At 40.9% G+C, this 72,089-nt stretch overlaps 3 protein-coding genes and 1 pseudogene across 3 annotated transcripts; all 4 read left to right on the plus strand.

The window, feature by feature from the left end:
• Window positions 1-9,442: 9,442 nt before the first annotated feature.
• LOC119054167 (olfactory receptor-like protein OLF3) lies at window positions 9,443-10,378 on the plus strand. The gene has a single exon (XM_037152020.2). It carries the CDS (start codon window positions 9,443-9,445, stop codon window positions 10,376-10,378), a length of 936 nt encoding a protein of 311 aa, XP_037007915.2.
• Window positions 10,379-20,779: 10,401 nt separating this feature from the next.
• Window positions 20,780-21,733, plus strand: LOC119054168 (olfactory receptor 6B1). Its single transcript, XM_037152021.2, has one exon. The coding sequence runs from the start codon at window positions 20,780-20,782 to the stop codon at window positions 21,731-21,733; it is 954 nt and encodes a 317-aa protein (XP_037007916.1).
• A 9,113-nt stretch (window positions 21,734-30,846) lies between these two features.
• On the plus strand, window positions 30,847-31,839 carry LOC119054164 (olfactory receptor 2A25-like). The gene has a single exon (XM_037152017.2). The coding sequence runs from the start codon at window positions 30,853-30,855 to the stop codon at window positions 31,783-31,785; it is 933 nt and encodes a 310-aa protein (XP_037007912.2). The 5' UTR covers window positions 30,847-30,852; the 3' UTR covers window positions 31,786-31,839.
• Window positions 31,840-44,875: 13,036 nt separating this feature from the next.
• LOC119054169 (olfactory receptor 2A25-like) lies at window positions 44,876-45,912 on the plus strand (annotated as a pseudogene).
• Window positions 45,913-72,089: the final 26,177 nt, after the last annotated feature.

Raw genomic sequence — 72,089 nt, forward strand, 5'->3', positions numbered from 1 at the left:
TGATTAGGCCATCGACCACTCTTTCTGTTACAAATGGTACAAATCTGGAAGAACATCTTATCATCTCTACTTTCAAAATATGCACAGATCACACTTCTCATCATCTCCACTCCTCCACCCTGGTGTGTTCCTGCAAAGGCCTATAGCTATTCTCTGCTTCTATTCTTGTATCTCAACACACAGCGATTCCTGTGAAACATAACTCAGATCCTGCCATTCCTCTTGTGAGTTTTAATATTTTCTCCACAGGTGTCAGACAAAGCTTTGTGAAGTACATATTGTGTGCTAGACACTCTTCTAGGTGTTACAAATACAACAATAAAAAGCAAACAAAACTGTGGCAGGGTAGCTCAGTTGGTTAGAGTGTTGTCCTTATATGCCAAGGTTGTGGGTTTGATCCTTGGTCAGCCCATGAGTGCATAAGTGGGACAACAAAAATTGACCTTTCTCTTTTCCTCTCTCTTTCTCCCTCTCTCCTTTCCTTTCTACTTCTCTAAAATCAGTCAATAAAAACATTTTTTCAAGCAAACAAAAATTTCTACTTTCATGGCGATTACATTCTAGTTAAAGGAGACAGACAGTACATGTAATAAATAAGTAGCCTGTGTGTGGTGTTCATTGATATAGAGAAAAGCAAAACAGGAAGGTAGCTAGAGAAGACAGGGACGATTGTAGGCTTTGGCAGAGCCCTGTGTAGAGCACATGCACACTCTCCACTAAGGAATTCCGAATATTCCAGAGTTTGTGTTGCTGTTATAACTGGCATTCTATTTTATTTTATAGTTGGTTATTGCTGATGTGCAGAAATGCTCCAGATTTCTGGAAGGTGGTCTTGCATCTGGTTCTCTCTCATTAAGTCTAATAGACTGTTGACATTTTTCCCTAGCTATATAAGCATATCACCTGTAAGTGGTGATAGTTTTCCCTATATCTTGGTACATCTTCATCTGTTCTCTTATTCACAGGCCAGGACCTCTAATGTCAGACAGTGGCTGTGATAGCAGGTGTCCTTTCTTGAGCCCGGTCCAAAGCAAGTCTATAGGTTCTCCATTACATGTACTGTTTGCTGTGGGTTGAGGGCATTTAACCTTTACTAAGTTAAGTTTCTGAGACCAAAATGTGATAAAGTGAGGGAGTGCCTGCCCTTGTATATAATAAAACATATTATGGAGTAAGTACAATTAGAACTGTGGTATTGGTGTAGAAAAAGACATGCATCAATGAATCAAAATATAACCCCTCAAAGAAACTTTTATAGGTGGGAATTTAGTTTATCAGAACAGCATAGTTACTAATCAATTTAGGAAAATATTTCTTCTAAATAAGTGATTTGGGGACAAATGCTATAGTATCAGGAAAAAGAAATGTCATCTATCCTATTGTACGGCATTAATTTATAATATATCTAAAGTTAGGAAATACATTTGACAAATGAGTTTCAGTCTGTTCCTTTCCCTTCTAAAACACTAAATAACTGTAAAGAGATTTTTAAAAAATGAGATAGTAAGTCAACAAAGTAAAGAGGACAATAAGTAAGAAAGGGCTTAAGAAGTACAAACAGGTAGTTGGAGAACAGTCATGGATGTAAAGCACAGCGCAGAGAACATAGTCAACAACATTGCGATAACTATGGATGGGGCCAGGTTAGTACTGGATTTATGAAGGGGATGATTTTGTAAATTATATAAATATCTAACCACTGTGATACACACCAGAAATTAATATAAAATAATATTGAAAGTCAAGTGTAATTGATTTTAAAAAACCCATTATTATATGTGGAATTAGAGGCTAGAAAGCAACTTTTCAGATCTCTTTCGCTTCTGAAGGTCCAAAGCTAATGTAGCCCCTGTTACACTTCCCCTTCCCACTGCAGTGCTCACACAGGGAGCCCTCTGTCTCCTTTGCTCAGAAAGTTGGCTGGGAGAAGATGCTGTGGCTGCCAGCTCCCAGAAAAAGCCAGGGAGAGGATATCACAAGTCCTTTCCTGGGACAACGCCAGGTGGACAGGGCCCATGAGGGGAAATCGTCACTCTCCCTTGTGGGGAAAGAAGGGAGGCAAACCCTGGGCCTCCCCACACTTCACTGCATAGTGTTTAACACGCTCAGTGTGCTCTTTCACACAGGATGGTTGGAGTGCATTGACAGTTCTGAACACTGAAAATCCCTCAGTACACACCAGGGTATGTAAGGTTGTCTTCCTTAAAGTGAAAGGAAAGGCGAAGTTCCAAAAGGTTACAGGATGTGGTGGTGGGATTGCCGAGATGGGGAGCAGCATCTGTCTAGGGACCAGCATGTAAAGGTCTCCCTGCCCAGGCTCAAGTAAGACAGTGTCCCCCAGGGTGTCCCAGGGATGGCCTGGCCCCTCAAGCTATTATTGCTCAAAGGAATGTGGAGACGGGCAAGTTGGAATGAAGGTGTCAAAATGGAATCACGGCTTCATGCTTGTAAAGTGGGATAAAGTCCCCACCATTTTCACGTTGAAGACTCAAACATGCCCTCCTGAGAAATTAAAGTTTGGTGAGCTCCTTCCCACACTCTAGGGACCAGGCAACAAAACTTTCCCTGGCAAAGCTGAAATCTAGGTTAGGGTATTAGGTGCAGAAGTGACCAGATGGGGGAGGGAAAATAAAAAAATTTAATAAACGAAATATAATTGGCCCCTCGAGACGTCATCACTAAAGTTAAAGAAAGTTACCTTATTCGACTGCACTTTCTTCAAATGACACAGGTGTCCCCACCTTGCACAGGGCTGCCATCTCCTCTCTCCACAGGTGGGTCTGGCATTTTTCAGTCTTTCTGCAGCACCTATTTAGGACCATGAATTACAAAACCGTGTCCTGTAATCCATGCCACCTTCAAGACGAGCCGTGTGGTGGTTCGATATAATCGTCCTCCATTAACAATGTGCCCTCAGAAAGATGTTCCGACTCCCAAAGTTAGGAAGCCAGGTCTGTTCAAGTGCTTTACGTTTAAGGGCTCCCCACTTGTGGTCAGTCTGAGAACGCACATGACTTAGGGACAGATTCAGTCTTTATTTTATTGTCGACACTATTACAGGTGTTACAGGTGTCCCCCACTTGCCCTCGCTGTGTCCCCCTCTGCCCAGCCTCCCCTGCCTTCACCACATGGTTGTTTGTGTCAGGGGCTATGCATACGTGCGTGTATGTTCTTTGGCTAATCTCTTCTAGTTCCCCTCTCTCCTCTCCCCTCTGACAAGCAGACAGTCTGTCCCATGTCTCCACCCCTCTGTTTCCATTTTGTTTGTCAGTTATTTTGTTCAGTAGATTCCACACATAAGTGAGATCATACGGTATTTGTTTTTCTCTGACCGGTGGCTTATTTCGCTTCACAGCATAATCGTCATCTCCTGGAAACAGTGGTCCAGCGCCAGGTCTGCGCGGATGGGCCTTTGCTCTTCTGATGCCAGTAGAAAGGTGACCCTCAGAGACTAGCTCTTTTCCCTCCATACAGAAGTCCGGTTTGGGGGACACATTTTTAAAGTAACATCTCCATCTGACTGCCCATCTGGGGATGGGCAGAAACATAATGTGGCTTCTCTAGGGTCCAGTGTCCACACTCGTATGCTAAATAGGACACTTCGCTGGTGCATGTTTTTGAAACAGTCTTATAGTTTCAAGTTTCATTCTCTTGTACATCAACAAATAATTTTTGTTTTTTAAATTTTATTTTTTATGTAATTTTTGTTAGTTTTATTACTGCTAGGTAACAATACATATTTTCCTCTGGGAGAGGGATTATTTATGGTGTGGTATTCATTTTACGGATGTGAAAACTGATGTGGTAGGATTTTAGGAGAATGTGTGCCTTTTTTGTAAAGCATCAGTCCAATGGAAAGAAAGGGTCTTTAAAAATGAAAATAAAATGTTTGAGTTGCATAAAAAAATCCAAAGACACCAGTCTGTTGTTGGTGATGATAAATGCAGGTACTCTACTTGAAATAAAAATCGGCATGGGCTACTCACTGGGACTGGCTCTAGCTTGATGCTCACTCACCAAGTACTTTGGGGCAAAGACTAGAAAGCAGCCCAATAATGGCAAAGGGCTGAAAAAGGGCTGAGCAGCAGGGAGGGGAGACTGTGCCCAGGGGAAGCAGGCTGGCCCAGATGCCCTTGTTTCTTCTCCACCCCAAGTCTGTGCCATCTGCCCCTCTTCCATGCTTCTCTCCTCGAATTTTACTTGGTCTCATCATCTTCATCCTGTATCAGTCTTCTCTCAAAACTATTCTAGAAGCTTTGGGTAAAGAGAGATGGGTCTGAGATGGCCCCACTGTGCTTTGACAACATAAGGATGATTCTGGTGGAGTACTTGCTCCTACTTTACAAAGCGGATTATCATAATGGGCCTGAAGGACAGAAATGAAGTTTGTGTGGAAGTAAGTCAGTAATGCCAAGCATGTACCTTAGTTAAGTGTTTTTCAGTCTTCTATCTTTTGGTGGGAATTTTTTAAAATGTAACAGAAAAAAATTGTCCTGAAGATTTGTATGTGTGTGTGGAGAAATTGTCTTGAAAATTCTCGCTTTTCAAAATTTCTAGGGACTCATTCATTTCCTCAGTAAATATATTTTGATCAAGATTTCTACCATGATAGAACCAAATTCTAGAAAAATCCCACTGCAAGGAAGGACTAAACACCACACTCCAGGACTGAATACAAGGACAAATCAAATGTTGGAATCCCTAATGTATAAAATATTAGATTACCAGCAATGTACAAATTGACTGAATGTCAAGAAAATGGTATTTATAAATGTTAGTTTTAATTTTATTTTCTTTCATTTTCATGATTTCCACTTCTTCCTCACTTGGTTTTATTTTTATTGCCTTGGTTTCTTCATTGTACTCTTTTTTTCTTTGTCTTCCTCTCTGGTTTTCTTTCTTCCTTTCTTACTACTCATTCCATCTCTAAGTTTTTACTTTGTTCCCTAATTAGATTTTCAATAACTTCTCTCCTTTGTTTATTCTTTTTTATATCTCAACATCCTCATATTTTCTTTCTGTTACCCATTTTACACAGCTTTCCCTTTCAGATATTTATTTATCTACTATTTATTCAGTTAAGTTTGGGCTAGTTTTCATTGTTTGAGGGTGATGTGTAGAAAGTATATAGCACCACTCTGTGAAGATATTTTTAAACACTGAGGTGAAATTCACATAACAAAAAACTGACCATTTTACAGTGCACAATTCAGTGACATATAGTGTGCTCACAATACTGTTCTGGTTTTATATTTGTGAGTGTACAGCTAAGTCGGTATGAAAGGATTCATGGCACAGCTTGGGCACGTGTGAGTGTGCTTGTGTGTGGGACCCAAAGGGGACACCAGAAAGAAGACATTCCTTTGAGCATGGAAAGAACCCCTGGCTCTCTGCTCCACCTTCGTGGTGATTTTGGCTTCACTACAAGGTCGCTCAACATTTTCCCTCTGCCTTTGATGTGGTTGCCAAATGACCCAGAAACATAATCTCTTTTTAATGTTAAGGTGACAGTAACTATTTACACAGCAGTGGGGGGGGGCATCGAAGCACTATTTATAAGCATACACCTCTACAGAGGATAGTTTCCAAGTTCCTCTGGTTGGGGGGACAGCTTGGAAGGGACAAATCTTCTCAACTAGGTAGGACTGGTCCCCACAGTCCAAGGTCCTTTGTCATGCCTCACCTTCTACCTGTCAGGGATATTCTTTGAGCGAGACAAAAATATCCTTAGGTTCAAATCATGCTTGCAAGCTGATATTTAGAAATAAGCACTCAATTTATCTGTTTCTGATATTGTGCATAATCAGAGCCCCCCTTTTTTCTTAGAGGAAGAAAAGATCTACTCTAAGCTGCTGTATCCAACACAAAGTAGAAGCATGATCACGTTTTCAAGTTCATAAGGAGGCCAGTTAATCAAATACTGCAAAGAGAGAATCCCTAATGGGGGCTGTGTTCCTCTCCCTTCTGGTCATGTTGGTGATGTGTCTGAAAAGCCAGACTTCAAGTTCACTGGTGAGTGGGAGGGGCCTACTCTGGCCCACCATGGCTCTGAAGTGAAAGGAATCAAAAGTAGGAACTCAGTCTTCTTGATGTGTCTCCTAATCTTTGTGTTTGGTGAACCCACAGCCTTTAAACGACAGCCAGCTCTGTGCTGTACACACACAGGGCCATGTAATGCATAGGAGCAGCATAGTGACGGCCCTGGGTTATCAGACAGTGGGTGTACCAGCTGCCTCCTCCACTGTCCGCTCGCTCCACCTCTTTCCTCCATTGGCAAAATAGAGATACTAAGCAAAAGTTCAGTGTTGGGAAAGCTGTTATACTACATTACCTTATGTCATATTATTTAAATAGATATTTATACATGAAGTACTTAACAGTATGCCTGATACAGAATAGGTGTGCAGCAAATAAAGTGTTTATATTGACTTGATATAGAAAAAGTACAGTTATGGTATTAAGTTTTAACATTCTTCCCACCCCAACAAACTTTTGTACTTTGGCTTAGGGACAGTACTTCAGCAGCTGGTGTTTTCTTCCCACTGTCTGCCACCAAAATAATAGACAATACCAAGAAGATTTTCTGAAATTGAACCTAACCTTTCAATAATTCACAGTGCAATCAAGTTGGGTAAGTTATTTTAAACAATTTTACAAAGAGCCATATTTTACTTTGACTTTAACAGATCACTTTTTAAAAACATTGTAAACATTTTATTTTAAAAATTGCTTTCACAAGTAATGTGTCACTTGGAAGTACACCTGTGTGTACAGTATAACTGAGCAAAGACAATTTGGCTTTAAGCACAAATAGTCTCCTTTGGATATGTTTTTAGAAATAGGTAGGAAACACCAGTTGGTGTGTGATGGATTTTTAAAAACTGACCTTTCTTTAAGTCCTGGTTATAGAACTGGTATAAACATTGTCAACACATCCACCAATCACCAACCCCTTCACAACCGCAGCACCTGTGTACACATACGTGCCTGCTGATATGCCTGGAGGAGTTGCAGCATCACGGCTCCATCTGAGCCCCAGGCAGGCAGGACTGAAGAAAGGTTACTTGGAATAAGTCTCACATACAATGCTGGACAAATCACTGATGCACCTTAAGGAACAGGTCACAGTAGAAATACTTCTTCAAAACAATTTACCCCACTTTGGTATATTTTAGGCTTCATGATTTGCATAGTCCTTTAATTTATTTCAAGAAATTGTAACACAAAGTAGGAAGCACAACATAACTATTGATTTCTTCAACACCTATGTGGTCAGCAAGTTTTGAAATACATGTGTATACATGTTTCTGTGCCATCTGTAGCCACCAGGTTATTAAGTTGGAAAAAGAAAATAAAGGGAAAGGTAAACACATGTGGAGGAAATGCAGTTCACATATTTAGATTTAAAATGATATCCCTAAGGAAAATAGTTGTAACGAATTTTCCAGAAAGCTCCATTGCCTACCAACAAGGACCTCATGACCCTGCAATCCAAATACTCTGAAAACCATTAAGTGTAGGGAGCCATACCTTGGGAACAATGCAGTTGGATGGAGAAGAATGGATGAGTTTTGCTTTTAGCTGTATTTTGTAGTGTGTTCCCTTTAGCTGTTGGTGGATCTCTAAAAAGCATTAGGGTGTCTGAAGTCCATTTACATAAGGCTAAGAAAGCACTGTAAACATTACTTGTCCATATTTTTATCAGGCTCTCACGATAAGGAAGTGTTCCATGCAGTACAATGACAATATTTCCTATTCCAATGCACAAAGTAGAATAACAAAAAAAAAACTTGATATGCAACTAGGTGTGATGCAAAATAAAATTACAAGGGAGGGACAATAAAAAATTAAGACCACACCATTGATTTTTAGCCATGAGACCAAACAACCTGTTAATATGCAACCTTCTAGAAAAATATCATTCTTGATTATAAACTATCTATTTTTCATGAAGATTTTGAATTCTTTATTTTATTTTTCCCCTCAGTAAAGAATCTCGCTTACATGTGTAAGCATGTTGCATGTCTTTGCCAGTCTCGTAGCTCAGTATCATATTCCAGCTCATTTCGGTGTGAGTGACAGGGGCTGCCAGGGCAGGGCCTTCAATGTGGTGTCTGACATTGTTTGATCACTTGTACTGTGTGACACTCACCTTCTGAAAGCTCTGTGTTTAATAAATTCCTTGAAATTTTGGACCTTATTCAACACAATACTAAATTCTTAACATTTTATGACTAACCATCCAAATATTGCTATCTTTACAAGAATGAACTATAATCTTAAGTCCCCCAAACCACCTGTGTCATTAGTGACTTGATATCTAACAATCACTCCAAAGATGGAAGCTGGAAGCTTTCAGTCTGGGGTCTATTTCTAATCATAGCATGAATAGTCTAGAAGCCATTTGAATAATGATCTTGCAAGTATTGTCACAGAATCATCTCCCCGACCTCAGACTCCCACCTGTGTCTTTTAGTTGTGGATCACTCATTTCCTTCTGTGGGTGAGCAAACATAAAGAAATTCTATTTGGGAATCAAAGAACTACTACAGTCTATGACCTTGGGTTCTATAATTGTGTCCTGACCTTCTTTCCTTCTGTCTTCCCTGGTGAGGACATATCAATGTTACACTGTGAGGGAATGAGCTCTCCTTTCCTTAAGAGAACACAGTTATTAAGTAATTACCAGACACCAATAAACATAACATTAAATTCCTTTTGGGGGCATAAGAGATGAATTTTAGAAGCTATGTATACACCTTCTCTATGCAACACCTGATTCTTGACTTAGATAGACCCTCCTGGTTTGGTCTTACCTGACTGGGCCACTTGTGTGACGTAGGTGGAGAAGGGCTCTCCCATTTGACACTGTGAAAGTAAAAAGGCAAGTTATAGATGATAAATTCAAAAACCAGTTCATGAAAAAAATGCCCTGTAAAATATTTTTATTTAAAACACTTAGGATTTCATAGAAACATTCCACTAAGGATAGGTAAGTAGGGTTGTGTCAGAGATGTTTAGAGAGGAAACCAGGAAACAAAAAGTGGTGAAATGGTACTACTGAACCCTTTTTAGAATTCCGTCTTTCATGTGGACAAATGCTTCCTCACTAGAAGGACAGGGATTTCCCCTGCCATAACTACTAAATGGAGTAGAGTTGTAAGTCTGAATACTTCATGTCCTCCTCCCATTTAAGCACAAGTGTTTGGGGGAAATTATGTCCCAATAAACTGAATTCCAAGAATGTAACCTCTTCTCCTTGCTCCCCAGCTACACAGCTGACCCTGTTGTGTTTTTCATCCATGGACATGTTCAGGCACAGTTTGGCTGAGATGTTGTAGGGAAATGTGAACTTCAGATGGGTTCCAAAAAATTTTGTAAGCCAATCCTGAGTTTTCCTGACTTGCTACATTAGCATCTTTAGTTTGGTCCTCAGAAGCTCATGAACCAGGAAAATAAAACCCAGATGTGGGTGAGAGAGTTCATTCTGCTGGGGCTGGCCAGTGACCCAGGAGCTCAGGTCTTGCTCTTTGTCTTGTTCCTGACCATGTACTTGGTGACCGTTGTGGGAAATGTCCTCATTCTTCTTCTGATCAGACTGGACAGCAGGCTTCACACCCCCATGTACTTCTTCCTCACCGTTTTATCCTTTGTGGACCTTTGTTATGCAAACAGTATCATCCCACAGATGCTCGCCCACTTCTTCTCAGCCCAGAAGTCCATCCCATTCCACAGCTGTGTGCTCCAGCTCTGCGTGTCCCTGGCGATGGGCAGCTCTGAGTTCTTCCTGCTGGGAGCCATGGCCTATGACCGCTATGTGGCTGTGTGCCACCCGCTGCACTACACCGTCATCATGCATGAGGGGCTGTGCCAGGGGCTGGCTGCTGGCAGCTTGGTGGCTGGTTTCATGAATTCCCTGATGGAAACGATCATCACCTTTCGGCTTCCTCTGTGTCACAATATCATTAATCATTTTGCCTGTGAGACCCTGGCCATGCTGAGGCTGGCCTGTGTGGACATCTCATTCAACATGGTCATGGTGGCCATCTCAGGGTTTCTGGTGATCATGCTTCCCTGTTCCCTGGTCCTATTCTCCTATGGCCATATAGTCTCTGCCATTCTGCATATTCGCTCTGCTCAGGGACGTAGCAAAGCCTTTGGAACCTGTGCCTCCCACCTCACTGTGGTCTTCATGTGCTTTGGGGCTACCATCTTCACCTACTTGGGGCCACGCTCGGCCTCCTCAGTGGAAGAGGAGAAGACGGTCGCTCTGTTCTATGCTGTGGTGGCACCTATGCTCAACCCCTTGATCTACAGCTTGAGAAATAAGGATGTTATGGCTGCACTCCAAAAACTCTTAAGAGAAATTCAGAGATAATAGGTAAAGGTTGTATGACCTCAATATCTATCATCAAAACAAGGTGGAGATCACATTAGTGTGAATGGGACTCCCATGTTTACACTGAAGAAGACTGTTATGGTCAAATCCTTGCATTCAGATGAAGTGTTCCTCCATCTCATTAATGAATTGTCTTCCACAGGCTGACAGGAGGTGGTTTATGTCAGTGAGCCACGAGAGAGCCTTGTCGTAGATCCTCTTGTCTCGGGTATCCAGTGGTATTTAGACTTCATATGAACCTTTTGGTTTTACTGGTGTAGCCACATCAGAAGGAATGATCTGTGGCTCCATCAGGCAGGCCTGGTATTTGGCATCAATAGATAAATGACTTCCACAGACTAGGGCTTCTTCTACCTGGTGGAACAGAGTGGAGGATGTCTGTCCCTCTTCCACTGGACAATACTCCAGTTAACTGTAGAACAACCTTATTTCCTCCATGATAATCAGAAATAGTTTCTCCAATTCTTTCTTAAATGACAGCAATTTTTTAACTTTAATCACCATTTGTGTCTTCATCTAGAATGTGATGTCATATCCTGTAATAAATAATACATGAACACAATACTTGTTTAGACCAGCATATTGGATCTCATTTGCTTTTCGAGAAGCAGCTTTGCTTTTAATATGCAAAATACCTGTGGCTTTACTATGATCTTTTTTGTTGTGGTAAAATATATAAAACATAAAAGTTGCCACATTAGCCATCTTTTAAGAGTACAATTCAGTAGCATTAATTGCATTCAAAATAGATTTGGTGTAAACATCACCAAATCTATTTTCAAAATTATTCATAATGATAGCCTTTTATTTAACTCATTTTCTAAGATCTATTTCCTATAAACTGGCTACAAAGTCTCCACACCTATTGCAGTTTTTTAAAATATAAATGTAGGTGTGTATATTTTTAGCTCTGCTAATTGTTGTTACTGATTTTCATATAGCAAACCAACCTGCCAAGATTATTTTGAAGTTTGATCCTCTAGTTTATTCAATTTAATTTACTTTCTCTTTGTTCCATAAGTGTAATAAGCAGAAAAAGAAATACCCAATAGTACATGTTAATTGTATCTCATTGCAAATCTACCTTTAGGTGGCAAAAAGGTAGGTGACCCTACCTTTAGGGTCCAGATATTATATAATTGAAATCGTAGTCTTTTCAGATTGGCTTCTTTGCCTTAGTATTATACATTTAAGTTTCCTACATGTCTTTTCGTGGCTTAATAGTTCATTTCTTTTTGGAACTGCATAATATTCCATGACCTGTATGTTCCCCAGTTTATCCATCTACCTCCTGAAGGACACCCTTTTTGTTTTAAGTTTTGGTAATTATGAATAAAGCTGCTAGGCTTTGTGTAAACATACTTTTGACTTCTTTGGGTAAATACCAAAATACATAATGGTTGGATCATATGAAAAATACATGTTCAGTTTTGTAAAAACCACCAACTAGCTTTCAAAGTGGCTGTACCATTTTGCATTCCCACCCACAATGAGCAAAAGTTTCTATTGCTCCATCTTCCACCAGCAGTTGGCGGTGTTTGTCAGTGTTCTCGATTTTGGCCATTCTAACAGATGTGCAATAGCATTAAATTATTGTTTTAATTTGCATTTTCCTGATGATATATGATGTGGAACATATTTTCATATATTTATTTCCATCTGTGTATCTTTGATGAGGTGTCTGTTCAGGCATAGGGCCATTTATAAATCAGGTTCTTTTCTTATTGTGAAATTTTAAGAGTTCTTTGTATATTTTGGGTAACAGTTATTTATCAGATGGGTATTTTACAAAAACTTTCTTCCGGTGTGTAGCGTGTTTTTTCATTCTCTTGACATCTTTAGCTTTTGAATAATGACATAAATGCATAGGCAAGAATTCAATAAAATTATTACCCATTTATCCTTTAAAAGATTATTATAACAAAAAATATGAGAAGAACTATAGGCACAAAAAATGACTTAAAGTAAAAGACTGGGGGTATGAAAACTAAGTTGTGACAGGACAGGCAACAAGCCAAACCCTTCTAAACTTAAGCTTTAAAAGCTATACATTGTCCTGTGTTGAAAGTGAAGAAATCAAAGCCAGAGTGATAAGTACAAAATAAAGCTGCCCCTCCTACGGGATATGAGGACTTGGACAGAGCCCAGTTGAGAAAGTGGGTTTAATTAGATCTGGGTAATCACCTTCTCTTAAGAGACTGTCCAGGGCAATTTTGTCATGCCTCACAGCCAGGTTTCCATGGGGTCTGGCACGAAGTCCACACTTCACAGGTTGTCCTTCCCCACCTGGACTTTTATCTCAATTTGGCACAAGGCTAACTCCCTGTGATACCACAATCACTCTTAATTGTTACCTGAAACTTGCTCTCTGTTTTCAGCAAACAGCTCTCTCTTCTGTCTTCCTTGAACACAGTCTTCTCTTTCATGTTCTATTTGAACCTGACTCTTCACTGAGAACACTGAATCCCGTCCGCCCTCTCAAACACAGACACTGTGCCTCCCATATTTCCTCCTCTGACAGTGGGTGGAGTGGGGAAGAGCATGCCTCTCCTGCTCCTCTGCTCCTTCTAGACCTTTCTACCTTTCCCTGAATAACCCCAGGTCCTTTGACACATATGCCATCAAACTACAGCACCATCTCACCCTCTTTCTCTCATCTCTTACTGTTTGTCCTTTTCATTTGACTGGGTTGGCCAAAGAGTCCATTTAGCTTATTCCATAAAATAAAAGACATATTTTTCATTTTCACCAATAACTTTATGGATTTGGATATTTTGAGTATGTCGGCTATCTCCCTCCTGTGGATCCTAGTGGGTAGAGGCCAGAGATGCTGCTAAACATCTTCTAATGCCTAAGACAGCCCCACAGCAAAGAACTATTTGCCCAAAATGTCAATAGGACCAAGAAACTTCGCAAACCACTTTTGACATGTTTGGTTAGTCACAGCACCTTCTCCATACATGGCACAAATTGTGTTTTGCTTTTGTTGTATTTTTACATTTCTTGAAATAATGCAACATAATATGCTGAAAATGTTGTATATTTTCTTCCATCTTCAATATTGAAATGGCTGCACAAAAATTTACCAATTTTAATGTTTTTTAAATGCATGCTGATATGACAGCTGTCACAATACAATTTAACAAAAAAATTTTGAATGAAGTTAAAGGCAATTAAGTGCTATTACAGCCCTTTTCTACATCTAGGCAGATCCATTTGGCATCCTAGCCTCTCAGTTGGTTGACTTCTTATCTCCTTCCAATGTCTGGACCTCTAAACCACTCTTGGTCACCTTTTTCTGTGATTATACCTTACCAGCCATGTCCAACCTTTTGGTGTTTCTGGACCACACTGGAAGAAGAAAAGTTATCTTGGGCCACACATTAAATACACAAACACTAAGAAAAACTGATGAGGGAAAAAAAGGTTTTAAGTAAATTTACGATTTTGTGTTGGGCTGCATTCATAGCCATCCTGGGCCTCAGGTTGGGCACCCCTGCCTAGACCTTTCTGTTGCCAATCATTGTACTGCCTCTGACTTCTTCCTGTCAAGTTCTCCACTCTGGCCACTCACCCTGATGCCTGTCTTTCCAGTTAACTCCATACAGTTTGACTCCAATACGTTTTACCTCTACTTCATTCACCCTAGCACACTTCTCTCATCCGTTACCTGCCCCCCATACCTTGTCTTGTCATCCCTCTTCCCCAGAGCAGCTTCCATGCAAATGTGTGTGGTCAGTCCTTCTGTGTGCTCTGTGGTCACTTCATGGACATTGCATCTACAGTTAGCTAGCTCTCCTCTCCTACAGCTAGAAGCAGATTTGCCATCAAGCTAATGACCTGAAGCTTCAGGACTCCTTACTTGTCCAAATGGTGACTAGATAACAAACTGTGATAATGCTCTGCTCAGCAATAAAATAAATGAATTTCCCCTTATGATTGAAAATTCTGGCCATAACACAAAAACATATAGAAAAAACTGGGGAAAAAAGGCTAACAACCAGGGACCAGCCTGGACCTGAGGGACAATGGGAGAGTGATTTTCCAGTTTCCAGATTTCCTCCCATGTATCCTGTATGGGGATCTGAAAAATTCTCCAACTACAACTGCCAACAGGCATAGACAAAAATAGCTTCCAGAAAAGCCTGTGAATCCTAGGATAAGATAATGTCAGTGTATCATGGACTATAGCCAATCTGTACCTATTGACCATCTCTAACCTATTGGGATTATTTGTATGAAATTCAGGCCCCAGCCATCTTTTATAAAGGGTCACGGTCACTATAACACACAGAACCCTCTCACAGTGGATGGGTATGCTTTGGGGAAGTGTGCTCCCCGGTCCCATTTCCCTCCCACTTGTCATGTCAGCAGAGAGGTGACCGCGCATGGTTAACGCAACTATCCTTTGTTGGACACTGTGAGTTCCATTTCTATTAGTGACCACCACATCACAGTATATTTAAGATCCATGTTGCAAAATTGTAGATACCAAATTGTACATTCCAGAGGATGTCAGAGTTTCCCCAGCATTTCGAGATAAATCAAAGCTGGTGTTTTGAAAGAACTGCCTTGTTTTTATTTGCCGCAGTTTAGTTTTGATATTTCAGTCTGTGAGACAGACTATAGTAAAGACTGCTTATGCCATTAACAAGTGTGGCAGGTTGAATTGATTAGGCCTGTTCATACTGCCATTTCCCGTCATGGAACCACAGTGAACATGACAGCTGTTCTTCCTGTGAGGGCGGCTTCGCAGTCCAGCATGTTACAGTGAGGTGATGTTTGGTAAACTAGAGCTTTGTCCCGGAACATGCAAGACTGGTCAAGTGTCTGCCAAAGGCAGTTGACACAGTCAGTGCTGATGCCCTCACGTGATAAGCTTATTTACACACAATTATGGCACAAACACTTATAACAAAACCTTTCATTCAAAATGTACTAAAGTGTAGCAATCTAAGTCTACTTTGGGTATCAATGTCTCCCTTAGAACACTGATAAGACTTGAATAATAATTGACAATCTGCAAATAGATTTAAAAGTAGTATTTTTTTTCATGTTTCAATGAGAAATGAATTCAAATGTGGTTCATTTCAAAGCATGTGGCTATAAGTAGGTTTTCCCCTATGGAACTAATATCACATAAAACAAGTAAGACTGTCACAGCAGGCCCTTGGAAATTGTTCATGGCTCCCACAGAGACTTCAACTGCCACCATCCAGGTTCTTTTCTCTTGGGTCTCCACAGAGTCAGAAAAAGTCCTGATACCATATTAGGCTCTCAGAATCCAAAGATCTTCACAGCTCGAGAGGTCTAAGACCTCACGGCAGCTTCCCCGGGATGGTGATGGGTTCTCTGGCCCCCAGGTGCTCGGAGAGCCAGCCCTGGGCCACGCCAGGCACCACTGTGACTGTGGAATCCTGGGCTCCCCTCTCATCCAGCCCTGGCTGTTCATTTGGCAGCAGCTGGGTAACCTGTGCCCACTCGCTGCTAGGTGTAGAGAGTGGGTTCCTCACATCCATTCAATACCTGACTCTTTCTTTTCTACTTCTTCCAATTTTAGAATCAGTGAAGAATTTCTCACATTCTACAGGACCAGAGCCTGCTGAGCGAAGGTAAGTGTCCCCTCCCAGAGAATTACTTTTTAACAACTAATTAGTTTTTTAACGCAGGCAGCTCTGTGGCTCGGCAGCATTTAAATCCTGAGTATTTTAATCCTATTACCACACACCTTTCTTCTACCCAAACTCAGTTTCTGGCAGTCAACTAAGAGTCTCGTCTTTTGGATGTTTATTGCAGCCTGGTATGGAGTGAGTGGAGGGAACAGACTCCCCTATACCCTGGAGGGGCATCTCTTGGTGGTGGATCAGAAAAATAAGTGCCCCAGATTCTGATCCCAGCCGGCAGCTCTTCTCATGCCCTCTGGCATCCTGTCCTGCCGGCTGCTGTGTCTTCCTGGTAAATCACTTGTGCTGTGGTCACAGCAGTTGCTGCCTTGGCAGGGATGAAGGTGAGATTTTCCTCAAATTTAAATTACTTGAAACTTGTGCTTGTGCACAACCCAGACAAAATTAAGGCAGTTGTACACACAACTAGCATAAGAATGGAGAGAAGGAGCTAAGATGTTGGATTCTGGTTCAATGATAAAAATCTGCCGGGAGGGGAAACAAGTGTAAGTGCACATTGTAATGGAGTAGAAACTATTATGAGTGGAACAGTCTGCACATTTTACAGTAAAAATAATACACTGACAATAAATATGGTCAATTCCTCCTGTTAATATGCAATTATTAGTGCTGGGCATTCTTCATTTAATTAGGATGAGGGAAATGTTATTTTATTAAGCTTCCTTTAGGAGTGCAAAGTTACTGCTGTAATTTCTGACCAGGTACATCCACATATGCCTCTTCAACCAGCATTGTTTGTGTGTATCTTTAAGAGTCTGCTCTGAGAGTCTCTCAGCCTCTCAGTCTCTGGTTTGGCAGGTGTGGTCCATCCTGATTCATCCCCAACATCAAAAGCCAGGGGGAAATATGAGGATGTTAGAGTCTGCTGAAAAACATCCAGTTCTCACTTGTTGTCTATACTATAGAGTAATTCTTTTTAAAAAAATATTTTATTTATTTTTAGAGAGAGGGGAAGGAAAGCAGAAAGAAAGGGAGAGAAATATCAGTGTGTGGTTGCCTCTCATGCATCCCCTACTGGGGACTTGGTCTACAGCCCGGGCACTGACTGGGAATTGAACCAGCCACCCTTTGATTCATAGCCCGGGCTCAGTCCACTGAGCTGCACCAGCCAGGGTTACTACAGAGTAATTCTTAAATGCCTTAGTATTGCATACAAAAGTCTCCATGATGTAGCCATTGACACAGTTTATAGTCCCTTCCTCCCTCTCTCTCTCTCTCTTTGTCCCTTTTCACTCTTTCATTCATTCATACTTTGCCCACTCACACAGCAACCAGGCCATACTAAGTTGCTTCCAGAAAATGCGAGGCTGTTTCCTAGCTCTATTCATGTGCCTACAATGCCTTGCTCTCCAATTTATTTATATTTCAAGACTCAGTCCAACGATTGTCTCATCTCTGGTACATTTACCAAGCATTTCTATATGTTTATTTCTGTTTTGCTCGTCTGATGGACTACATATCTGTTACATGTATTAGGGTGGCCCAAAAGTTCTTTTTGTCTTTTCTGTACAATTGCTCTAGTAGTGCTTAGTTGTCTTCAATTTCATCCAAATGAATTTTCTTAGATTGTATTGTGACAGCTATCATATCAGTGTGCATTTTTAAAAAATGTATCAAAATTGGTGAATTTCTGTGCAGCAATTTTGATATTGGAGATGGAAGAAGGTATGTGACATTTTTGGTGTATTATACTTTATTATTTGAAGAAAGGTAAAAGTGCAACTGAAATGCAAAAAAAGATTTGTGCAGTGTATGGAGAAGGTGCTGTGACTGATCAAATATGTCAAAAGTGGTTTGCAAAGTGTCTTGGTGCTATTTGGCCAAATAATTCTTTGCTGTGGGGCTGTCTTAGGCACTAGCAGCACCTTTGGCCTCTACCCACTATAAGCCAGTAGCAGGAGATAGCTGACACACTCAAAATATCCAAAACAGTAACAGTATTGGTGAAAATGTGTCTTTTATTTTATGGAAAATAACTAAGTGGATTTTTTTGCCAATTGAACATTTTATATATATAATATATATTCTATATATATTTATACAAACATATATATTTATGTATTTATATAAAGACATATATTTATATGGAGATATATTTTATAAATCTATAATTAAATTAAATATTGTATAAATATATTAATATATGATTAAATAAATATAATGAATATGCAATAAATTATATTATATAAATAACTGTGGATATAAATATAGAAATAAATTACATTATATAAATATATAATATATAATTAAAGTATACTATATTATATGGATAACTATATCTATATATTTATATATTAAAATATATTTAAAATGTGTATTTATAAATATGCATTGCATATATTTATATAATATATGCATATAATATATAACATATAATAAACATAAGTTATATAGATATATGAATAAATATATATTTATAACTATATACACATATGTAAATATACATAAATATATATATGATCCCAAGTTAATTTGGGATTATCTATAATAGCATGTGCCCAGAATGAAATAAATATATATAAATATATATAATCCCAAGTTGACTTGGGATCATCCATAATAGCCTGTGCCTAAGATGACATTTCAATAGGATTAGATACTATTTCCTAAAATAGTCAGAAATTTTAAATGTATGAAAGGGGGGTGAGACCCAAGCCTGGCACCCGTCACTTCCGTGTGGCATCCTGGTAGTTAAGGGTACACTTGCCCAGAAAGACAGCTCTCAGCTTTGCTGTAATTCTGACCTCACTACTCTCCCACTTAGAAATGCAGTCAAAATCACAGTGTCTTCTCTGAAATTGGGGCAATGATTCCTCATTAGTAGTGTTGTGTGGATTTAATGGGATATTGCATGAAAGGTGCTTGGCAAACTTCCCAGCCCTGAGTAAGTACACGATACAGTAATATTGGACAATTTTCTGGACTGATTGATTAGGCTTCATGTCAAAACTAATTGAACCGCAACCCTACCAAATTCTTGCCCTTTGCCATGTCCTCAACTATAAGGGAAATGCCTGGAAACCTCCCAAGTTTTCTCCATCTCAGCACATGGCATCATATCTGTGTCATAAGCACATATATGAGATTCCTGTTTGATTTCTGTTTTTCCTTTACCCCCATATTCCACCCATAGATCACTGTGAGAGATTCTCCTAAGACACACCTTAAATCCACCCACATCTCTGAAACCACGCTGGTGGTCAGGGTTACTGTCACCTCCTCTGATTGGCCTCCAGCCAGTCTCATGACCTCCCCCTCTTGCTTCCACAGAGTCTTTTGTGATGACAGAGTTGTCTGTCCAGAGCGTGAATCATACCTTGCCCCTTTTCAGCTTCCATCCCTCACTTGCCTCACATTGTATGAAAACCGTTTCCAGATTCCTCATTACAACCCAGGGTGCTGTGCACTTGCTGGTGGGGACCCATCAAACTGTGCCTCTCAGCCCAGCCTGGCTGGGCTCTTGCAAGGGCCAGGAACCTGGTACCTTCCGCCCAATGCCACTGCCTCATTGGTCGGAGGCCTCTGCTGATCACATTAGTGTCATTTTCTGTTTTTCAACCTTCATAGCAAATGTCTCAAATTTCATTATGTATTTCTGTCTTTGTTTGCTTATTCTTTAAAAATCTCCACCCAGTGTCTCTGACCCTGTGCACCAGGACTAAAACTTCCTGAGGGGAAGCCCCTATTTCTCTTGCTCACTGCTCCACTGGGTGCCCAGTATTATTCTCTTCCTTCTTCCAGTCCAAACCTAGCTTCTTAATGCCTGTGTTTGGGTACGAGTCCCTTTCACTCTGATTGTTAATTATCATTCATACAATATAAAATTTCATTTACACGATTTCACTTGGGTTCAATACACAATGACATAAGCTGAATGAATATTACTATTTCTATTTACAGAAGAGGAAATGGGATTTCAGAGAGAACCATGTTTCAAAGTCACATGGGCTGGGGCAGAAGTAGGCTTACAGTTATGAGTACACGAAATGGTTTGTTCTCATATGGTTGTTTATTAATTGTTATATTATTTTCTATGCAAACAGTGGTAAATCTGACTTGCCCCAGCCTGTGTGGCAGATGAGGGGCAGATGTGGCGCAGATGAGGCGCAGACGTGGCCCAGATGCTCCATGCACCCCTTGCAGACGTGGAGAGCTGCAGTCTCTTTCCCGCAGACAGAGAGGGAAAAGGGGGGCTAGTCGGTGAGGGGTAATGGGTTGGAAGGTAGACCTTGCAGAGCTCTGGGTAGATAATAAGCAAGGACATTCAGGTATGTTCTTTGGGACTGGTGATGGGAACATAGACATGGAGGCCTGGTAGTGTTTAATGTGGTTGTGAAGGACAATGTAGGACATTAGGCAGAACATGGACTTTTGACTTAGGCGTGAATGTAATTTCTGCCCTGCTACCAGTGGGAACTCCATAAGTTACTTAATACGTACCGCTCTAAGACTCTGTGCCTTTGTCACTGGAGTGGGTATAATAACATATGCAAAGAGGCTATGTGAGACAGAATTAAATTGCATTAGGTACATAACATACCCAGTGTATGGTGTAGCTTATAATATATTTTCACTAAATGATACCTTTTATGGTCATGGCTAGTCAGAAAAGACAAAGGATGGAAGATTCTAACTGGACCATGGCATCTGACTGTGTGATTTCTCCCCCAGCAGAGCTAAGCCCTGTGTCTCCAACATGGAAGTGCAGAACCAGACACGGGTCACCCAGTTCATTCTAGTAGGGTTCCCAGGGAACTGGGGCACACGGGTAGCCATGTTCCTGATGTTCCTCGTGGCCTATATTTTGACAGTGGCTGAAAACACCATCATTATCCTGCTGGTGCAGCAAAACCGGCCACTGCACAAGCCTATGTACTTCTTTCTGGCCAACCTGTCCTTCCTGGAGACCTGGTACATCTCCGTGACTGTACCCAAGTTGCTGTTTAGTTTCTGGTCTGTGCGCAACAGCATCTCCTTCATGCACTGCATGATACAGCTTTACTTTTTTATCGCGCTCATGTGCACAGAGTGTGTGCTTCTGGCTGCCATGGCCTATGACCGCTACGTGGCCATCTGCCGCCCGCTGCACTACCACACCGCTATGAGCCATGGGCTCTGCTTCCGCCTGGCTCTTGCCTCCTGGGCCATAGGCTTTGGCATCTCCTTGGCTAAGATCTACTTCATCTCTCGCCTCAACTTCTGCGGCCCCAACGTCATCAATCACTTCTTCTGTGACATCTCTCCCGTGCTTAACCTCTCCTGCACTGACATGTCCCTGGCTGAGTTGGTGGACTTCATCCTGGCTTTGGTCATCTTCCTCTTCCCCTTGTCTGTCACTGTCCTGTCTTATGGCTGCATCCTGGCCACCGTTCTGCGCATGCCCACGGGAAAGCAGAAAGCCTTCTCTACATGCGCCTCCCACCTCGTGGTAGTCACTGTCTTCTACTCAGCCACGATTTTCATGTACGCCCGGCCCCGAGCCATCCATGCCTTCAACATGAACAAAGTTATTTCCATCTTCTATGCCATTGTCACCCCTGCTCTCAACCCTTTCATTTATTGCCTAAGGAACCGAGAGGTCAAGGAGGCTCTGAAGAAACTGGTCTACTGCCCGGCCATCTGCTCTGAGTCATCTGTTACAAATGGCTAGAAGGAAAGACAGTTTGGTTTGTGGCCTGCCCTTCCATCCTCGGTCCTTTCTCCTTTAATGACTTGGCTGGGTGGGGCTCCTGTGAACAGGGCGTCTCCACATCCACACCAACCACAGGCTCTTGCTCATCTCCTGAGCCTGCCTCTGAGCATGTGTCCTGTGCTCTGTGGAAACAGTCCTTGTGTAGAGAAGTCTCTTTGGCTGGGACCCAAAAATGAGGTTGCTAGGCTGTGAGTAAATACTAAGCTGAGTTAGGCAGGGAGAGAGGTGGCAGCCTATGGGTTATCTTTTTGGGGGGATGTAGCATGTATTAAAGGCTTCAAGACTCACAGACTGGGGCTGGCTTCCTGAGCTCCTGGAAGCTTCCTGACCAAAACTGGGGGAGTGGCTGGATGGTGAGCTGGGGGTTGGGCTCAGTGGCAGAGAGTGTAGACTGCTCCACGAGGCCTTCTACCATGTTTTGTCAGCACCTGGTTCTCTGTATTGGACACCTTCCTGCTTCCAATGGCGATGATGCCTTCTCTTATCTGTACGTGATGTGTACCTTATACAATTGCACCCTGTCTTCTGACAGAACTGATACAGTTGCTTTGTATTTGACTTCCACCTTTCCCTTCTAGATGTCACAACAGGTTTGTTGGTATCCTCTAGTGGATGAGCACAAGATAGATGATGAATAAAATCATCAAATGTACTGTGTGCTGAATGAAACTTGCCCTCCTCGGTCATCTTGCTTCTGAACTCGGTGTTCTCATTCCTTGTCAGTTTTCTTTCCCTTCGCCAGCCTCCCCTCTCTCACCATGTACAGCACACACAAGCAATGAGGTCATTTCGGATTTGACAGATTTTTATCCTATGCCACTGTGACTCTCGATTCTCCTCCTTGTTCATCTGACACCCTCCTGCACACACTAGTCCTTTCTGATCATAGGTGCCCACACACTCCCAGAAGGGTGCACAGATATGCCTATGCTCTCCTGGTTCATACTTTTGCCAGTGGCCAAGGGAGCTGTGCTTTTTACTTTATCCCCTATAACAAGCCCTTGTCGGTGGGATTATAAATCTCTCATTAGAACAGTTTGAAATAAGACGGCATTTGGCATTTGCAACTTTTTTTTTTAGCTAAGAACAAATAATACTTTCAAAAATATTTTCTCTTTCTTTTGGAGTAAGAATCATTTGGTGGGATTCTTTGGTACATGTTACAAACTTCCAGCACAGAAGCTTAGGGAAGTTCACAATGTCCAAACACAGGCAGTAGGGAGCAGTGTCGAAAGCCTAGGTGTGCTGACTCTGAGCCCACATCGTCTCTTAGCTCATGGATCTCCTTAGAGAGCAAACATGCTTCTTCCACAAGCTGAGTGTGGAAACTAACTGTGCAAGGGCTGTGGCTGGAGTCCTCCATGACTGCATCTGGAGAACTGTTGACAAAATAAACATGGACAAATGTGAAGTACAGTCCTCAGGGAAGAAAAGAAACAAAGGTAAAATGCAAGCCTGCCTCACTTTATAGAATAAATATTTAAAAAGGTTATGAATATATTACCATTTAAAACCTACACATATAAAGAAAAGCGATTGTTTTTTGAGAAAATTCATATGAATCAAAACAGAATAGCAAAGCCATATAAACCTATGCAATGTGTGCATAGAATGCAGGCAAGTCATCTTCAGCAGGAATAAGGCCTAAAAGCAACCAACTGGTTGTTGACAATCTGAGTCTCAGTCCCAGATATATTTTTATCATGTGGCCTGGGACAAACCATGTCAATATGCTGAAACACTGATTCATCTTAAGCAAAATGGGAATAAAAGTTCGTGCTCTGCCTCCCTCACACAATGGTTGTCTGGACCAACTGATGTGATGCAAAACACCTTGATTGTCTCTGAGACCCGGGCTAATGCAAGGTTGAAGCAGGGTGAACCTCAGTGCCTGTTTGGGGGAGCCAGCTGGGAAGGGTCCCAGGTCTGTCTGCAACCAGCCCACACTGACTGAGCTCCACAGAGATAACCCGGGAGACTCCACGTATAGGGGCTGTTTGTCTCTTGATTCTTTCCCATAAGTGTCTAGGTGAGGGAGTATGTGGAGGTAATATTTCTCCATAAGTTATAGTGAATTGTGTTCAAAGAGCAGAAGGGAATCATCTTGGCCTCTGTGAGAGGAATGCCTACACCATGGGCTAAAGCAGAGGGCACAGGTCAAACCCTTGTGGGATTCCCTGTGGGAATCTGCGGAGAGGAGACTGGAGACACTGTGATGGGTACACACACACAGAAGAGGGCTCCTTGTCAGGCGAGGGGTTTGGAGCCAGGGCAGAGGTTTGGAGCCAGCCTCGTTGGGGTTAATTAGGCATGATATAGGTTCTGGTAGTCAGTTTTAGCAGACTATTCAGAGAGTAAGCCTTCCAGATTTAGTTATCACCAAACTAAAAGAAGCTAATAAAATAAAATAAAAATATATTAATTACACACATAGTATGTTTTTTGAGTGACCATATTAACCAATTCATGCAGCTAATATTTATTGAGTATGTGGTACACACTGGCCACCATTTTCAGTGGTAGGGAGATGTTAATAACACAACTCAAAGACTTGTCACCCTCATAGGTAGGAACAGATAGAAGAGAATGTATTTGTACATATATACATACATGCTTAATGTGGTGGGCTGCACGGTGGCTCCCAAAAGGCTGTGTCTACATCCTCCACTTGGAACTTGTGGTTGTGAACTTATTTGAAATGTGATTGAGTTAATGATCTTGAAATGAGGCTGTCTTGGATGATCTCAGTGGGCATTAAATCCAATGACAAGTTCCTTAGGAGTGAGACAAGGGGGGCATTGGGAAGATGCTCTGATTTCGTAGCCTAGTTAGGGAAGTTGAACCAAAGCGATATGGCTTACTGGACTGTAAGAAGTTCACCAGGCCTATACAAAACTCAGGTATCTTACTTGGTACTCCTTTCCTGACTGACTATATAAATTTCTGTTCCTGACTGATGTTGGAGCAATCTCTTCTGTTTTCCTGCTGTTTCTCTTCCTAGCAGGTTGAATATTGGCACGTGTTCATTCTTTATTTGTCAGAGACTAGACAGGGCAGTGGGCGGAGCAGGAAGGGCAGTGAGTGGAGTGGGGCAGGTGTTGCCGAAGCACTGTGCATAAGGTGGTGAAGGCTCCTTGCTGGGGTGTGCTTACTAACAGTGGGTGGTCACACAGAGCCTGGGGGACAGGAGGCAGCTGGACCGTGACAGTGCAGTGACTGACAGCACAGGCTCTGGGGCTGAGTACAGGGGCCAAGTTTAACCTTTCTGTGCCTCAGTTTCCCCATATGTAAAACGAGGCTAGTAAGTGTACCTATCCCACTGCATTGTTTTGAAGATTAGATAAGTAAATACAGGTAAACTACTTAGATTATTGCTTAGAAAAATTTTGAATTTCATCTCTGTCTATATTTTAAATACTATAGCATAAAAGATCACTTTGAAAAGCCACCCTACTCTTACTTAGCTCCTGTGGGCAGCACAGCTCACTGAATATGAAGATCAGATGGGCTCTTATGAGAACAGCTACTGTATTTGTTGATCCCTCACCCAGTGCTGTGCACTACACATGGGTAGCACTTAACATGCCATGTCTCATCCAGCCATCCTAACCAGTCCAGGAAGAATGTTCCATTTTCAGTCTGTTTTATGTGTGCATGGACCAGAAAGTAGCAAACATCCGACTTTTATTGAGTCGCTTTCACTGTTGAGCCCTCTTTCTCTGTGGTCACCTACCCTTAGCAAGCACCACACATTCTCCTCTGGGTCTGCACTGTCAGTGTGGCATAGACTGGACCTCAGAGGGAAGGCCTGTGGCTCACAGTGCTGCCTGTGATTAGCTAGCACATTCCCCTCAAGGTAAGGAATCAGCAAACCTCTCTGTGCATCACGTCTAAACCTCACCTTCCTGTTAGTGTTTTCAAGTAATTCTTGTGTCTGTCCCTTAATGAACTCTCAGTATGAGTGATGTGGAGGTTGTTCTTCATTGATAAGCTTGAGACTCCAGCATCTGGTGTCCATTTTACAACTTTTCTTAACCAAATTGGAACATTTGTACTTACAATTTTTATTTTTTACTTCATAGTGGCAAATTTAGCAAAATACTTTCAGAAACAAATTGATAATACTGAAAAAAATTGGATATCCAAGCTCTGAATAACAAGATTAACAAGCTTGCTGTAATAAATATATAAAGAATCCTATCCCTGAAAAATAGAGAATATGTTACATGGAAATTAATATAAAAATTGCAAAATTGACTATATGCAAAGCAATTAAAGTTCTCAGATTTTTCAAATAATCAATATTCCAAGGATTCATTACTTTATACCACATTATTAATTAAAAATAAATAATAAAGTTAATAAAAATATTTGGAAACCTAAAAATGCACTTCTTTTTTTTTAATATTAAATTTTATTTAGTTACTTTTCAAGTACATTTTTTTTTATCTATTTCTCCCATCCCACCCCACCCCCCGCCCCATCTCCCCCTCCCACCCATTCCTCCCCCCCCAGTCCTCATCTCTGTGTCTTTCATACTTGTTCCTCAAAATCCCTCCCCCTTTTTCCCCTTAAGTTCCCTTCCCTCTCCCCTCTGGTCGCTGCCCACTTGTTCTCTATTTCGGCGTCTTTGTTTTTATTCTGTTTGCTTGTTAGTTTTATTCTTTAGCTTCCTGTCAAAGGTGAGATCATATGGTATTTGTTCTTCAATGCCTGGCCTATTTCACTCAGCATAATGCTTTCCAGTTCCATCCATGTTGTTGCAAAAGGTAGTAGCTCCTTCTTTCTCTCTGCTGCATAGAATTCCATTGTGTATATGTACCACAGTTTTTTGATCCATTCGTTTACTGATGGGCACCTAGGTTGCTTCCAACTCTTGGCTATTGTAAATTTTGCTGCTATGAACATTGTGGTGCATAGGTTCTTTGAAATTGATGTTTTAGGATTCTTGGGGTATAATCCTAGCAGTGGAATTGCTGGGTCAAAAGGCAGGTCAATTTTTATTTTTCTGAGAAAATTCCATACTGTTTTCCATAATGGTTGTACCAGTCTGCAATCCAACCAACAGTGAACTAAGGACACCTTTTCCCCACACCCTCTCCAACATTTGTTGTTTGTTGCTTTGTCTATTATAGCCATCCTGACTGGTGTAAAGTGGTATGCACTTCTACATAATTTGTATTTTACTGATGGTGTTAATGGTGAAAATTCTGAGTGTCAGACTTGAGATGTGCAGCCAAAGAGGTAAATAAAAAGCAAATTTAGAGTCTAAATTATATTTATTGACAAAACAAGACACACCTAAAAAGTAAAATATTTAACTCAAAAAGATACCATGATTAAGAATGAAAATACAGATGTGATATAATTTATATAACAGCAAATTTTATTGCCAAAAATTTAAAAATTATGAAGATTATTAAAATATAAACCTAGGTCTTTTTACAAATGCCAGTAAAATAGATACAACTGATGACAAAAAAGGAGAATGTATGTATGAAATAATGTTGGGGATAAAAATTTATATGATGAAAAAGTAGAGATTTAAAAATGACAGTATCAGGATGAGGGCACCGTATCTCTGCAGTATGTGAGGGTAGTGTCTGGACTCCCGTCACCGATGAGCCTCTCACTGGACAGGTTTAAGGGTGGAAAGCCCATCTCAGACCTACTGCAGGTGATGCTCTGGCAGTTGAAATAGTCCCTCTATTGTTTCCTTATAGGTTGGCATGTACACTGAAGTAACTTTGGGAAATGATCTCCCACCACCTTTGTATTCCAGTGTAAGGATAGAGGTAGATAAGGGAATAAAAGAGGAATTTAAGTCACCAAGGCACCACCAGATGGTCTCAGTTGCGTTCCCCAAAATTGTAAAAGGAGGTCAGTTTCCATTTCAGGAAGGAGAGGAAACTGTAGTAGTCAGAGTCCGAGGGGAAACCTGTCTCTTTCCCCCTTGACTCAGAGTCTCTGGAGGTGATAGGATAGAGATTGTTTCCTGGTGAGAGTTTCCTTCCCTTTTGGCACTGCAGTTAAATCCTACCAAACAGGATTTAACAAGTCCCCTTGGGATGCCTTCTCCTCTTCCTGGCCCCTTGTACAGGTCCTGCTACCTGGTCTCTGGTTTCTGGTCTTACTTTATGAGTTGTGTTCCTTGTGGTGACTTGATGAAAAAATACAGAGGATACATGTTGAGGTCAGGTGTGAGATAAAACTCAGCCTAGGCTAGAGGATGGGAAAAACCTATGGGCCCCAGAAGTCCTGTGTAGCACCTACTCTATCTGGAGGGTTAGTAGGTGGGGAAATTGAGTTCTTGAGCCATAATGAATGCAAGGTGTGGTGTGGTCATTGTAATGTGTGAAGGAGTCCCAGAAAGCATTCTAGAGCTTCTAAATGGATGAACATGGACCCCACAGTGAATGAAGGAACCATCATAGCCAGTGTCTTTTCACAGGTGTCCCTGTGGAGAACACCAGAGATTAGTCCCTGGAGAGCCCCTTCCCCTGGAAGGGAGCTGATGGCAGTGTGCCTGGTGGGTCTCTATCCCTCCCTACACCAGACACTCAGAAGTATATTGAGAGATGGTGGAGTGGAGCAGAGAATAAATCATCTCTTCTTGTTCGGGCACCTTTTCTCCTAAGAGATTCTTACGAGACAGCAATTTTAACACTAACTCACAGATACTTTTCTCTTTATTAGTGTATTTTTGCTTAACCCCATTCACATTCAGCTGGTCTTCTTCTGTTTAGCTGTAAGTCTGTGGTAAGTTTCATATGTTGTCCAGTCTTTGTTCACTATTCAATTTCAGACAGGCTGTGATGAAAAATGAGAGCGCAGAATAGAATTGTTATTGTCTGTCAGTGCCAGGTGCTGCTGTTTATAGACTTAGCAAATAGGATCATTTAAATCAGTGTCTTTTATATACACCTAGTATGGATCATTTATTTTGATAGACATTTAGTATAAAATTCCTTGTTTAAATGATAAGATACATTTGCTGTTTGAGAGAGTTGCTGGAAAGTCAATCCATTGTCCCATGAAATTCAGTCATGTTTCCATGAAATAATGGACGGCATTGACCACAATAGGAGTTTGTTACCATAGAGCATCCTGAAGGTTTTGTTTTTGAAAGTGAACTTCCATTTGGTGAGTTATTTGAATATGAGAATGATCATCTCTTGAGTCCTTTTACCAGACTTCTCACTCCAAGCAGGTTCTATACACCAGCAGATAGGAATTGTCTTGTATGTCCTCAGCCAAGACATGTGGATGAACATTGAATATATTTAGTAAATGCCTGTGGATTTTTGTATTGTGTTTGGCCACTTGCAGCAGGTAGGAGCACAATGAGATAACAGACACTCCTCCTTCTGCTTTAGTTTATTCTGTCCATTATAGGACCCTTTAGAAATAGCACTGCTGTCTTCTTTTACCCCAAATCAGGCAACAAACTGAAATAAAAATGGCTAATGGTTTTCTATACACTTATGGCCAATGAATCCTATAGTTGGAAGAGACCTCAGCATTTTTCTTGCTCGCCTTCTCCCATAACATGTGAATCCAAATCTCTGAATTAAAGCACTCACTGACATAAAGCTCGGTCCTACTAAAAAAAACCAGCTTTCTTCAGGAAAGTGATTCTAACTGTTTTGATGTTATTTCTGGGACAAAGACAAAATCATCTCCCAGTGTTCTGCTGTAAATTCTGATTCTTCCTCTGAAGCAGGGTGAAATCTTCACGCTTTTGCTTATCAAACCTTTCAAATATTAACTTCTGAGGAAATTTGAATAAAGAATTGATATAGGACCACAATCATGAGTTTTTGTGAGATTCTTATTTTAGTGAAATTCAGATGAGTGACGGATGAAAGAAGGATATGGAGTCAGACAGACAAGGAAACAAAAGCAGTGGTTTAAAGTTACAAGTCAACCTGGAAATACCCACCCTGGTAGAAATACTTTTCTAAAGATTGATAAACCACTGAAAGTAAAGATTTGTGATGAATAGTATTTCTCTGTTAGAGCTAAGCTGTAAAATATGTTAAAAGTTCTAAGGATATGAGTGTATAGTTAAAGCTTTAGCTCTAGCTTTGGGTATTGATCAGTATTTTTAAATCCCAGACCGTGACCCACCAAAAAATCATTCAACCAGCATTTTACTAGTGAAGGAGAGTAGTAAATGATATAGAAAATAACAAGTACTGTGCACACTTGCACATAATAATAGTACAAGTATATGTGTGTGCACATAACTGTGTATGTAACTATATATGTGTGTGTGTGTGTGTGTGTGTGTGTGTATATATATATATATATATATATATATATATATATACCATGTACTTTATCTGCACATACAGGCATACAGTATGAATATTCATATAGGGATAAGTGTGTGACGGGTATTATCTCACCATGAAACAGCATGATGAGAGTAGAACATCTGTGGGTGCAAAAGTGAAAAGACAAAGTTCTCTCCCTAAATCCAGGTAAAGTGGTGGCAGTCTGCCTGCCATTCTCTCAACTTAATTCAAGATGATGCTGCCAGTAAAAATTATGAGGCTGACCCATAAGTCATCAAATGAAGGCACAAATCTGTGAGATCCCCTGATAGGAGGATCTCCCACAGGCTTCTCATCCTCCTTCCCACCCTCATGTGTGGGTGCAGAGCCAAGCCCACAGCCCCCACCCCACAGTGTCCCTGTGCGCACTGGGGGTCAGGACTCCTCCCAGGCAGGCCCCCAAAGCAGACCTGCTGACTGAGGAAAGTGTCCACAGAAAGTGTCCAGAGCAGGAGTGTTAACATGTTAGGAGCTGTGGTGGAACTTTGGAAATAAAGGTAACATTTACCAAACAGTGTAATGGAACACTGGCATTTAATTTATCAAGGTGAAAAAAAATTCATTCTGTGGCATTTGCAGAGCATAGGATTCACTTAGTAACTGATGAACAGGACAGAAGTGTCACTGAGGATGTTTTCTGAGGGAAGGAATGGTGACACACACAGGTCTATTATGTTAAACACGTCCCTTCGGCACTCAGACCTGGTGAGCTAGCTCCCTTGTCTCTTTCCCAGGACAATGGGGGGCAACCAGACCTCTGTCACAGAGTTCCTCCTCATGGGATTCCCACTCAGCCCAAGGATGCAGTTGCTCCTGTTTGGGGTCTTCTCCGTGTGCTATGCCTTCACCCTGCTGGGCAACGGGGTCATCCTGGGGCTCATCTCACTGGACCCCCGACTGCACACCCCCATGTACTTCTTCCTCTCCCACCTGGCCACTGTGGACATAGCCTATGCCTGCAACACGGTGCCCCAGATGCTGGTCAACCTCCTGAGCCCAGCCCAGCCCATCTCCTTTGCTGGCTGCATGACACAGACCTTCCTCTTCTTGATTTTTGCTCACACCGAAGGTCTTCTCCTGGTGGTGATGTCCTATGACAGGTACGTGGCCATCTGCCTGCCCCTTCGGTATTCTACCATCATGAGCTGGAGAGTCTGTGTCACCCTGGCAGTGACTTCCTGGACTTTAGGAATCCTTCCGGCCATAGTACATATGGTGTTGCTGTTACTGTTGCCCTTCTGTGGGCCCCAGACAGTGAATCACTTCTTCTGTGAGCTTCTAGCTGTTCTCAAACTCGCCTGTGCAGACACCCACCTTAATAAGGTTATGGTTTCAGCTGGGGCATTGTCAGTGCTGTTAGGACCAGTGCCTGCAATTGTAATCTCCTACAGTCACATTCTACGTACCGTCCTGAAAATCCAGTCAGCAGAGGGACGCCAGAAAGCTTTCTCTACCTGCTCCTCCCATCTCTGTGTGGTGGGGCTCTTTTATGGCACAGCCATGATTATGTATGTTGTACCCCAACATGGGGACCCCCGGGAGAAGAAGAAATACCTCCTCCTGTTTCACAGCCTTTTCAACCCCATGCTGAATCCCCTGATCTACAGTCTGAGGAACAGAGAAGTCAATGCTGCTCTGAGAAGGAGGCTGGAAAAGGAGAGACCTTCCTGAGAGCCTCACTGATAAAAGAGAACTGAGTATGGAGGGACCCAAGAAGCCACTTCACTAGAGATGTAGACAGGATACAGAGACGAGCTGGCAGGGGTCTCCGATCCATGGCCATGGGCTGCATGCAGCCCAGGATGGCTATGAATGGGGCCCGACAAAATCATACATTTACTTCAAACCTCTTTTTTTTTCTTTTTTGCTCTTCAGGTTTTGTTACTGTTTGTATATTTATTGTGTTGCTCATGACAAGTCTATTTGTTCCAGTGTGGCCCACAGTTGCCAAAACATTAGACATGCCTGCCTAGGGGATCCTTTTTATGTTTTTGAACTTGTCCCATGACTACCTCCCAAGAAAGCCCATTCTGCTCCCTCCCTCTAAGGATGGTGCACAAGGAAATGAGCGCCTCTTCCAGTCTCTGCATGGTACAAGCACTTGTAATATGGTCTTGAGGGATACTGAATACAGGGAATTAACTCATATATTCTATAATCAGGACATGTAGACAAAATTTTATTGAAGAAAATAAGGTATTAGAAGAATATTTAAAATATTGGAGTTGAGACTTGTTACATAGTAATTATTGAAATACTTTAAATTTAGCAATTTTCATCTTCCAAAACTGGCTCTATATTTAAAATATTTGGTTATTTTCCTTAATATATTTATGACAGTGACATATTGTAAGTCATCAGGAACTTAAATTAGGAAGAGCATGAGCCAGAACTTCAAGGGAAAGAGGATTAAGGTGTAACTCTGATGGAACCAATAACAAGGAGAGAACCCTGAGGGATGTCAGGTGAAACACACAGACACACGGAACTTTCTCTGCTGCTGTGTTTCTCTGCCTTTGCAGTGTAGGTAGAGATCCGGGATGGTGGGGACGAGAGGAAGAAGGCGGAATGGATGTAGCTGAGAGTCCTCAGCAGAATTAACATTTTCTGTCATTGGTTTTGTCCATTATCTCTTATGGGAAATGACCAAAACTTAGATCATTCTCGCAAATAAGAGCAGACTGTGTAATTGCTGTGATGACTGTTTGACCAATGATCTGAGAGTATAGAGTATCAGTCACATTGGGGTCAACATTAGGCTATTAGTAATGAAGGTTTTAGCAAATCAAATTTGTGCATATTTTTGAATGCATGGGGGATCAATTACCCTAGCCCCTGCATATTAGGTGGTTTCCCCTGACCCCCTCATTGTCCACAGTCAACTGTGTATGAAATTTCTACTGAAGTGTTAAGACTTATATATAGGTGTGCATCCATAAGCTCCATGTTTGTTGTCAGAAGCAGACATAGAGTGATTGAGGGAGTCTGCCTCAGGCTGGTCAGTTTTTTTAATAGAACATACTTGAGTATTTAGATATGAAATGGAAATGAGTCGATATAAAGTATGTTGATTTATTTATCAACCTTAGAACTTTTTAGAGGAATTCATGTTCATTTTCCAAATTGGTTGCAAAAACAGTTCTGTAGTCATGAGAAGGAGATCATTCAAAGGCGTGAGTACGGTAATTTGGGGCCCACAGTACTTGTAGTTATTCAGGTAAGCTCATTCACTTACTGATGCACCATGCACATTGGTCCATGTACATGGAAGTAGGTTTGCCTTAAAACCCAGAGAAAGTCAGCACCAACTCCAGCAGCAAATCAGCTCTGTAAGACCACCTGGTGATGTATTCACAGTGGGGAACTGGAAGTAAGACCTTTCTGAGGAAGAAGACTGCCAGTCCAGTCACCTTTCAGTATTCTTTATTAAGCCCCTAGTTTCTAACTAGAAGTCTCCTCTGAATGAAGTATTTTAACAACTTGGTTTCTTTCCCAAAGTGTTTTAAGCATTTAAAAAAAAACAACAAAGACCAAGCATGATCAGAACACAAAATGTAAGTATCTTTTTAAGTATTTTCAGAACTCTAAAAATTTCCCAAATTATCAGGACAAATATAAAGTAAATATTAAGAATAAAAAGAAGGTGCAATTATTTGTAATTAAAGTTGATAACTTTTTAAATCTTATTATTTAAAATTTTTTTCACTTAATTTATCGGGATGTACTGCTTAATAAAATTATAAAGATTTCAGCCCTGGCTGGTGTGGCTCAGAAGATTGAGTGCTGGCCTGTGAACTAGAGGATCAGTGGTTCAATTCCCAGCCGGGGCACATGGCTGGGTTGCAGACCAGGTCCTCAGTAGGGGCCGTGTCAGAGGGAGCTACACATAGATGTTTCTCTCCCTCTCTTTCTCCCTCCCTTCCCCTCTGTCTAAAAACAAATAAATAGAATCTTCAAAAAATAAGTAAATTTAACAGGTTTCAGGTTTACATTTATATGTTACATCATCTGTATATTGTAGTGTGTGTTCACCACGCCAATTCAAGTCTCATTCCATCACCGTTGATTCCCCCTTCACCCTCTTCTACCTCCCCACTCCCCTGTCCCCTGTCCCTCTGGTAATCACCATACTGTTCTCTGGTGATTGTTGTCTGTGTCTATGGCTTTGAACTTTTTATTTATATTTACTCAATCTCTTCAACTTTTTCACCCAGGCCTCTAACCCTCTGTCCTCTGATACCTGTCAGTGTGTTCTCTATCTATGAGTCTTCTTTCTATTTTATGGTAGAGCTTTGAGAAAATAGGTAATACCACACAGTACTTTTATTGCCCAGGACAATTTGGTACATAAGAACAGAGATGAACACCACAAGTTAGTTTTGATCCAGTAATTCCCATTTAAAGAATTTATCCAAGGAAATAATTATGTGAGCAAAGACTCTTCTTTGTAGTATTAGTTTGTAGTAGCTAAATATTGAAAAAGCACAAGATTTCCAATACTAGGAAACAGCTAAAAAACATATCTACATGGAACTTGCATATTAAATATCTTCATCAAAGTCGGGTTTGTTGTGGATTCATTGGCTTGCAATATATTTACAATTCATATTAAGTGAAAAAAGTAAGACTACTAATGCCATATGTATAATATGGAATTGCTGACAGAAAACTCACAGTTATGATAAGGAAAAAATTTTCTTCTATGTGCTTATTTGAATTTCAAATCCAACTATGATAAATTGTTTCTATAACAGATATACATATATAATGTATTGTCTATATGGTAAATAAAAATTTTTTGAACACTATAGTTTTAAAAGTGGAAAATCTGTGGAGTAAGTAGAGGTTTATAAATCTGAGCATATACAGACAAGAAAAGACCATGGACTGGAATAAGGGAGAACACAAGAAAAGGGATGGAGTCATGCATTAAAGAAGAAGATGAGACATTTGGAAAAGGGAGGTGATAAGCGTCCCATGAAATAACACATACAGGAAACTGGAACTGGAGGTAGGGACAAGGGTAAGGAATATGCATCACAGGAATAACACGTTTTTGTGGGCAGGTGCGGAGACGTGAACTTGCATCCTTATAGTGCAGCTCTGTTTACACCAAGTTCTCATTTGTGAAGGGAAAGAGCAGGTATTTGACTCCCTCCCCAGGTAGGTTACTTCTGGGGTTTCTATAATAGAAACAATGGCAATACAGCAGAGTGGCCATCCTGAAAACTGTGTTAGGAGAAAGCACCTAAAACTACTGGGTAAAACATTTTAAAAACCATAAATCCGAAATATATAACTGGGCTTTAAAGAGAGTGAGTAAAACTTTCAAAGGACAAAAATGAGGCAGATTCAGCAACTGAATGTGGAGATCTGAAGCCAGCACTGGCTTAAAGTCACTTTCAGTCCCTAAGGTCCCAGGTTGACATGATGGCAATGGCCTATGAGACCAGCCCTCCCTTCTGCAAGGCAGGGAATTAAAGTACAGGTGCCTCCATGGAACTGGGTCCTTTCTGTAGTACCATGAGAGATGCAGCAATAATAATAATTTCTGACTGCTGAGTGGGAACTATGGAGGTCAGAGGTCAGTGATTAATATCTGAGAAGGGTTGAAAAAAGAACTGTCAATCCAACAGTTTATATACAGGGAAATAGGCTTCCAAAATTAAGATGAAATGAACACGTTTTCAAAGAGAAACACGAGTCAAAAATAAAACAAGCAAACAAACCCAAATAACCAAGACCAAATCTTCATTGCCAACAGGGCTGCATGCAAAAGACACTAAAGGGTGTCTCTTTTTCCAGCTAAACCAACAATTCCTGTTGGTAATGGGTAATAAATAAATTTTTTTTCTGAGTTTTGAGAATATTTAGTTTATCATTGGTTTTCAGAAATGTCACTATAATATTGTAGGATCATGGTGTTGTACATAAATGTGTCCTCCTTGTAATTTTCTGAGATTTCTGTGCTCATGGGAGCATATTCTTCATCACAGTTGGGAAATTCTCAGAAATAACATTCTCAAAAGGTGCTATTTTCCCATTTAATTTTCCTTTCTTCTTAACCATATGTTAGAACACTTTAGCACTTTCAAAGACGTTTTCCTGAGTCAACTCCAGTTTTTCCATTTTATGCCTGAATTTGATACTTTCTATTAACTTTCATTTGAGTTCCTTGGTCTTGCTCTGTGTTGGGCATAGCCCTCTGTTGTATTTGATGTTTTTTTTCATTGAAATCATTATATATTGCTGTTTCAAAATGAAACATAATTGTTTTCTTGTAGATTCTAATACTTCACTGAAATATTTTATTTTCATTCTTTATAACTTTGTTTCCCTTTGCAACAAAAATTGCAGTTATTTGAAGTGTCTTTTTTGCTGGTGTTCTATTTCCCTTGTCCCAGTTTCCCCCATTGCTCCCACAGTCCATGTCCCCACCTTGTCCATGTCCATGAGTCATTTATACTTGTTCCTTGACCTTCATCCTCCTTCCCTCCCTATCACCCTCCCACATCCCCTCTTGTCACTGTCAGTCTGTCTCTTGTTTCCATGCCTGTGGTTCTATTTGCTTGTTTGTTAGTTTTGTTCATTAGGGTCACCTTGTAGGTGAGATCATGTGGTATCTGCCTTTCACTGTCTGGCTTATTTCACTTAGCATAATACTCGTCGGTTCCATCCATGTCGTCATGAAAGGGAGGAGTTTGCTCTTTCTTTCTGTTGCATAATATTCTGTCGTGTAAATGGCACGCTGTTTTTTGATCCACTCATTACTGATGGGCAGTAGACTGTTTCCAGCACTTCGCTGTTGCAAATAACACTGCTATGAACATAGGGGTGCATGTGTTCTCTTGTATTGGTGTTTCATGCCTCTTGGGGTATAATCCCAGCAGTGGAATCACTGGATCAAAAGATTGTGCCATTTTTAATTTTTTGAAGAAATTCCATACAGTTTTCCACAGGAGCTGCACAAGGCTGCATTCCCACCAACAGTGCACTAGGGTTCCCTTTTCACCACATCCTTGCCAGCACTTTGTATTTTTTAATGATGGCCATTCTGAATGGTGTGAGGTGGTATCTTCTACTGGTTATAATTTGCATCTCGCTGATGGCTAGTGGTGTTGAGCATCCTTTCATATGCCTGTAGGCCCTCTGTTTGTTCTGCATGGAGAAGTGTCTGTTCAGGTCCTTTGCCCATGTTTTAATTGGATTGTTTGCCTTCCTGGTGGTGAGTCCTGTGAGTTCTTTATATAGTTTGGAGATCAAACCTTTGTCTCAGGTGTCAGTGACAAATATGTGTTCCCATATGGTTGGTTTCCTTTTCATTTTGATGATGTTTTCTTTAGCCATGCAGAGGCTTTTACATTTGATGTCGTGCCATTTACTTATTCTTTTCTTTATTTCTCTTGGCTAGAAGGATACATCATGAAAAATATTACTGCATGAATATGTGAAATTTTGCTGCCTTTGTTTTCCTCTAGGACATTTACAGTGTTACAGCTATGTTTTCAGTCTTTTGTCCATTATGAATTAATTCTGGTGTATGTTTTACATTAGTGGTCTAATTTCTTTTTTTGCATGTAACATTTCAGTTCTCCCAATACTATTTGTTGAAGAGGCTATTTTCACTCCATTTTATGCTCCTGCCCCTTTTGTCCAATATTCTTGACCATAGAGACATGGATTTATTTGTGGGCTCTCTCTTCTGATTCATTGATCTGTGTATTTGTTCTTATGCCAGTGCCAGACTGTTTTGATTACAGTGGACTTGTAATATAGTTTGATATGAGGTATTGTGATCCCTTCTACTTTGTTCTTATTTGTCAAAATTGCTGAGACTATTTGGGGTTGTTTTTGGTTCCTTATAAATTTTTGAAATAGTTATTCTAAATCTGTGAAATATATCATTGGTATGTTTGTTAATAGAGATTGCATTGAATCTATGGCTTGCTTTAGGTAGTGTGGACATTTTAATGATGTAAATTTTCCCTATTCATGAATACATATATTCTTCTATTTATATGTATTTCCCTTAATTTCTTTCTTCAGTGTTGTGTGGTTTTCTGAGCACAGATCCTTTACCTCCTTGGTTCTGCTTATTCCTAAGTAGTATTTCTTGTTGCTGTAGAAAAGGGATTTTTTTCCTAATTTCTGTTTCTGATATTTTATTATTGGTGGGTGCAAGTGCTTCCAACCTGAATATCGACTTTGCATCCCACTATTTTGTAAATTGATTTATTAGTCTAGTAGTCTTTTTTAAATTTTATTTATTTATTTAGCAATTTTTATTTAATTATTGTTCAAGCACAGTTTTCTGTCTTTTACTCCCATCCCAGCCTACCCCTCCAGTACTCCCCACCTCCCTCCCATTTCCACCACCCTTAGTTTTTGTCCATGTGTCCTTTATACTTGTTCCTGTGAATCCTTCCCCTTTTCCCCTGAAATTCTCTCCCCTCTGGTCCCTGTCGGCCTGTTCTATATTTCAGTGTCTTTGGTTATATTTTGCTTGCTTGTTTGTTGTGTTGTTTAGCTTCCTGTTAAAGGTGAGATCATATGGTATTTGTCTTTTAAAACCTGGCTTATTTCACTCAGCATAATGCTTTCAAGTTCCATCCACGCTGTTGCAAAGGGTAGTAGCTCCTTCTTCCTTTCTGCTGCATAGAATTCCATTGTGTAAATGTACCACAATTTTTTGATCCATTCATTTACTGATGGGCACCTAGGTTGCTTCCAGCTCTTGGCTATTGTAAATTGTGCTGCTATGAACATTGGGGTGCATATGTTCTTTTGAATTGGTGTTTTAGGGTTCTTAGGATATAATCCTAGCAGTGGAATTGCTGGGTCAAAAGGCAGGTCCATTTTTAGTTTTCTGAGAAAATTCCATACTGTTTTCCATAATGGTTGTACCAGTCTGCCATTCCACCCACAGTGAACTAGGGATCCCTTTTCCCCACAACCTCTCCAACATTTGTTGTTTGTTGCTTTGTTTATGATGGCCATTCTGACTGGTGTAAAGTGGTATCTCATTGTGGTTTTAATTCGCATCTCTCTGATAGCTAGTGATATTGAGTATCTTTTCATTTGTCTCTGGATCCTCTGTATGTCTTCCTTGGAGAGGTGTTTGTTCAAGTCCTTTGCCCGTTTTTTAATTGGGTTAGATGTCTTCCTAGAGTGCAGTCATGTGAGTTCTTTGTATATTTTGGAGATTAAACCTTTGTCTGAGGTATCATTGGCAAATATGTTTTCCCATACAGTTGGCTCTCTTTTTTATCTTTTTTTTTTATTTTGTCCCTCGCCTTCTCCCCCTCTCACCCCCTCCCCCCCCCCCCCCAACCCCCCTTCCTTGCTGTCCTGTCTCTGTTTATATTTTTTTCCCTTTCTCCCCCCCCCCTTCTTCTCTTCTCTTCTCCTTCTCTTCTTTTCTCTCCTTCCCTCCCCCTCTCCCTCTCCTCCCCTCCTTCTGATCACTTTCATTTCTCTTTTAGTTCTTTTGTTGGCTTTGTTTTTGTTTGGGTTTTTGATAACGTTGTGTTTTTTTTCTGTTTATTTAAACGACCCTGTTCATAGAGCAATCTTGGTTGTAGGTCTTTAGATTTCATGACTTGGAATACCTCTTTCCAGCCCCTTCTTGCCTGTAAGGTCTCTTTTGAGAAATCTGCTGACATTCTGATGGGGACTCCTTTGTAGGTGACTGTCCCCTTAGCTCTTGCTGCTTCTAGGATTCTCTCCTTCATTTTAATCTTGGCTAATGTAATTATGATGTGCCTTGGTGTGTTCCTTCTTGGGTCCAACTTCTTTGGTACTCTCTGAGCTTCCTGGATTTCCTGGAAGTCTATTTCCTTTGCCAGATTGGGGAAATTCTCCTTTATTATTTGTTCAAATAAGTTTTCCACTGGTGGTTGTGCCTTTCCCCCTTCTGGTACCCCTATAATTCGGATGTTGGAGTGTTTAAAGATGTCCTGGAGGTTCCTAAGGCTCTCCTCATTTCTTTGAATTCTTGCTCCGTGACTCTTTTCTGTTTGGCCATTATTTGCTTTCTTCTGGTCCACTCCATTGATTTGAGTCCCAGTTTCCTTTTCATTGCTATTGGTGTCCTGTGCAATTCCATTCATTTCAATTAGTTTCGCCTTCATATATTTGTCTAATTTGTCGGTATAATCAACCAGTTCTGTGAGGATCCTGATCACCAATGTTTTAAACTGTGCGTCTGTGAGTTTTGCTATTTCTTCATCACTTAGATTTATTGGCTCTGGGGCTCTGAGATCCTCCTCTGCCATTCTTGGTCTGTTCGGGCCCTTTAAATGTGAGAAGCGGCGCCTTGGATTCCCAGGTCGCTGGGTTGTGACGCTGTATGTGGGGGCGTGGCCAGAGCGGGGAAATGGTGACCCCCTCTGCCGCTTCTCACAGCTGGGTGCGGAGGAGCAGTGCCTTAGGTGGTTCACCTGGGCCGGGCCACTCAGAGTTGCTGGGTTATGACGCTGTATGTGGAGGTGGGGTCAGAGCAGGGAAATGGCGGCGCCCTCCACTGCCGCATGCCGTGGGGACCTGCCGGCCCAGTCCAACCGCCCACTCTCTCGCCTGTCCACTTGGCCCTCGCACCGCGGCACCTTTTTATCTTAATACTGTTTTCTTTAGCTGTGCAGAAGCTTTTTATTTTGAAGAGATCCCATTTGCTTATTCTTTCCTTTATGTCCCTTGCTCTAGGTGACATATCAGTAAAAATGTTGCTGCGTGAAATATCTTAGATTTTCCTGCCAATGTTCTTCTCTAGGATTTTAATGGTGTCATGGCTTCCATTTAAGTCTTTTATCCACCTTGAATTTATTTTGGTGTATGGTGTAAGTTGGTGTTCAAGTTTCTTTTTTTTTTGCACATAGCTATCCAGTTCTCCCAGCACCATTTGTTGAAGAGGCTATTATTACTCCATTTTATGTTACTGCCCCCTTTGTTGAATCGAGTAGTCTTCTGTTGGAGCATATAGAGTTTTCTATGTACACTATCATGTCATCTGCAAATAATGACAGTATTACTTCCTCCTTTCCAATTTGGATGCCTTTTATTTCTTTTTTCTCATCTAATCACTGTGTCTAGAACTTCCAATACTATGTTGAATAAAAGCGGTGAAAGTGGACACCTTTGTCTTCTTCATGATCCTTAAGAAGAAAACTTGTAGATTTGTCCACTGAGTATGGTATTGGCTGTAAGTTTCTCATATATGACTTATATTATGTTGAGGTATTCTCCCTCTATTCCCACTGTGTTTTTCATCTCAAATGGGTACTGTACTTTAGCAAATGCTTTTTCAGCATCTGTTGATATGATCCTGTGATTTTTATCTTTCATTTTGTTTATGTTGAAGTCTTTATTTGTTCCTATGATTGCCTGTGTTACATCTGGACTTATACTCTTGTCTATTATATTATATTCCTCTAAAGATTATTGAGGTTTTGTGCATCTTCCCTGAACAAGCACTTCCTATGGGACCTTATCACTCCTAGTGAGTTAATATATTTTATATGCTCCTAGCACATAACTTAATCTCTCATGCCAGTCCTCTTCCCAAACTGCAGTGTTGAAGATCAGTGTTTACTATTGCAGGTCAGTGTGAACATCAGTGCCCACTGAATCCAACCTCAGGATAGCAAACTTGGTGTCCCTGAAGTCACTTAAAGGACCCTAAATCTAAGAAAATAGGCTTCAATCTCTATGGGTTTCCCAGTAAAAATAATATTTTTCAGCAGGCAAAGATGGTTCACTCCCTTGGCAGGAACTGGTTCTTCAAGGTGCTCAACTTGACAAGCTCCATAGGGGCCACACACACCACATCATGAAGTTTAAAGCATTCTCCTTGCAGGTACAGAGGTGGGCTCCACATCAGATCAGCTGCTCAGAATCCAGATACTCGGGGACTGTGGAATTGCTCTGTGACACATCCTGTAACATCCGACTTGTCTACCTGTTACATTTTCATGTCAGGAATTTGCTGAGTAGGATCACCCTGACATTTCTCCTGAGTTCTCACTTCTCTACTAGTACCACACACACAGTCACTCACATACTTGCACTCGCACCCTCAGATAACAAAGCTGGATTTGAGAACAGAAGGGCAGGTTTGTTCTGCTCAGTAGGGAAGACATGGAATTGTGGGAAGACACCTTGTAAATTGTCCCCTGGACTCCACAGGTACGTGTCTGGGGAATGGGTGGGCTTTAGGTGGTCAGAGTGTGAAGCCCTCTCATGTAGAAGCCTCCTGAGCTCCCCTGTGTCCTGTCCTCGTGGTCTGGACAGAAGGAGCCTCTGTGACTCATCACCCTGGGACCCATCTCAGGCAGTAGATGCTTTAGCTCCAAGTTCTCCTCTTCCTGTACATTGAAACCCACTAAGAGGAAAATACCATACACAGTGCCCTCCTACCTACACATCATTATATATAAGCTGGTTAATGACTAACAGCAGAGCAGGACTAAAGGTTGACTCTAGTCCTCAGGATTAGAATGAAGAGAAAGACAGCTTTCTGAAGACCCTTTCCTTGCACTATGCTGGTGGTGGGGTTGCTCAGAGTAACATCTGACACCCCAGCTGTCAAAGCCAATGTTTCTCACTCCTCCTAGTTAAAACCTCTCCCTGGTCACATTTATGGGGAGGGCCTGGCTCCACTATCTGTCCTTGTCTCATGGTAGCAACCTGAGAGGGGCATAAAAGCCATCTAATACTGTTGCCTCCTTTTAAAGTGGAAGGTGAAGCTGGAGCTGTTACACAATTTCTCCTTCATGTCTTCCTATGTGAGAACCATGTGCTTCTACCACCTCCTAGAAAGAGCCTTCTTTTATTTCCTTCCCTGTACAGAGGTGCTAACACGTGGCAACAAGAATATTTTATAGGAATTTGATAAAAACTCCCATTGTATTTTTCATGTGTCAGTGAAGCTGGTAGAGGCGCCTGATTCGCTTTTCCTGGTTTGGTGTTTCAGGCTTCCTGTCCGTGGATGGCTGTCCGTATCCCAGGGAGACCCATTGTCAGATCCTAGAATGGGATGTGGCTGCCGTTGCCACTCATCAGAATTTAGGAAAAGCAGTACCTGGTGGAAGTAATGTAAAACAGTTCTACTAGGAAAACAGCTTTGCTGCTTCACTTTTGTACCTTGCATAGTAATCCATGAAAACATGTGTTCTATACAAGACTAAATGTAAATGCATTCTTACTCTCTTTACTTTTTAAGTCACTTTGAGAAATGGTGTTAAAAACTAATGATGCTGAAGTGAAGATGTGTTGTTCTTAAAATTTGAAACTATTGAAACAAATGATAGAGGAGCCAGCTTGTGGGTGCAAGGCTGTCATGAGACTGTTCTGTTTGGATCTATTTGAGAGATGCTGCTCCTCTGTGTCCCCCTGGTTTGTATCCTGGAAGGTGTGTTTATCCTTCATATTTAGAATGAAAGTCCCCCTGAAACTTATCTGGGGCCTCATGTGCGGTGGCCAGGTTGGAGTTTTCTCCATGGTCAGCCGATGGACTGCGCAGTCTGCACAGAAATCACTGGCACTGCCTTTGTGTGTCTGAACTTCTGAGTCACCCCAGCTGCTGCATTGCTGTATTGGTTTATCTTTGCCCCAGTTCCCCAGTGATTTATTTATGTTGGTTTTATAATAAATGTTACTAGTCCGTAGTTTAAGTCCTCTTCCTTCATTCTTTCTTCTCAAGGTCTTTTGGTAATCCTTGACTTTTTTCATTTTCCTATGTGATATCTAGAAAAAGATGAATTTCCACATGATAAAACAACTGGTGGATTCTGACTTGAATTTCATTGAGTGTATAGGCCAGTTTGGAGAGATTTTGAATCTTTATGAATTCCCAATCCTTTGTCATATATATACATTTTTCATTCTGCACATTGACCTTGAATTCAGAGTTTTTATAAATTTGCTTATGAATTTCAGTAGTTCACTTGGAAAAGTTTTTTCTATGTATCCAATTGTGTTTTGTGAATAATGACATTTTATATTCTCCATTTCAATTCTTTTGCCCTTTACTTCTTTTTTTGTCTTCTTGCTGAGTAGTTATTGAGTCAACGTTAAACAGATATTGTGTTAGTGAAGTACATTTTCTGACTCAGAGAAAAAGCTTTTAATGTTGCACCTTGAAATACAATGTTTCTGAAGGTTTGGGAGACACTCTCAGATAAATGTCACTTTGTTCTGAAAATTTGTCGGGGCTAGATCCTGAATTTTTTTTTGGATTGTTCCTTTTATTATTATTGTGTCATAGCTCCCGTATGCCTATAAATGCTTTGAAGTGATCATCAGTTATGCTAATACCAGTTTCTTTATGGCTGGCCATGTTTTTTGTAATTTCATCTTTAACTTCTGGGTGTGTGCATGCCTGTGTGTGTGTGTAAGAGAGAGAGGGCTGGAGAGAAGGTGAGGAAGGGTGAATTTAGGTAATTCAGGAATCCTTTTTGTAAAGATACTGTATCTTGTTTTTTTTTCTCCTACTCTGATTATGTCTGTGTTTTAGTGTCTTCCATAATGTGGTAGTCAATGTAAATATATTTATCAATACCAGATTTTTTGTGTTGTCTGGTTATTGGAAAATTTAGTTTCTTCTTAATTTCTCCTTTGTTGCCTTGTGCCTGGTTTAGGCTTAATCACACTTTCAGTTTTTTCACTTGTCATGTATTCCATGTATGAGAAAAGATGACCTCTGTGTCAATTGCAGAGCATAGGATTCGCTTAGTAACTGACGAACAGGACAGAAGTGTCACTGAAGATGTTTTGTGAGGGAAGAAATGGTGACACACACAGGTCTATTATGTTAAACACGTCCCTCGGGCACTCAGACCTGCTGAGCTCTCTCCCTTGTTCCTTCCCAGGACAATGGGGGGCAACCAGACCTCTGTCACAGAGTTCCTCCTAGTGGGATTCCCACTCAGCCCAGGGATACAGATTCTCCTGTTTGGGGTCTTCTCCGTGTTCTATGCCTTCACCCTGCTGGGCAATGGGGTCATCCTGGGGCTCATCTCACTGGACCCCCGACTGCACACCCCCATGTACTTCTTCCTCTCACACCTGGCCACTGTGGACATAGCCTATGCCTGCAACACGGTGCCCCAGATGCTGGTCAACCTCCTGAGCCCAGCCCAGCCCATCTCCTTTGCTGGCTGCATGACACAGACCTTCCTCTTCTTGATTTTTGCTCACACTGAAGATCTTCTCCTGGTGGTGATGTCCTATGACAGGTACGTGGCCATCTGCCTGCCCCTTCGGTATTCTACCATCATGAGCTGGGGAGTCTGTGTCACCCTGGCAGTGACTTCCTGGACTTTAGGAATCCTCCTGGCTGTAGTACAAATGGTGTTACTCTTATTGTTGCCCTTCTGTGGGCCCCAGAAAGTGAATCACTTCTGTGAGATTCTAGCTATTCTCAAACTTGCCTGTGCAGACACCCACCTTAGTGAGGTTTTGGTTTTGGCTGGGGCAGTATCAGTGCTGGTGGGACCAATGTCTGCAACTGTGGTCTCCTATAAGCACACTCTACGTGACATCCTGAAAATCCAGTCAGCAGAGGGACGCCAGAAAGCTTTCTCCACTTGCTCCTTCCACCTCTGCATGGTGGGACTCTTTTATGGCACAGCCATTATCATGTATGTTGTACCCCAACATGGGGACCCCCGGGAGAAGAAGAAATACCTCCTCCTGTTTCACAGCCTTTTCAATCCCATGCTGAATCCCCTGATCTACAGTCTGAGGAACAGAGAAGTCAACGCTGCTCTGAGAAGGAGGCTGGAAAAGGAGAGACCTTCCTGAGAGCCTCACTGATAAAAGAGAACTGAGCATAGCGGGACTCAAGTCACTTCACTAGAGATGTAGACAGGATACAGAGACGAGCTGGCAGGGGTCTCCGATCCCCGGCCATGGGCGGCATGCAGCCGGGGATGGCTATGAACGGGGCCTGGCACAAAATCATACATTTACTTCAAACCTCTTTTTTTTTCTTTTTTGCTCTTCAGGTTTTGTTACTGTGTATGTGTTTATTGTGTTGCTCAAGACAAGTCTATTTGTTTCAGTGTGGCCCACAGTTGCCAAAACATTAGACATGCCTGCCTAGGGGATCCTTTTTATGTTTTTGAACTTCTCCTATGACTACCTCCCAAGAACGCCTGTTCTGCTCCCTCCCTCTAAGGATGGTGCACAAGGAAATGAGCACCTCTTCCAGTCTCTGCATGGTGCAAGCAATTGTAATATGGTCTTGAGGGATACTGAATACAGGGAATTAACTCATATATTTCATAATCAGGACATGTAGACAAAATTTTATTGAAGAAAATAAGGTATTGGAAGAATATTTAAAATATTGGAGTTGAGACTTATTACATAGTAATTATTGAAATATTTTAAATTTAGCAGCTGTCATCTTCTAAAACTGGCTCTATATTTAAAATATTTTGTTGTTTTCCTGCATATTTCTGTGACAGTGACATATTGTGAGTCATCAGGAACTTAAATTAGGAAGAGCATGAGCCAGGACTTCAAGGGAAAGAGGATTAAGGTGTAACTCTGATGGAAGTGACAAGGAGAGAACCCTGAGGGATGTCAGTCTGAAACACATAGACACACGGAACTTTCTCTGCCACTGTATTTCTCTGCCTTTGCAGTGTAGGTGGAGATCCGGGATGGTGAGGACGAGAGGAAGAAGGCAGAATGGATGTAGCTGAGAGTCCTTGGCAGAATTACCATTGTCTCCCATTGGTTTGGTCACTTGTCTCCTATGGGAAATGACCAAAACTTAGAATGTTCTCACAAATCAGAGCAGACTCTGTAATTGCTGTGACAACTGTGTGACCAATGATACAAGACTATAAATTATCAGTAATAATTTGCTCTTTACAGTAAGAGATGTGAGGTGAGCTGAATAACCTCTTTAGTAAATCATGAAACTCCAAAACTATTATCAATAGAACACAGTTTAAAAAGTAGTCAGAAAGTATGTATAAAGAAAACTGTTTGAAAACTGTCCTCATATTATATACTAAATTAAATACTTAAACAGCATCATAGGGAAATATTTACTTCTGAAAGAATATTTCTTTTGTGTGAGTGAAGAGTTTTTAGAGAAGAAAAAGTTTGGATTTCTTTCTTACAAAGCATTTCTTTTAGAAGGAAGTCTGCTATGTAGATAGACATTACTCCACTTCCCCCCCCCCCAAAAAAAAAGGTTAAAATTGATGATTTTGAATTTTTATAAGACTGATATTTTTACCAAGTTCTGCTCATTGCTAGATGTGCAAACTTATAAATTATACTTAAATTCTTAGGAATTTACATTTACTATGTGTAAAATAGTTTCATTAGGTGAGCCTGCAGGTTTGTAGAGAGGAAATACTGTGTGCAAAATGTTTAGCAGATTACACAAATTTTAACAACAGATCAATAAAGTGTAATTATTAGTATTATAGCCTAGATACATTTATCATTTTTTAAAAATGGAGTATGACTTAAAAATGACACAAAATGAAATTTGCTCTTATACTAGAAAAAGCAGGGATAATACAATGTGTACCTCTTGTGTGATGCAAAATGCCAAGATTTCAACTAACATATGAAGTAAATGAGTCATAGAGTCTTTCCTAGCAACCTCTGTTCTCCAAAGAAATAATATTTAAAAGTACACGTGTAAATACAATTCAGAATTGCAAAAATTTATATCTGTATGTGTCTATACCCAATATGTGCATTCTTTTTGACTTTTTGCATTCAGTACTGTTCATGAGATTCGTTAGGTTGCTATACCTGTAGCTCTATTTCATTCACTCAATTGTTTCATAGCATTACATTCTACAAATCTATCACAGTTCATGGATGATACTTCTGGTGGTACATGTCTGGTTGTCTCCAGTTCTGGCTGTAACACAGAATTCGCCCATGGATGTTATTATGCACCTGCTATGGTGACCATATGGGATCATTTCTGTTGAAATCCTCAGGGAAATTCTGGGTCATGAATGTCCTGGACTTGGATCTGCTTTGGCTTGACCATCTAATAGGCTGTTGGTATCGTGATTATCACCTTTTACTCAGCATTTACACTGTTCCTCACCCTGAGCTGGACGTGGGTGAGACAGTGATGAGTACATACAGCTGACCTTGAACAATGCAGACTAGAACTGCATGAGTTCACTTTTATGCAGATTTTAAAATAAATACTATAAGTGCATTTTGTCTTCCTCATGATTTTCTTAACATTTTTCTTTCACTTTATTGTAAAAGTACAGTATATAGTGCATATAAGAAATATGAAAGGGACCCCAAAAATACAAAATTTATATATAAAAATTGTGTATTCTTACGTGTCTAAATGTCATCACTTTCAAAGTACTCTCTAGTTGATGCAGTGCACTTATTGAGACATTTTTTAATGTCCCAAATTTTGAACTCTTCGAATTTCATTCCTTTTAGCACTTCTGTCTCTCTTGTTTGGCCTCTTCCACAGAGGCAAAATGTTTCCCTCTGAGGACTTTTTCATCCAGAGAAAGAAATTAAAGGTCACTTTGGGCAAGATTCAGTGAATAAGGACAATGGGGCACAGGGGTCTTACTGTTTTTGGTCAAAAACAGCTGAACACTCAATGTGGGGGGGCAGGTGCACCCATAAATCACCTATCATGCAATGGACAAATGTGTTGAAATAGTGTCCAAAAAATTTACAGTGGCTGAATGCAGCCTCTCACAACCATGCCAGCTGGTACACTGATACAGGTGAGTTACTAGAACGCTCTCGTAGTGGGGGAAGCCTGTAGTGCAAGGGACCAGCCCTGCAGAAGATAGTTTCAGGTTTAACCTTTCTGTGCCTCAGTCTCCTCATATGTAAAATGAGGCTATGAAGTGTACCCACTGCACTGTTTTGAAGATTAGATAAGTAAATACAGATAAGCTACTTAGATTATTGCTTGGAAGAGATTAAGTGTTTGATAAGGTCTATTTTATTTTTATTTGGGGCAATAGTTTAGGAAGCAGAACAGACATTGTGGAAAGAATGCTAATCTATGGTGAGAACTAGGGTAGCACGTCCATACCATGATGGTGGGAGAACAATGAAATCTGTAGTGTAATAGCTAGATATAGTGAAATCTGTAGTAAATAGCTAGATATGAAAACTAAGGAAATGTGTACATGTGGAAGTAACTAATGGGATGCTCTTGGTGATGTTGTTTACGAGAGAACAATGGAAAAAATAGAACTCCAGCATTAAAAAAAAAAAAAACAGACTTGAATGGATTAAAATGTGGCATGTCCTTATGAAGGAAAATGTTGTAGCTAGAAAAAAAGACATAGGAAGTGGCTCATAAGATATTACTGAGAAGAAAATGTGGTTTACTAATCAAGAATTCCAAAAATGATGTGCAGTGTGTGCCCATAAAAATACATGCACGTGTAGCACAGGGTGCTTCCGTGAAAGGGGAAGGGAGGAGGGAGGAAGCCCTGGTAAGTTCAGAGAAGCAGAGGAGAAAGTAGGGTCAAATATTAATCAAGTGAAGGTTTAACAGCTCAACAGAGTTGGAGAGAACTGAGACAGGTTTCTTCTGAGTCTGCTGGCTCTCACATTTCACTGAGGATCTTGCATCAAGGCAGAATAACCTTCAGTGGTTAGACATACACACTTCCCCTTTTGTTCACTGTCAGATTTTCTGAGGTCCAGGAGCATCTATGTGGGTTGTCCGGGTTATGAGCACACAAGTACATACACAGGGGAACACGCCCCATTGAAATCTGAAATGTAGGTAGTTTCAGATCCTGATGTACGACAGAGTGTGCCTATGGAGCTGGGGTTTATTTGATGTGAAAAATCATGAGGCATCCAAGGGCAAGGCAAAGCTTCTGGATCAGATCAACATCATCAGCCTGGCCTTTTGCTGTGAGGGTTGTCATGGAAACAGCAGGGCTCGGCACCCAGAGCCAGCCAAAGCAGCTGTGATAACTCTGCATAAAACATGTTTACCATTTGGAGCGTTCTGCTTATGTTTAACTGAGACTTGGTGTGCTGAGGCCACGGGGTCACTAAGAATCAAATAAGAAAAATGGGCAATCATAGTTAGAACTTTAAGAACTCTTTGTCCAGGAGTGTACGGATTGCATGTTTTCTGCATCTCTGCCTTCTTCCTGAGTCCTCCAACTCCTTTCTCACTTACCTCATATTTTCTGTCTCATAAATGTTGCATTGCTGTTTTTAGGATAAAGTAATTCCTCTCTAAATCAGAATGCTAACATGCTCTCATCTACTCATCTTTAACACACATGTCTCCACCATCTGCCAAGACGGGGTCCTTCCATTGGTCATAGGTGCTCGGTGACATGTTTCCCCTCCACTTCCCCCTCTGTGTCCTTCTCTGCACCTGCTTCCCCAGGGCAGTGCCTGACCCTCTGCAGGTGCTTGACGTTCTTCATCTTCCTGTCATAGCTCAAGTACAACATGGCCTCCCTGTCTTGTTTAGACACTTTTCGGGCTTGAAACATTCCTCCATCTTCAGTGATGTGATTAGGTGTTTGTTTTTTTTTTTACTTTATTTTATTTTTTCATTCTCCTCATTCAGTTTAGGCCACACCTCCTCCAGCAACCTTAGGCACCAGGGCCTCCCACTCCTGCCAGGGGCACAGCCGGAGCCCTGTGTCTCTTCCCCGAGCTGGAAGGAGCAGGCATCTAACTCTTCTTTGTGTCCCTGGAGTCTGTCGCAGCCCCTTGGCATACAGTGAGAGCTTCATTAACATTATTACTCCAAATGCAACTGAATGAAGGCAGAGTTTGTGCTTCTGAGGAAACAGGAAAGGGACAGAGGGACAAAGAAGTTTCCTGGGGGCTGTGGGGGGTATGTCTCCAATATTCTAAACGTCTTGGAAAGGTTCCTTAAAAGAAGAAACCAAAAGACTCCCCGGTACAATTCTGTGGCTGTCACTAACAGACTCGACAGAGACCCAGCTGTGAATTACCTGCTTTAGATGGCACTACAATCATAAGTCACTCAACAGACCCAGCAGCTTTTTAAAAATCAGCAGTGCACGTGCTGCTGTCACTGAGCAGAGAAAGAAAAAAGATTTATGGAGAGAGAGGCAGCAGTGTCGGTCATTAAAACTCCATGTGTTCAAAAGGAATGATATTTAATTCCCTTACAATACACGAAACACACACTGACTGCGGTTTTCTCTAGTTGCTGTCCCGTCATCTTTGTTCTCTTTCCCCTGCCCTCCGCTTGCACCCACTCTTCACCGATGCCTGAAGTCCTTCATCACCGTCACCAGTGTTCACCTTCAAACCACCAGAACCTCCACGGGGAACATGCTGTGATAACCTTCCAACCGATGGCCCTATTTCCTTCCTGTCATTTTCATGGAATAGCCGCGCCTCCAGCAGGACGTTTTCTTATAAAACCCCTGTTTAGAGGTGTCATTGATGTGCACATATTTAATGTATATAACTCATGAGACCATCACCACTACGAAGGTCATAGGCGCATCCGTCACCCCCAAAAGTTTCTCCCGGCCCCTTTTCCTGTTGTTCCTATTCATTGTTATTTCCGTAATGAGAGCACTGAACACACCATCTATCATCTTAGAAGATTTCAAGTGTACAATGCAGTATTGTCAGTTCTAGGCACTATGCTGTGTAGTAGATCTCCTGAACTTTTCTTTTCTTTTGCTTTTTTTTTTTTTCATGATGGAAACTTTGTACACTTTGGCCATCAACTCCCCCATTTCTGCCGTCCTCTGGCTGGCCAGTCACCACACTACTCTCTGCTACTTACTGTGTCTGCGACTATTTCACAAGTGAGATCACACTGCCTTTCTGTGAGCACCCACGACTTTTACAGACACAGCTCTGATTATGCAACTCTGTGTGGGAAGTCTTCGATTTCGTCCCGCTGTCTACAGAGCAAAGTCCAAAGACCTCGAATGACATGCAGCGTCCTTCACTGTCCTCTTCAACACGCTTTTTTCCTGACGTGACACAGCGACGTGAACCCATTGTCCGAAATTCCTCCAAAATATCCCAGTTCCCAGGAAGAGCAGTGCTGACTTCTGCAGCTGAAGTGATATCTGTACCCTCTGATGTTCCCATTTTTCACTTGTATTACGGGTTTTTAAAATGCGTGTGTCTCATTTTCCTTCTAAGAGCATCCGTGTATGATTTGTCTTTGTGTAGCCTCAAATACTCTCATATAGCTGTGTACGGAGTAGGTGCTCAGTGAATATTTGTTAAATAATGTATTTTGGATTGATTTTATAAACATTACTCCAAATAATGTTTTTGGGGGGATATTCATTAAATTATTTATAACCAAAATAGCTCTCCAGTGAAAAAATAGAAAAAAAATCAATGAATCTCTATATTTTATTTTACAAACTATATAACTTTTGTACAAAGCACACTACCTTTTCTGATTATTCATTTTTACAACTCAAGTTTTCTCAAGCAGTGTTTATTTGGTGTTGGCACCATCTAATGGGGAGCATGAGTAATGCTTCAACAATTAAATTGGAGAGTTTGATACCAGCCTTCAGAATATGCAGGTCTACAAGTCTTCATTATACAAATTAATAAACTGGAGTTCAGATACTTTAAGGAGTTTCTTGATGTCTGCATAAGGCAGAACACCTGTTTTAAGGAATAAACTGTTAGGTGCTAAGTGTTGTAAACCATGGTCCATAAACTCACATACCCTCCCACCAACATGGGGACAGAAGACATTGATTTGTGAAGGGTGACAATAAAATACCAGAATTATTTAATGTTAGCAAAATCTGTTAGATAAAGTGTGCATACAAAACTTCTATATATCCATAAGATTAAAAATGGGCTAAGAGTTCAGTGAATAAAAAAATGCAGCTTTTAGAGGAGGTGGAATTTGTGTTGATCCTCAAAGCTGGGTAGGATTAGGCAGCTAATGCAATGGGAAGGACAGAACAAAGACACATTTAGGGGACAATGGCCATAAGATGACATAAGACTGCACTGGCTACTTGAAATGAAATGAATGCTGACTCAATAAAATATTTCAAAGTGCTTTCAGTCAATTTGGTGTGAGAAGGTAAACCATAAACTGTAAACTTGAATCCCTAAATTGAGTCAGTGCGGTGAATGTACTCATAGGGAATAATATCTTGAAGCATGTAATTTAAATTATTTTAGATCACTGTGGTCAGATGAAAAATTATAAGTATATGTGAAGAAAAAAGACTAATATTCCCATATTATATGATCGAGGCCCTGTTGCTTAGAATGGGATTCACTAAAGGGTAATACATTAGTTGAAAGTGTACTTCAGATAACTTAAAGGGAAGTGGAAATGGTGTGTTTTTGAAAATTGTGTAAGATGATTTAAAAAGTAGCTCTGATGACCAACACTGATGTCAAAGGCATCAATAAAGAGCTAGAATAAAACTGTCACATAAAATTTAGTTAAAAAATATTATGCCCACCCTGGCAAGGCAGCTCAGTTGGTCAGAGCATTGTCCCAATACACCAAGGTTGCCAGTTTGATCCCAGGTCAGGGCACATGCAAGAAGCAACCAATGAATGCATGAATAAGTGGAACAACAAATCAGTGTTTCTTTCTCTCCCTCTCCTCTTTCTCTCCCTCTCTCTCTCTCTCTAACATGAGCTTGCGCACCCTTTCTCTCTTCCCTCTCTGTCTCTGAAATCAATCAGTAAAAACAATTTTTAAGTATCATGACTAAATCATTCATCATTGCATATTACATGTGATTTAAATCAGTGTAAATAAATCAAACAAGCATAAAAGTGAAGAAGAGATAATGAGGCTGTTTGTTTTTTATTTGTATTTATTGGGGTTTTTGTCTTGAGTGCTTCCTATTCACATTTCTATAACACGTTACTTTTATAATCAGAAAAATACATAATTTCAAAACAATATAGTAAAAGTCCTTTTACTTTATTTTTTAAAAACCATTATGCATTTGCATGGTTTAAAATTCTGGAGTACGTAGTGAAAAAGTTTGCCTTGCTTCCCTGTGTTTTGGAGATGGATTGAGTTATTTGGCAAACATAACAGTATGACAGGAGAGACATACGTTCTGTTTTATTATTTTTCCAGTACATTTATTGTGTAATTCATTTTGCATCACTGATTTGGGATCCATTTTCATCATAAACAGAATTCCAATATACATTTGTTTACAGTTCTTTTCATTCTGATCTATATATCTTTCTGGTTGTGCACCAATAACACACTATTTAATTACTAAAAATTTTATGGAATTTGAAAATGCAAAAAGGTGGGTCTTCCTTGTAATTCTTCTTTTATAAGCTTTCCTGGTTGTTCATCCTTTTGACTCTCCCCTGAGATTTTAGCATCATCTTATTTGATTTAAAAACAAATTCTGTTGCTATTTTGGGACTGCTCTGTGTTTACTGGATTCTTAGTGGGATTAGAACACTCCCAATGCTCAGCCTTTCTACTCAAGAACACGATACATTTTCTCTTTGATCAGGTTGTTGCCTCACAGAGCTTTTACAGATTGTGTTGAATTTTAAAGATATCATGGAATTTCATTGTTCATTTTTTTATTCGTATTTTCTATTTTTTAGTTGTGTTGTAAAAATCGTGCATGTATTAGTTCTACTTTTGAAGTTAGTATTCTTTGGAACTTGCTACATGGCCCTTTTTTCCTTTTGTTTTTCTTTCTTCTCTTTTCTGTGGATATTCTGGTATTTGAAAAGAAAATTCATTGCTTGTGTCAGATTAAGAGTCTGTGAAATATTAATTATACCTACTTTATTAATCATCCTACTCTTAATGTTCCATCTCTTAATTTTTTTCATGATCTGATATGAGTGGGCAGGGCGAATTAATGTCTCTCACTGCTTCTGTGTTTCCTTGTCATTTGTCTTCAGTAGCTTGTGGTTTTTGCTCTGTGAGCCTTATATCATTTGAAGTTCCATAGTCATAACTGTTATATGGTCTGTGTTAATTTTGTTTCCTGGTGTTATTGGTGCCCTTATGTGATTTATTAATGTTTCTTGGGTCTATGTTGTACCTTGTCTGATATTAAGATACAGCTCACACTTGACTTTTGTTTGCATTGTTGCCCTGCCTGCCATTCTATACACCTTTCTTTCTAGAAATTCTGGATCTCTCCACTTTCACCATGTTTCTGGTGAATGGCACAGAATTGAGTTTTGTTTGTTAACGCAGTGTCTAAGTTCTTTTAATACCTGAGCTTAAGTCTATTTACATTTATTCCTATGACTAAAATGCTCTGGTTTCTATCATCTGATTTTATGTTAAGCTTGGTAGATTGATAGCTTTAAAAACAATGTTGTATTTTGTGTGTGTGTAGATTTCTTTATTTTTTTTTAAACTACTGGGGTGACACTGGTTAACAAAATTAGATAGGTGTTAAGTGTACATTTCTATGATCCATCTGCATATTGCATTGTGTGCCCACCACCCAAAATCATATCAGCTTCTCTCATATATTTGACCAGTTCTGCTCTTTATTCCCCTTCCCTCTGGTCACTGCCATATTGTTGTCTGGGTCTATGAGTTTTGGGGTTTTTTTCTTGTTTATATGTTGCTTTCACCTTTATATCTTACATATGAGTGAACTCATATGGCTCTTAACTTTTTCTAATTTTGCTTAGCATGCTATTCTCAAGGTCCACCCATGTTGTCACAAATGGCAGTATTTCATCTTTTCTTATGGCCAAGCAATATTCCATTGTATTTTTGTGCCACATCTTTTATGTGGTTTTAGAATTATGGTTTTATTCTAAAGATTATGCTTTGTGTCCACAATTTTGTATAACACCCTTATTCTTCTATTTCTTTACACTGAATTAAATTACCTGACAAACGTAGGTAATTACCTTGTATAGGGAATAATGAAATATGTGTAGTTTTTATCCTACCTTTTTTCTTTCTCTTCCCCCACCTGATTTTTGTTGCTCTTATTATTATTCTTGGTAATTAATTTCATCATTTAAATGTACATCTATCATTTTTACTAGATTTGTCATATTTAAGTGAAACACTTTGGATTTCACATATAAAGGATTAGAAATTCAACATTATACAATCTCCTATCTTTTCCTCTCAACTTTGGTTATTAATATTTATTTCTAGATTGTCAAGGCATATTTTAAGCATTTGAATTCTGCTCTACCACTTTAATTCTCATATTCATCATTGTCCTATAACTAAAAAGATTTAATGCTCACTGCCAATGATTTTGCCATAAATTTTGAGAGCTAATATTCTTTGATTTCTTCATTTTCTACACTACTTTTGTCTTTGCCTTTGTATAAGCATTTAGCTGGGTATAAAACTTGGATGATCCTTTCTCTTCCTGAAGGATGGTGTAGGGTTCCATCACAAACTTTAGCATTGAATATTGCTTTGGAAATATGTGTGGTCAGACTGATTTTTTTTTTTTTTTTGCTACAAGTAGCTTTAAATTTTTTCCAGCTAATTACATAATTCCATGTTATGTGGAGACATTTCTTTTATGAGTGTTCATTATCCATCATTGAATTTTCTAGGATAGATATTAGAAGTCACTTCTCCAGTAATGCCACTTTTTCTGGCCATGCTCACAGCCTGAGTGCAAGGTGAAAGATAATAAACAACTCATGCACTGGCCTGTAGTGCCCGCAGCGTCATGGATGACATAGGAGACAAATTCACACAGACTACCGAGTCCTGTGGAGGAAAAGGGACGGCATGGCTACTCCCTCAAGAGGGGAGCACCTCAGAATGGCCTGGCCACTCTCTCAAGGGGAGAGTGTGCTGACTGTTGCCTAGACAGGCTTTTATTGGGTTTAATTTGCACAGGAATACGGGTATAGATCACTAGTCATTGTCAGGCAGTAAGGATCAAACAATAGATAGCATACAAAGAACTGTGAGGGCCAATTCTGAGTCAGGCTCTATCAGCTAAAAGGCTACAAAACTTTGGGAAACAAACTCATTTCCTGCTTGAGCCTTTACCATTTAACTAAGAGCATTCTTAGCAAAGCATATGTCACAGGATTTTACATATCCTTTCTCAGGCCTGATCACCCGGGGAGCCCACCCTTTCCAGCACAGGGCTGTCCTGCCCTCTGTCATTGTTCCAGGTTTAGGTCAGGCAGAGGAGAAAAGATAGCTAAGGAATTAGGAGAAATAAGGACTCAGGCTTTGTCAAAGCTGAGAAGCAAGGGTCCATCACCCCCTTTCTCCATAGCCCCTCAAGTCCTTCCCTGGGGCCTCCACGTGATCATGCCTGTCTTAGGTGGTTCCCCTCTTGGGGAAATCTTACCTGTCATCGGCTAACCAATTAAGCACTGGGGGCCAGTTATGAAAAAAGGAGCAGAAGCGGTGCTCCTGCCAGGGAGACAAGCTTTGTCTCCTTAGTGGCTTCTGGTCTGAAGGTCGCTCACTCAGCCTTAGCCATGGGTGGGTTACAGCTCCTGAAACCAGGCAGGGGGGCTCCCGACAAGATAAGACCATACAATTGACCCAAAAATGGTGTATGTTTTAGGCAGTCACTGAAAGGACAATAAGATTGAGATAATTGTTAAAAACGTTGTTAAAATGGTGGCACATGGAGTCTAAGCCAGCTAAGAGAAGAAGTGAAAAGTAATAGAAGAAAAGGAAGAACAGTAGGAAGACTAGATGTTCCTATGGGGTGAAAGAACGGGGGTACATGGACTTCAATGAATGGAAATGCTTATGAGTAAATTTCACATTTAAAGCTTATGGACGGCCACAGGGTTCAGAGTGTGACAGAGTAAAAGAGGATGGGAAGTGAAGGTGAATAGGAGGTACATTGTGTACTTCTTTTTTTTCTTTTATTTTTTTTTATTTTTATTTTTTAAAAATATTTTCTTTCTTTATTTTTTGAGAGAGGGGAAGGGAAGGAGAAAGAGTGGGAAAGAAATATCAATGTGTAGTTGCCTCTCATGCGTCCCCTGCCGGGAACTGGCCTGCAACCCAGGCATGTGCCCTGACTGTGAATCGAACCGCAATACTCTGGTTCACAGGCCCGCGCTCAATCCACTGAGCTACGCCAGCCAGGGCTCTTTTTTTTTCTTTTAAAATCACATTAGTCTGATTCTTTTTTAAAAATTTTAACTATTTTTCAAGTACAGTTCTCTATGTCTCCCATCCCAGCCTATCCCGCCCCATGCTCCGCAACTCCCTTCCATTTCCACCCCCCTTAGTTATTGTCCCTGTGTCCTTCATACTTGTTCCTCTAAATACCTCCTCTTTTTTCCCCTTAAATTCCCTTCCCTCTCCACTCTGGTCGCTGTCCCCCTGTTCTCCATTTCAGTGTCTCTCTTTTTATTTTGCTTGCTTATTTGTTTTGTTGTTTAGCTTCCTGTTAAAGGTGAGATCATATGGTATTTGTCTTTCACCACCTGGCTTATTTCATTCAGCATGATGCTTTCCAGTTCTATCCATGCTGTTGCAAAGGGTAGTAGCTCCTTCCTTCTCTCTGCTGCATAGAATTCCATTGTGTAAATGTACCATTATTTTTTGATCCATTCATTTACTGACGGGCACCTAGGTTGCTTCCAACTCTTGGCTATTGTAAATTTTGCTGCTATGAACATTGTGGTGCATAGGTTCTTTTGGATTGGTGTTTTAGGGTTCTTAGGATATAATCCTAGCAGTGGAATTGCTGGGTCAAAAGGCAGGTCCATTTTTAGTTTTTTGAGAAAATTCCATACTGTTTTCCATAATGGTTGTACCAGTCTCCAAACCCACCAACAGTGAACTAGGGTCCCCTTTTCCCCACAACCTCTCCAACATTTTTTGTTGGTTGTTTTGTTTATGATGGCCATTCTGACTGGTGTAAAGTGGTATCTCATTGTGGTTTTAATTTGCATCTCTCTGATAGCTAACGATATTGAGCATCTCTTCATGTGTCTCTGGATATTCTGTATGTCCTCCTTGGAGAGGTGTCTGTTCAAGTCCTTTTCCCATTTTTTAATTGGGTTAGATGTCTTTTTAGAGTGGAGCCATGTGAGTTCTTTGTATATTTTGGAAATTAAACCTTTGTCTGAGGTATCATTGGCAAATATATTTTCCCATACAGTTGGTTGTCTTTTTAATTTAATACTGTTTTCCTTAGCCGCGCAGAAGCTTTTTATTTTGATGAGATCCCATTTGTTCATTCTTTCCTTTACATTCCTTGCTCTAGGGGACATATCAGTAAAAATGTTGCTGTGTGAAGTACCTGATATTTTCTTGCCGATGTTTTCCTCTAGAACTTTAATAGTGTCACGGCTTATATTTAAGTCATTTATCCACTTTGAATTTATTTTGGTGTATGGTGTAAGTTTGTGCTCAAGTTTTATTTTTTTGCATGTAGCTGTCCAGTTCTCCCAACACCATTTGTTGAAGAGGCTATCTTTACTCCATTTTATGTTATTGCCCCCTTTGTCAAATATTAATTGACTGTAGAGAGTTGGGTTGATTTCTGGGCTCTCTGTTCTGTTCCATTGGTCTATATGCCTGTTTTTATGTTAGTACCAGGCTGTTTTGATTACAGTGGCCTTGTAATACAGTTTGATATCAGGTGTTGTGATCCCTCCTACTTTGTTCTTTTTTATCAAAAGTGCAGCTGCTATTCGGGCTCGTTTATAGTTCTATATAAATTTTTGAAGTGTTTGTTCTATGTCTGTGAAATATGCCATTGGTACTTTAATAGGTATTGCATTGAATGTGTATATTGCTTTGGGTAGTATGGACATTTTGATGATGTTAATTCTTCCAATCCATGAACAAGGTATATGTTTCCATTTGTTTGTGTCTTCCCTGATTTCTTTCTTCAGTGCTGTGTAGTTTTCTGCATACAGGTCTTTTACCTCTTTGGTTAGGTTTATTCCCAGATATTTTTCTTTTTGCTATATCGAATGGGATTTTTCCCTTGATTTCTGCTCCTGCTGATTTGTTGTTGGTATACAAAAATGCCTTTGATTTCTGGATATTGACTTTGATACCCGCTGTTTTGCCAAATTCATTAATTAGTTCGAGCAGTTTTTTGGTAGAGTATATAGGATTTTCCATGTACACTATCATGTCATCTGCAGACTGACAATTTTGTTTTCTCTTTTCCGATTTGGATGCCTTTTGTTTCTTTTTCTTGCCTGATCGCTGTGGCCAAAACTTCCAGTACTATATTGAATAGAAGTGGTGAAAGTGGACAACCTTGCCTTGTTCCTGATCTTAGTGGAAAAGCTTTTAGTTTTTGCCTGTTGAGTATGATGTTGGCTGTAGATCTTTCACATATGGCTTTTATTATATTGAGGAATGCTCCCTCTATTCCCATTTTGCTGAGTGTTTTTATCATAAATGGATGTTGTACCTTATCAAAAAGCTTTTTCCGCATCTATTGATATGATCCTGTGGTTTTTATCTTTGCTTTTATTTATGTGATGTATTACATTTACTGATTTGTGAATATTGAGCCATCCTTGCATCCCTGGGATGAATCCCACTTGGTCATGGTGTATGATCTTATTGATATCTTGTTGGATGCGATTTGCCAATATTTTGTTGAGGATTTTAGCATCTATGTTCATCAGCGATATTGGCCTGAAGTTTTCTTTCTTTGTAGTGTCTCTATCTGGTTTTGGAATTAGGATGATGCTGGCTTCATAAAAGGAGTTTGGGAGTTTTCCATCCTTTTGGATTTTTTGGAATAGTCTGTGAAGAATAGGGGTTAGCTCTTCCTTAAATGCTTTGTAGAATTCTCCTGTGAAACCATCTGGTCCAGGGCTTTTGTGTGGTGGAAGTTTTTTGATTACTGCTTCAATTTCATTTGCTATTATTGGTTTGTTCAGGTTTTCTGCTTCTTCATTGAGTTTTGGAAGATTGTATTTTTCTAGGAATGTGTCCATTTCCGCTAGGTTCTCAAATTTCTTGGCATACAGTTCTTCATAGTAATTTCTTACTATCCCTTCTATTTCTGTGGTATAAGTTGTAATCTCTCCTCTTTCATTTCTGATTGTGTTTATTTGTGTCCTCTCTCTTCTTTTCTTGATGAGGCTACTTAAAGGCTTCTCTATTTTGTTTATCTTTTCAAAGAACCAACTCCTGGATTCATTGATCCTTCGAATCGTGCTTTTTAGTTTCTATGTCATTTAATTCTGCTCTGATCTTGGTTATTTCCTTCCTTCTACTTGCTCTGGGCTGTCTTTGTTGTTGTTCCTCGAGTTCTTGCAGGCATAGAATAAGGTTGTTTGTTTGAAATGTTTCTATCTTCTTTAGGTAGGCCTGTATTGCTATGAACTTCCCTCTCAGGACTGCTTTTGCTGTGTCCCATAAGTATTGGGTTGTTGTGAGATCATTTTCATTTGTTTCCAGGAACTTTCTGATTTCTTCCCTAATTTCATACTTCACCCACTTGTTGTTTAATAGCATACCATTCAGTCTCCATGATTTTGGGTGTTTTGGGTTTTTTCCATTGGGGTTGGTTTCCAATTTCAGTCCCTTGTGGTCAGAGAAAATGCTTGGTATGGTTTCAATTTTTTTTATTTTGTTGAGGCTCGTTTTGTGTCCTATCATGTGGTCTATCTTTGAAAATGTTCCATGTGCATTTGAAAAGAATGTGTATTTAGCTTCTTTGGGATGAAGGGCTCTATATATATCAGTTAAGTCCATTTCATCTAGGGTTTAGTTTAATGGTGCAATATCTTTGTTGATATTTTGTTTGGAAGATCCGTCAATTTTTTATAGTGGGGTGTTAAAATCCCCTACTATAATTGTGCTGCTGTTAATATCTTTGTTGAAGTCCTCTAAGATTTTCTTGATATATTTGGGTGCTCCTTTGTTGGATGCATATATATTTATGATGTTAATGTCTTCTTGGTGGATTCTTCCCTTGAGTATTATGAAGTGACCTTCTGAGTCTCTCTTTATGGCCTTTTTTTTTTAAGTGTATTTTGTCTGATATGAGAATTGCTACCCCCAGCCTTTTTTTCTTGTCCCTTTGCTTGGAAAATTTGTTTCCAGACTTTGACTTTTAGTCTACGGTGATCTTTTGTGCTGAGGTGCGTCTCTTGTAGGCAGCATATGTGTGGGTCATGTTTTCTTATTCATTCAGCTATTCTGTGTCTTTTGATTGGAGCATTTAATCTATTTACATTTAAGGTTATTATTGATAGGTACTTATTCATTGCCATTTTTGTACCTGTGTTCCTCTCTGTCTCTTTTCCTTCCTTTCCTTAAAGCAGTCCTTTTAGTATTTCTTGTAGGGCTGGTTTGGTGGAGGCATAATCTTTTAGACTTCTTTTGTCTTGGAAGCTCTTTATTTGGCCTTCTACCTTGATTGAGAGCCTTGCTGGGTAAAGTAGCCTTGGTTGTAGGCCTCTGGTTCTCATTACTTGGAATATTTCTTGCCATTCTCTTCTTGCTTGGAGTGTTTCCATTGAGAAGTCAGTAGCTAACCTTATTGGGGCTCCCTTGTATGTTCCTTCTTTTTTCTCCCTTGCTGCCTTTAAGATTCTCTCTTTGTCTTGGAATTTTGCCATTTTAATGATGATGTCTCTTGAAGTGGGCCTCCTTGGGTTCTTCTTGATTGGGATTCTCTGTGATTCCTGGATTTGTGTGACTTTTTCTCTCATCAAATTAGGAAAATTTTCTCTCATTACTCTTTCAAATATGTTTTCTATCACTTGTTCTTCTTCTTCTCCTTCTGGTATCCCTATTATTCGGGTATTATTACGTTTCATATTGTCTTGTATTTCTCTTAATCCCTCTTCATTCTTTCTAAGTTTCTTTTCATTTTCCTGCTCTTTCTGTGAGATGCTTTCTACTTTGTCCTCCAGCTTGCTAATCCTATCCTTTGCCTCATCTATCCTACTTTTGAAGCTATCTACTGGGTTCTTCAATTCAGAAATTGTATTCTTCATTTCCTCTTGTCCCTTGCTGATAGTTTCTATTTCCTTTTTCATGTTGATATAGTTTACGGTGAGATCATTATAGCTCCCCTGTAATTTTCGGTAGCTCATTGTGAGCTCTTTGTACTTCGTGACTAGCAGTGCTTTGAATTCACTATCTGTTAGTTGATTAGCCTCTACTTCATCTAACATTCTTTCTGAAGCCTCTGCTTTTTCTTTTATTTGGGGATTGTTTCCTTGTCTTTCCATTGTTTGTGAGACTCTTCTTGTTGGCCTCAGCTTCTAAAATTCATCTGTTCTGACTCCCTGGGTTTATGCTGGAAACCTCTGTGGTATCATGCCTGTGAATTTTAGTGGTGCAGACTCCTTCAGGTATCTTGATGTTCTCCATTTCCACCTACTCCTTTTATCCTGCTGCTTTCTGGTGTTTCAGCGTCCAACACAGTCTCTGTTCTTTCGATTTCACAAATGCTGGATAACTGATGTATTAATGCGCTGCTTTTCTATAGATCTGCCAGGATTTTCATCCACGAGTGCAGGAGCTAGAATCCACTCCTCCCTACTCCAACGCCATCTTCCTCACTCCCGAGAGTTGGGTTTTTTTTAAGTGACTTCCTGAGATTGGGACTGGCCAGTCCTGTCTTCAATTATGTAGGCTTGGAAAGCAAAAATCAAAACTAAACTTTGGCCATCGGGTGCCACTTAATAGAATCAGTGCTAAAAGCTGAAATTGTGTCAGTGCTTTTAGAAAATAGAATAGAGATGTAGGAATTAATTCGTAACTCATGGACAAACTGCGAAGGCAAAGGCATTGTAATCATTTAGCACAGGGATCCATTCTGTGTGGCATGGCAAATGTAGCCCAGCTCCTGATTCTGAAAACTGACAGAGCTGAGCCCAGGAATCGGTTTTCCCAGGGGGAATCGGGCCTGCATTGTACCTAGGCTGCTTTGAGGCTTGCTCTTGCTAAAACTCTCTCACCCTAAATTGAGGCAGGAAATGTTTACTGCATACCTTTAAAGTAACTTCCTCAAATCTGTGCTAAACCTCCCAAGTATGGAGTGTAACTGGACCAACCACCTTCCCCTTGATCTGCAATATCCTTCTCCTTGAAGAAATTAGCAGCATTTTTTCCTTTGTTTTCTGTAAAAGGTAATCACCAACGGTGAATCTGTACATAGTAAATGAGGACCATCCTCAATGTAACATGCCCAGGAAAGCAAGAAAAGCCTGTCCAGGCAGGGGCTGGGGCCCTCTCTCTCACTTAGAGAGTGGCCATGCTGTCCCCTTTTCTCCACAGGACTTCTGTAGTCCATGTGAACTTGTCTGTTGCAGCCACAACACACAGACCCCACAGGGCAGAGTCTGCCTGAATTTAGCAATATGGTTAGTTCACAGAGAGATGAAAGCAATCTCTTGCAGCATTTGCAGGTAATTAATTTTTATTAATTGTTGATAATTTTATTAAGATAAATCAAATATAAAGTTGAACAAATCTTAGTCAAAGATAGGAATATAAAACATAAAGAGGCCCTGGCGGGGTAGCTCAGTTGGTTAGCATGTCATCCCCACATGCCAAGGTTGCCCTTCAATCCTTTGTCAGGACACATACAAGAAGCAACCAATGGAGCTTCGGTAAGTGGAACAACAGCCGCCCACCCCACCACCCATCTCTCCCTTCCTCTCTCTGAAATCGATCAATTAAAAAAGCCCGTAAACATAGCTGACTTCCTAAACTCCCAACTAGGTGATTTTACTTTATTTGCTCATCTTGTTGATCTTAATTAATCAATGATTGAGTCTGCTTGGCATTTGTTTTGCTGCGCTGTAAATGAGGTTCTGGGCTAAGGGTTTCAGCGACAGGAGGATGAGCTTGGGTCCTCTGATGTGGCAGCGAAGTTTTCTCTTTTGTCAGAAGGCTGCCTTGGGAAGCCTTGGGAGCAGCCCCCTGGGCCATATCCCTGGAGGCCGCTTGGACTTCGGGGTTTAGTCACTGAGGTCGTGTGGGCTCTGATTCTCAGGAGTATTGGCAGGTGGGCTCAGACTCACCTGAGCCAGAGACCGGCAGTCACAAGGCCTTCCCTCCTCGTACCTCAAGCACTTTATGGCCAGAGCTTGCCTTTGACATCATTTCTTTTATCTTCAAAAAGAGGGGAAGAGGGGGAGAAAGAGAGGGAGAAAAACATCAATGTGAAAGAGAAACATCGATGTGAAAGAGAAACTCATTTGGTTGCCTCTTGCATGTGCCCCGACCAGGGACCAAACCCACCATCCAGACATATGCCCTGACTGGGAATCGAACCTGTGACCTTTCACTTTGAGGGATGATGCCCAACCAAATGAGCCACACCTGTCGGGATGATATGTGTCCTCTTGGGAGGTTTTATGCCATTTAGAGGTAGTGGCCCAGGCTCTGTAGGAGCCCATTTATTACATATTAGGGGTTGGGATAAGAAGTTTGAATTAGCAAAACTATTCTATGCCCAAGTGATAAATTGCGATATTTGCCTCAGTCTCCTGTTTGCAAATCTGTTTGCATCCTGTGAGAATCTATCTGCTCCTGCCCTTTCCAAAATGTTTCCTCTGAGGGCAGTGAAACACAGGTAATCTTTATTTTTCTCCAGAGAGAACGTTCAGCAAAACTTTCTTTTTTTGGCCTCCCTTAGGAAAGATGTATGTTGGGATAATGATGTATGGGGCCCATTGCAATTTCTGAATTCTCAAGAGTCCAGTTGGTTGGATGGAGCTGATCAGAAACACTACCGTTGCTCCTGGGGGTGCAGAGAACAATAGCTGTGTCACCCTCCGACACCATCATAAAGAGAAGTATTTTCAACCCTGGGATTTCTCACCAGGGAGACAGCTAGAAGAAGGAAGAGGCCTGCCTCCCACGGCATTGCCTCCAGGTTAAAGCAGAATCTTAAGGTCACAGCGAGAGTTAACGCGCCGTGCACAGAGGAGACTGATTAGCACTGGTAGGTGGTTTGGGATGAGGGTGATTGCCTTAGGATGAGGAGACAGCAGAAATCACCCGGACTGCGGTGACAGACGTTCGTCTCCTCGAGTCAGAGTGCGCGTTCAAGGAGGCTGTGCAGGAAGGCAAACAAGTTATCCTGGGTGGGGCTCTTCCTAGCTGGGCTGTGAGCACGGACCTTCTCACTCCACCTCACGTCCTTCCCTATGTTTACGTCTCCTCCGATAATGGGAGGAGAAATGGAGACCAGAACTGGCCTGAAAGGAAACTAAGTAGAAAGACAGCCCTGGCTGGGGTGGCTCAGAGCAGTGGATTGACTGTCAGCCTGAGAACCCACAGGGTCACAGGTACAATTCCAGGCAGGGCACAGGCCTGGGTTGTGGGCCAGGACTCCAGCTAGGGGTGCACAAGAGGCAACCGATTGATGTTTTTCTCCCTCTTTCCTCCCTCCCTTCCCCACTCCCTAAAAATAACTAAATAAAATTTTTTGAAAAAGTAGAAAGACACAGAAAATGTGAAACTCCTTGTCCAGGCCATGACCTCTGCCTGTGGCTTTCTGAACTGGGCCACAGAGGTGAAAGGTCATCCTACACTCAGATGAAGGTTTTATGTTCAGAGATGTTACATAACTTGACCCAAGTCACTTAGGGGAAGGATAAACAGAGCTATGTGTATAGATACGGAGACTTCCACCAGTAAAATTTCCGATACAACACTTGCTGCTAACCTTTGTATCACAGAGTGCCCAGCCATAGCTTAAAAGCAAGCAGAAGTCCTACTAATAGTGTTTCTAAGCAGTACTCATTGCCTGTCCCAAAACAGTAAAATGGTGATGGTAATTTCTTTTTTTTTTCATTCTTTTTTTAAAATTGATTATGCCATTACATATGTTCTATTCCCCGCCCCGTTCCCCTCCACCCTGCACAGCCCTCCCCCACCATTCCCCCCTTTAGTTCATGAACACGTGTCTCAGGTTCTTTAGATTCTGTATTTCCCCTGCTATTCCTACCCTCCCCCCTATCTATTTTCTATCTACTGTCTATGCTTATTTTCTGTACCTTCTCCCCCCTTCTCCCACTCCCCTGTTGCTAATCCTCCACATGATCTTCAATTCTATGGTTCACTCCTGATCTAGCTGTCCTCTTAATTTGCTTTTGTTTTAGGTGTGGTTGTTGATAACTGTGAGTGATGGTAATTTCTGAGATATATTCCACCCGTTTATTAATGAGCATCGGTGTATTTCACTCTCTGACAGCATCTGTCTGTTAGGAAGGCATTTTCCTGGCCTCAGGGAAGCATAGGATGACTGCCAGTGCTGGTTTTGTGCACACGCCACAGAGCTGGAGCGTGTTTCAGAGGCTCCTGTGCTGGGGGCACCCCTGCCCCTGTGGGGAAGCGCTCTTCCTGACTCTATAGTTTCTTTTCCACGAGCTGGTCACATTCTCATTCCATTGACTGACAAGTGGAATTATTTTCCACCATCAAATGCTCTCGTGTTTGTTCTCTCTTCCATTGCTAGAATGACTCAGTGTTATGTGATATCTCAACTTTTATTTTTAACTTTTAGTTTTGGCAAATCGAAAAATACTACTATAATGGTAACTAAAATCGCAGAACAAAGGATCAGATAATTTAGAATTAAAAAAACACAGCTGCAAAAAGCCATCTGGGAAGTCAGATTGTGATGCAGAGAGGTAAGAGTTCCTAATCAGTAAAAACGGGTTATCCTTACTTAAATTATTCACTTTTCGGTTTAGAGATTAAATGTATTTCGATCATTGCTGGTTGTTTCTAATAGTGTCTGAAAAGACTGATGTAGTCCTGAGGTTTCTTACCCTATCCTGAACTCTAGACAATTATTTTTGTAGCTAAAGTCAATTTCCCTTACTGAGTACACTGTTATGTAGAATTGTCGCTCGCTCAATCATATTTATAGAAAAGAAAAGTCTGGGAGTTCATGTGAGATTTTACTTCTAAGAGACACCACTCCACCCTTACTGATGCTTCTCTCAGGTTCTTAGTTTAAAAACTTTGAAGCTCTGGCATACGTTGAACTGTGATTTTAAAGCTACTTTAAGCAGTTCTTCTTTTGATTAATACAACTTCCTCTTCACATGTCTCTAAATACAAGTGCAAAGCAGATCTAAACTAGAAAATGTGTTTGACTGTTTATAGGTTTATAACAGTCCACTATTATAGACTAAAATGATTGCCAAATCATTAACATCTAATGGTCAGCATTTTATTTATTTAAAGCAAAAATAACAGCTTTGCCAACACACAGGATCTATATATATGTACAGGGTGGGCCAGAGGTAGGTTAACACTTGTTCCTATGGAAAATAGTACAATAACTAATAAATAAGAACACAAGAATAAGTGAACTGTTTTGTGCACTCAACAACTTTCACTCAGCCCTGTATTTAGTCCTCAAAGTGTGTGTTTTTCACTGGGTCTGGCACTCATTCATTTAACAAAAACATCATAGCTTCCATCCAAAAGGGCAGAAAGAAGTATATGATAACACCATTTTATATGCTGGAAGCATTTGAATTCAGTGGAAAGGCCTTCTGTACCACACTCTTCACTATTTCATCCTTGACCCTGTCTTTAAAGATAACTGGAGAATTACAGTGACAATCTAATTATTTTCACTGAAAACTTGGACCAGTGCTGCACATTTAACATCAGTTTGTAGCGACTCCCCGTTCGTGACGAGTCAGTGCCCAGAACAGCCTTGAATCCAGCACCATTGTGGAAAGGGCCAGGCCACCTCTGCCCTGACTTCTGACTGAGCCTGGGCAGAAAGAGCTGGCTGGCCCTTGTTTATGGTGATTCTTTTTGAATAAGCAAGGAGAGCTCTTTAATGAAACAGGAGGTCTTGGCCAAGAATGCACAGGAAGTCACAGGACTGTCATGCCCTTTAAGGCATCCCTTTGAATGTCTATGAATAGGTCAGTGGATACACCCGGTGCATGTCTGTGTGTGCATCCAAGATGGATCTGGCAGCATTCTCCAGTCAACATCTCACATATCCAAAAGAATATATAATCACTGCCCTTACGTGTTCATTACTCAGATCACACTACTTGCATGGGTCTTAAAAAACAAAGGCAAATTGCCCTGGCCGCTATGGCCCAGTGGATTGAATGCCAGCTTGTGAACCAAAGGATCTTGGTTCAATTCCCAGCGAGGGCACGTGCCTGGGTTGTGGGCCGGGTCCCCAGTAGGGAGTCCCTGAGGGGCAACCACACACTGATGTTTCTCGCCCTCTCTTTCTCCTTCCCTTCCCCTCTATCCAAGAGAAGTAAATAAAATTTTTATTAAAAAAAACACAAAGGTGATCATGTATGTGAAGAATTGTAATTTTAGTAAAAAAAGTAAATTTAACTCACAATGGACTGAAAAGTACTTCTTGTCTATGTGGAAATTTGCTGTGATTGTGCAAGATAAAATGACATGTACCACACGTATGTAAATGCTGTGGTGCTATGCTAAATAACAACAGATGATACACTTATTCTCTTCTGTGCAGCAGATGAAGTTTGGGCTGAAAAGTCTTGCTTCTGATGTCAGTTATGTAAGAAACAATAGTAATTCTGAGTGTAGAGCCTAAATTTGAGAGGAAAATAACTACAATGGATTGAGTTTAAAAAATATTGTATATAAACAATGATCAATGCTTAACATAGACTTTCTAAAGGGGAGGGAGCCTTATTTATAGCATCTGCCGATGTCTGTGGTGTAAATATTCCCGCCAGGGCCAATTTCAATCAATCAGTATGTCCTCACTGAGCACAAAGTGGGAAAGGCATCAGTACAGACAGCGGTGGCCAGCCGGCGAAAACAATCAAATTTCAGGAGTTGCAGAGGTTGTCAGGTGTCCATGTAATTTCCTGTATTTTTACTAGCCTTCCCGTAAGTTCGAGTGAATGCAGATGAGTGTCCCTGGCCTGAAAAGTGAGCGGAAGTGGTGGGCGTCTTTTCCCAGCCAAGGCAGCTGGGAGCAGGTGTGCACCTTCTGTTTTCCTGCTGTGATTCTGAGGACGCGTGTCCTGCATGGCACAGCCGCAGGAGGGGGTGGGCTGCCTCTCCCACACCTGACTCTTTGCGAGCGTGCGATTCGCATCGCTGCATAAGGCACAGAGGACTGTCTGTTGTGTTGTGTCCCCTGGGTGTGACGCAGGAGGAGTAAAAAGGGTGGCGTACGGGATATCATGGCCATTCAGAGAACTTCAGAAACCTAGCAAGTAAGAAACTAAGACAAGGTGTGTCTGAAGTGTGTTAACCCTTGGGGATCGGAGGGCAGTTGGATACAGGCATGGTCACAAGGCTAGTGATTAGGGGAGGGGAAAGGTCTGCATATTGTTTGGTGGTCCCTGCGTGGATCCTCCAAAAGTGGACGCTGAGATGGCATTTGCAATGCAGCAGACTGTTTTAGGGATCAACACTTGCAGAAGGGCAGGGGGGCTTGGAAACCTTCCATGTCAGTGCAGTGAAGGTTCGGTAAACTCCAAAGGCAGCTCTGAAGCACAGGGACCCCAGTTTCCCTACACTGGGTTGCAGGGGCGGGGCCTTCCTGTCCCCACCACAGTCAGTGGTGGGTTGTGGGCAGCATGGGAAGTGCCTGTGCTGGGGTGAGGCATCTCTGCATCTGAGGCCACTGGGAAGGAGCTACAGGCTGGGGTGGGGATGGGCTGTGTATTGGCAGCTGGGGAAGACAGTCCCCTCCCCAAAATCAGTGCTCTCCTTACCCATCACTCAGGTTGCATGCAGATTTGAGGAGTTTCTTTTTCTTTCGTTGTTGCTTTCTCATCTACCACTTATCAAGTAATGGCAAGAGTAACCCAAAGGGGGTGCATTATTCCCAGTTCCAGTCAGAGGTTTAAGGCACACACCTCTTGGGGTCCAGCATAATAGAAGTACCTCCCCATCAGCCCCGGCTGGTGTGGGTCCATGGATTGAGTGCTGGGCTGTGCACCAAGGGGTTGCTGGTTTGATTCCTGGTTGGGGCACTTGCCTGAGATGCAGGCTGGGTCCGCAGTTGGGGGCGCATGGGGGCAACCACACATTGATGTTTCTCTCCCTCTCTTTCCCCCTCCCTTCCCTTCTCTCTAAAAATAAATAAATAAAATCTTAAAAAATAAAAAAGAAGTACGCATCAGGTCGGACAACCACAAGGGAAGTCTGAATGTGGGTTTACAAAGTCTAAATTGTGGAGTCGGCCACCTTCCCCTCTGAGGGAGTCTGGCCCAGACTGAGCTTTAAAACACCTCCTGTGCTTGCTTTTATTTCTCTACTAGCCAGAAAATGGAAGGAGTGTCCTTCATCAGTGATTTCACTCCCAGGAATGTATCCTAAGATTTTCATTAAAAAACAGCGTGTAGATGTGTACAACATATATTTACACACACATACTGCTCCTGCACACGCACAGGCGTGTGTACACTGCCCCATGACACACGGTCAATGGGAGGCACATAGTCCCCAGTCTGATTGCCAGAAAGGGAGAGTCACTAAATTACAGTATATGCATGAAATGAAAAAAAGAAAAGAACAACAATGGTTAAATATCATAGAAGACTGTGACATGGTGAAGGGTTCAGGAATGGTATTGCCAAAGGAAAATCAAAGGATAGATCTGATATTTATCATTTAAAAAGTTTCTAATTTACAGTAACTGCATGTATATGCATATAAGGCTAGATATTTATACACCAAAATAATCAGAGTGCTTACCTAAAAACATAGATTTGTAAGTTATTTATGTGATGTTTCTTTCTTTTTGTTGTTTCTATAAAGAAGTAGAAAATGGTCTTATCTTCAGGGAAGACACAAATTTTGTCCACTATGAATAAGCCTTTTCAAACTTTGATCTGTGACTTAAAAATGTCTATTGTCAGCAAATTTTTCACATGGAAGGAAAAATAAGTAAGGGAATTAAGTGAATAAGTAAAATAAAGTTCTAGAATTATGAGATGTTTTAAACTAAAACTAAACCACCAGTTAGGATGACTACTTTTAAATTAGTGAACTATAGCAGATTTTCGAAAAGGGGCCGGAAAAGCTGAAGGAGAGGCTCTAGAATGAAGAATTTGTCTGGATGGCTCTA

This window comes from Artibeus jamaicensis, unplaced genomic scaffold (genome assembly GCF_021234435.1).
Source record: "Artibeus jamaicensis isolate MK-2021 breed Jamaican fruit bat unplaced genomic scaffold, CSHL_Jam_final contig_704, whole genome shotgun sequence".
NCBI lineage: Eukaryota > Metazoa > Chordata > Mammalia > Chiroptera > Phyllostomidae > Artibeus > Artibeus jamaicensis.

Excerpts from the sequence above, each read along its gene's own strand:
- LOC119054164 (XM_037152017.2), top strand. The coding sequence starts at position 30,853 with ATGGGGGGCAACCAGACCTCTGTCACAGAGTTCCTCCTCATGGGATTC.
- LOC119054168 (XM_037152021.2), top strand. The coding sequence starts at position 20,780 with ATGGAAGTGCAGAACCAGACACGGGTCACCCAGTTCATTCTAGTAGGG.
- LOC119054167 (XM_037152020.2), top strand. The coding sequence starts at position 9,443 with ATGAACCAGGAAAATAAAACCCAGATGTGGGTGAGAGAGTTCATTCTG.